This window comes from Barbatula barbatula (genome assembly GCF_947034865.1).
Source record: "Barbatula barbatula genome assembly, chromosome: 16".
Classification (NCBI taxonomy): domain Eukaryota; kingdom Metazoa; phylum Chordata; class Actinopteri; order Cypriniformes; family Nemacheilidae; genus Barbatula; species Barbatula barbatula.
The window spans coordinates 15,977,113-16,049,201 of NC_136779.1; the positions used below are offsets into that span (position 1 = coordinate 15,977,113).

At 43.2% G+C, this 72,089-nt stretch overlaps 2 protein-coding genes and 1 long non-coding RNA gene across 4 annotated transcripts; all 3 read left to right on the plus strand.

Moving 5' to 3' along the window:
* Positions 1-15,576: 15,576 nt before the first annotated feature.
* Positions 15,577-21,019, plus strand: LOC306905315. The gene is made up of 5 exons (XR_013787721.1): positions 15,577-15,730; positions 16,583-16,636; positions 16,736-16,852; positions 16,995-17,022; positions 20,145-21,019. It is a non-coding gene; the product is annotated as an uncharacterized lncRNA (long non-coding RNA).
* A 10,942-nt stretch (positions 21,020-31,961) lies between these two features.
* On the plus strand, positions 31,962-50,981 carry vstm4b (V-set and transmembrane domain containing 4b). 2 transcript variants are annotated; one of them, XM_079475783.1, is made up of 9 exons: positions 32,193-32,379; positions 34,852-35,247; positions 41,499-41,552; positions 41,956-41,994; positions 42,074-42,181; positions 42,740-42,773; positions 42,898-43,019; positions 48,788-48,852; positions 49,008-49,267. In XM_079475783.1, exons 1-9 carry the CDS (start codon positions 32,328-32,330, stop codon positions 49,131-49,133), a joined length of 996 nt encoding a protein of 331 aa, XP_079331909.1. In that variant the 5' UTR covers positions 32,193-32,327; the 3' UTR covers positions 49,134-49,267. The 2 variants fall into 2 exon arrangements, with proteins under 2 accessions (XP_079331910.1, XP_079331909.1); XM_079475784.1 differs by lacking the exon at positions 41,956-41,994 and having other exon boundaries at positions 31,962-32,379; positions 49,008-50,981.
* Positions 50,982-58,929: 7,948 nt separating this feature from the next.
* Positions 58,930-60,430, plus strand: lrrc18b (leucine rich repeat containing 18b; the record flags this gene model as incomplete). Its single annotated transcript, XM_079476743.1, has 2 exons — positions 58,930-59,049; positions 59,661-60,430. The coding sequence occupies exon 2, from the start codon at positions 59,666-59,668 to the stop codon at positions 60,428-60,430; it is 765 nt and encodes a 254-aa protein (XP_079332869.1). The 5' UTR covers positions 58,930-59,049; positions 59,661-59,665.
* Positions 60,431-72,089: the final 11,659 nt, after the last annotated feature.

Genomic DNA, 72,089 nt, shown 5'->3' on the forward strand with positions numbered 1-72,089 from the left:
GCATTAAATCATTAACAATCAATAATGAAGAAACAAGAGGGCGGGAACAAAGACGAGAACACATGGCATGCCAAAACAAACAAAGCCTTGTCTCTCTTTACACTAAACGTCCTGCCACAAGAATAAGAAAATCATGACCAAAAGAGGCAGAATCAGGACAGTTTAAATTTGAATCAGATTTTAAAATCTTGTTGGAAATGAATGATAAACCATTGCTGCTTTTTAATATTGTTTTGAATATATTGTAACGTTTGTGGTATTAACCTTAGTAGGCTTGTCAATTTCCTTCTTCATTATGTACTGTAATTTGGGTTTTCCTGTCGCTTTAATCATAATGTGTGCTGATTGTCACGCCTAGGTTCAATACAAACTGATGAAATGCGTACCTTGAGTGCAGGTTCTGGTAAATATGTAAATTACATTTGTATTCAATGGCCATGTTCTTCGAACACCTAAACTGAACCTTGAGTTATTTGAAGCAGCTATATTACATACAGTAATACCCTAATACAGTAATCGTCCTGTGACACCTTTCATATCTCAGCTTGTCTGTCACATGTCATAACAACACCTGTTTCTACACTGTACCAGGCCAGACTTTGGATACGACTTTAAAAAAGACAAAACGTGTATGTTTAATGGTAACACTTTATCAACAAATACTTCAAATATTTATGATAATATGCAATATGCTTAGTAATCATAAGTGCATACATTTAAAACAGAATATTGTCATTTTTGTGCGTTTGTTCAAACTAATACAGACATCTTATTTATGTATTTCTAAACTAAAGCTGTGAGGAGTGCTAAAAAATCTAGTATCCTCTTGTGTCTTGTGGTAAGCCATTGTTGTTTTGATTATCTATAGCATAAACCTGCATGCCAATGAGCATTATATCACCATTTTCACAAATTAACAATTTTGTACACAACAGCATTGAGAGTATCATTTTCAAAACTTGCACTTTGAAACCCAGTTTCAAAGATTTGCGTTTTCAGGCTCATATAGGTAATTGTTGTAATTGTAAACAAACAGCCAAATACAGATTGTTACTGTACTGTATGTAAAGTATATACATCGCATACAGATGCATTACCTCAGGCACATGTATACAGTAGATTACGCTCTGTCCACAAAACACCATGTGTTTTTCCTGTATGTTATTTCTGTACCTCAAGCCATGTGATAATATGGGGAAGTCCCTCCTTGAAAATATATTTAGGTATGAGACTCTCTCTGCCTGTGTCAGCAGTCAGAACACTGGGTTGAACTGAACTGCATTTTCCTTTCAAGTCAAGTCAACTTTTTTTATATAGCACTTTTTACAATTTTCATTGTTACAAAGCAGCTGTACAAGAAAACATTTTGACTATAAGCAAAACATATAAGGTTATGCAAGTCAACACACTGGTAAAATATAAGACAGACCATAAATTCCTACATGCAGTGTTAATTAAATAAAACTATAAACCGTCCACTACATGGCCACCTCAAAATTAGCAAGGTAACAAGGAGAGATCAAACAGGTTCCTATCCTTAGCAACGCAGTCTCACTGTTCCCAAAAGGCACTCATGTCCACTCAACCTCTTATTCCAACTGAGTAGGCAAGGCTATAATAGGACAACTGGAGCGTCAGAGTCTTTACCTCTCAGGGGGAGGTCAGGATGGTGGCAGAGAGGAGCGTGTCTATTTGAGGTGATGGACGTCCACACATGGACGTAAAGCAGACATCCTCACATAGAAGTAAAGCAGACACGCTAGCTATCATTTATTGCTTGGGAATGGAGAATGCTTAACCCTCATGGCATTCACTAAATAGTAGCATGTCTGATTCACATTGCCTACAGCATGCCCTGGCTGCCATGCTGGACACAAGGGGGTGGATGGAAACTATAGGCTATAATTTTGTTTACCTAACATTTAACTGTACCTTTACAATAATGTACCCAAAATGGTAGTACATTTTAGTAAAGGAACAAAGAGCAACCTTTAAAGGAATAGTTCACCCAACTTTTTAACCCTAAAGTTGTTCCAAACCTGTTTACATTTCTTGTTCTGTCGTCTTCCAAATATTTTATTTTGTGTGTTCAACCAAACAAAGGAATTTATAAATTTAAATCGAGTGAGTAATTCATGACAGAATTAAAAGTTTTGGGTGAACTATCCCTGTAACGGCAACAACATCAGTACACTAAATAGTACAGTTTTTTGACAGTGTAGAGTACTCAAAGCCCATAATGCTGCCCTCTTGACAACACAGACAAAAATATATGCCACGAAAGTATTTGCAAATGGAATCAAGATAAACAAATCTGCATCGTCATTTCTAAATATAAGTATAATGGTTCTGTGATGGCAGTGTTACCTTAAGCCTAAAAACCTCTGGTTACAATCTAATTTGCCCTCTAATAAAGATTTCATCAAGCACAAGCCTTGTTATTGCCATACCATCACATAAAAAAAATTAAAGATGGGATCTCGTAAATATATAAACATTGTCCTGGTATTAGTTATGTTTCTTTTGCATGCTATACTGTATATATACTGTAATCAAATTTAATTAAATAATCAAGCTAAGGAAAGGACAAATAAAAAATAAATACATACATTTTAGTTTTTAGCTAGATATATAAGACTCACAAGTACTGTGGTATTGTAACACTCTCTTGAAATTATGTTAAGTATGTTAAGAAATAATTTCTTATGTTAAAAAATTATGCATTTGACTTTCGGTCACTTCCGGTAGACGGAGTTTCACCTCACTGCAGCGGAATCGGTTTGTTGTATCACTGCACTTGTACTTTCTTTCATATTAGTGTATTTTATTCATAGCATACATTGTTACTTATCACTGATGTTGCTAAACGTATCCTGATATCTCAATAACCATCTCCTGGTTATTTACTTGAAGATCTTAAACCAAAACACTCAGCGCCGTTAGTGGTGGGCTTTCTGTTTACACTGCTAAATATCATCTCGCCTTCTAGTTTTCTTGTGTGCTAAAGGTTTCTCTCTTAAGCGTATATACTAAGAATCACCGAGCAGTCTTGGTAAGTTGGAATTACTCTTCAAACCCGGTGACTTATGGCTTCTTCTCTTATTATTGTCACTTTCACCTCATGTCAAATGTTTAGCTTAGCCTTCTCTGTCAGCGTCGAGGGCTTTACATGCGATAAATGCAGGGAAATAGCTAGGCTGACCGAGAAGATCTCAGAATTAGAGTCTCGCATCCAATCTTTATCTGAGGATAGTAAGAATGTAAGGAGCTCAGAAAACACTTTGGATGCGAGCAATATTAGCGCTCGGTTCCGGTTGAATAACCCCCGCAGCTGGGAAGCTTTGTGACTGTGAGACGGTGTAGTCGCAGGTCAAAACATCACTCAACCGTTCTGACTACAGTCTCGAACAGGTTTGCCCCGCTCAGTGACGCACTGACTGAGAAACCTTCTGAAAGTGCCCTAGTTATCGATGATTCTATTATTCGGAGCGTTAACATAGAGGCAACAGCCACCATAGTAAAATGTTTATCGGGAGCCCGAGCGCCTGACATCAAGTCAAATTTAAATATGCTGGCTAAGGCTGATCGTAAATTTAGTAAGATTGTTATTCACGTCGGCACAAATGATGTTCGACTCCGTCAATCGGAGATCACAAAAGATAATATTAAAGAGGTGTGTGAGCTCGCAAGCACGATGTCAGACACTGTAATATTCTCTGGCCCCCTCCCTGCTTATCGTGGTGATGAGATACATAGCAGATTATGGAAATAAATAATAATAACTGAACTTGTAACAGTTTTGTTGCAAAGCACAATATTATGGTGAAATTAGATCTCGTGTTTGTTGACTTAAAACCAAATTTGTTGTGTAAGTGGTGTTGTTTCTACCTGCCCTGCGCGGGCCTCGAACCGGTGTCTGTCCGAATGAGAGTCAGGCGCTCTAACGACTAGGCTAAACACCGCAGCATCTTTTCACACTGAACAACAGATGACAACATGGATACAGTAATCATAACACAGAGAGAACATTATAGTTGCATACCTTTATCTTTTCAGCATGCAGGGGCGCCAATTTGCCAATTCCCCACACAATGAATAAATAGATAATAGATAACCGATTTGCGGCGGCCCAGAGTTTTTTTTACTGCTCGTGCCGGTGCCGCCCCCCACGTGACATGAAAAAATGCCGCCCCAGGCATTCATAATATATATATTTCAAAGATCTAGGCTGCACTAGTTAGATCAACCGGAACCAGGGACACTTCCAATAACAACTGATGCATTTGTTGCATCAAAGAGTGCAGAACCATACTCTACTCTCAGCCAGTCTTGTCTCATTGTTCCAAAGTTACTAGAGTGGGCAGGATGCAGTGCAAGGTTACCGGAGCGGGCAGGGCGCAATCCATTCCCAGACCTGACAAATGCCGGACGAAAGACTCTACAAAACTTCCGTCGCTATTAGATTATTAATGATAATTTTAAATCTAACTTTTTTTATTTTGCCTTGTTGTGAGAGCACTGTCGAGCTTGTACAGAGGCAGCAGTTTTTGCCAGAGGGGAACTGGAATCCCCTGGTTAGGCCTGGTTTCCCTCTGAGTTTTTTTTTCGCCTCCAATGGAGTTTTGGGTTCCTCGCCACCGTTTGCATACTGTTTTGCACTGTTTGCCTGGCCGGGGGGGGGGGCTGCTAGAATTTGATAGTCTTATTTAATTAACACTGCATATATGAATTTATTGTGTGTCTGATATTTGACCTGTGTTTTGACTTCCAAAACCTTTTATGTTTTACTCATAGTCAATGTTTTCTTGTACAGCTGCTTTGTAACAACGAAAATTGTAAAAAGCGCTATATAAATAAAGCTGACTTGACTTGACTTAAGCATCCAGGTCAAACAAAGCCTTGGAGAGGAAATTGCATTACACAGTTCAACATGTATCACTGGACCATCACCAGTGTTCATGGAGTCATCAATGGACCCACTCATCGATTTAGTCATTGACTAGACTTGATTATATCTCACAGAGCCGATCTAACCAATATAGATATGATACCTCAAAGCCATGTCACAGATCTTATAACATGTATACTGCGCACTGCAGCAATCAACTGTTTAACTCGTTATCGACAGGTTAGAACAATTACCTTGACTACTAAAGATCGTTTCGCAAAGAGCTTGGCAGATTCGACTCCTTTAATAACCATACCAATAAATACAGAACCGCTCAATGACATGACCAGCAAATTGGGCACTATTTTCTCTAATACATTAGAAGCTGTCGCACCTATGAATTCAAAAAGGATAAATGAGAAAAACACAGCACCATGGTACAATAGCACTTCTGACACCCTTAAATGAGAAACACGTAAACTGGTGCGCACATGGAAACAAACCCAATTAGAGGTCTTTAAAATTGCGTGGAAAGAGGGTGAAAATATTTACAAAAAGGCACTAAAAGCAGCAAAGGCTGAGCACCTAACCTCATAGAAACTAACAAAAACAATCCAAGGATTTTATTTAGTACAGCTGCAAAATAAACAAATAAACAGACATCACCTGACAAAAATATTACTTATTGGACCAAAGACACGTAAACCAAATATTTCAGATTATAACCTTCATATTGAAGGCTATACTGTTACTCCAATCAATCAAATAATATATCTAGCTGTTATATTAGACAGCAACCTGCTATTTCGAAATCACATCTCAAATGTCACCAAAACAGCCTTCTTCCACCTTAGAAATGTTGCCAAATTACTAAATATTCTATGTGTTGCTGACGCAGAGAAGCTTATTCATGCTTTTGTGACCTCAATACTTGACTTCTGTAATGCACTACTTAGTTGTTGTCTTGCAAAATACCACAGCGCTGCACCGTGTCACGATTTCCAGCGGAATGACAAGGCCCGGCCTAGGCGAATCAAGAATGAGCGCCCTTGCGAATCGTAACCATTCAGTGGTGTAGTAAGACATAAATTCGCGATTCACGATGAGTGGTTCTTACTACCGGCCGTACAGGCGGTGGCCTTGCTACTCTAGTGGTGAGTAGGCCGACCAACACCATAAGGAGCACTGGGAATCGCTACCCCCCTGTGGGGGGGGGCGCTATGGAGACCACATCTGTCGAAAGGGAGATCAATGTGGAATACCTGCACGGTCTCACCAGTGCGGAGAACTCATGGGAGTAGTGCGGGACCCAACCAGGGGAGCATAGAGGCAGTGGAGACCACCTAGGGGTGGTCACTGGTTCGCCGACAGGGGAACAAAGAGTGAGAAAGCGTCAGACGGGACTACCCAAAGAGGGGAGTCACTAGGTCTGGAGCACTAGCCCAGGTACAAGGGTTCATCTCGTGAGGGAAACTCACATATACTGGGCATGAATACGAGCTGCTCCACCAGGCTCAAACCCCCAAGTGCTTAGTGATGGATGGAATGCCTATATTTCATCCAGTGGAGGAAATAGGGAGGCTGGGAAAGGGCGCTTTGCAGGCGTACACCGGCCACTGCCGGTCTTTCTTCAACACCCGGTCCGCCACAGGTTTGACGCCCATGCGAAAAAGGCTGGACGCAGCCCAACCCGCAGCTTTGCAGATGTCTGCCAAAGAGGCGCTCTGAGCCCGTGCCCATGAGGAGGCTGCACCCTGATGGAGTGACCATCACTACAGTGGGCAGGGGCCTGAGATCGGTCAGCCAATGGATGGTGTCCACGATCCAGTGTGCCAGTCTCTGTTTTTGAGACAGCCTCCCTGCTGTCCCCTGACACAGACAAAGATCTGCTCATAGCGAGAGCTCTATGTTCGGTCCGAGTAGAGGCGCAGGGCTGTACTGAACACGACAGGGAAAGGGTTGGGACTTTCTCCCAGAGGGACCGCCTGCAGGTTCCCCACCACCTAGTCCGCGGCGGGGTTAGTGGGGACTCTGGGCATGTGGCCAGGTTGGGGTTTAGCCGGCTTGGGGTCTAGCCCACGTAGGGTCCCCCAACTCTAGGCACCCGCTGGACACGGAGAGTGCATGCTGATCCCCTACACTCCTGATGGAGCTCCGACAGGATAAGCGTCTTCATTATAAGAGAAAGTTTGAGTTCCCTTTCTGTCGGTCTCTCGACGTTGTGTCGAAGCCGACAGATGGGGTTCGCCCTTGAGAACCAATCATCTCTGACTATTTTGAAAAGGCCAATGAAATTGGCGAATGAAATTTGCATGCCGGGCTCCGCCCCCGGATATCCGGGTATAAAAGGGGAGCCGGCGTGCTCATTCATTCACCTTTTGTTCTTCGGAGCCTTCGCATCTGATGACATTCTTCGAATTGCCGATTTCTACGACGCGGTGCAGCGGAGACTCCCCTGGGCGTCCTGGCAGTTCCTAAGGTATTTTTCTAAATGAGCAATTTCCTCAGCGTGGCATTGCCTGCTGATCTCTTGGGTGCAGTACACTCATCGAGGACGGGGACGGACACGGTGGTTGCCGCAAGTGTTTGGGGGTCCGACCACTGTGGCAGCCTCGTGGATTCGTCCTGCCCGCACTGCGCGCGGATGGCTATTCAGACGTTGCGTCACTGCGCGCGGATGGCTAGTCAGACGTTGCATCTGATGACATCTGCGCGCGGATGGCTATTCAGACGTTGCGTCACTGCGCGCGGATGGCTATTCAGACGTTGCGTCACGGTGGCTATGTTCTGTCAAGAGCAAGCCACCACCTCGTTTGCTTCCCGTTCTGTGACCGCAGCGGCCCTGCCCTGCCGTCAGCGGCGGCGAGCAGCGAGGGTGATGTGGGGATTATCGTGAGCGTTAATCCGTCAGCCGGCCGGCTCGCGGACCGCTCGCGCCCCGTCTCGCTTGTTTAGCAGTTCCCCAAGGATGGTCCTAAGCCATCTTATTCCTTAGCCATGCGCTCGGACACGAGCCGTGGAGATGAGGTGTCTCTTGCAACATCGGAGCGCGACCTGCTGGCATCAGACTCTGGCGATTCCCTGAAGCTCCCTCCCTCGGGAGGTCGAGCACAGGTGAGAGCAGACGTCAAGATGTCAGCCATGCTCGCTCGGACCGCCGTGAGCGTCGGTTTGCGGTGCGCCGCAGCCCTGGTGCTCGCGGCTGGGTACTTCGCACATTGGGCCCGGGCGCGTCTCCAAGCCGTGCCCGGCTCAAGTGCCAAGTTTTCCCGAGCTGCATAAGGAGTTCAGTAAGACCTGGAGCGTCCCCTTCGGCGCGCTTCCGTCTAGCTGACTCTATCGCCCTCTCTTCCCTCGGGGCAGGGAGGCAGCTGGGGACTATGTCAATGCACCCTGGGTGGAGCATGCAGTCGCGGGTATCCGCAGACGGCGGCCACCTGGGGAGCTTGACCTAGACTCACCATCCAGGGCATGTAAGGTCTCGACATCTCTGGTGTTGAGGCTGGCAGTGCCGTGGACCAAGCTGCCTCCACTCTTACGCCATGGCCATCCTGCAGGCCAGGGCGCTAAAGAGAGCCCCACGGGGTAAGACCGACCCAAGTAGTGCCGCCGCCGACTGGCCCTCCGGGGACCGCTGTGGCAGCGCAGGCTGGGTCGGACGATGTCCACATCAGTGGCCCGGAAAGATGCCTCGGACCCAATCTTGCGCAGGGGGGCGAAGTCGAGAAAGGCCACTTTCCCGACTCCCCTCTCGCAAGGTCGGCTGATTGGTGGCGCTGTCAAGGACTGCTCCAGCAGCCTTTTGACAGTGTAGAAACAGACCGGCCTGCTGTGACCCGGCCGCCTTTCGGCCGTCGAGGTCTTGCACATGGTCTGCCCCAAGCAGCCCTGGCCTTCTCCAGCGTCGACTCCGGTTCTGGTGCCCCCGAAGGTGGCCCCCCGGAGGAAGACTTCGAGAGAAGGACCACCTAGAGAGATTGAACCATCGGGTCCGACCCAGCCTTGGTTGCTGGATGGTCGGACTGGGGCGGTCCCTGCCGCGTCCCAACACCTTCTGGGCCCCTTCGGGGGCCTAGTGCCCACCTTCTCACAAGGAGAGGTCTCTCTCTGGGTCCCACTTGCAGCCGCTCTCACCCTCTGAAAGATGGTGTTCGGCAACTCGACGTTGCATCGTGGCGGCACGCAATGACGAGTATAAAGCAGCCCTCAGCACTCTCGCTTCGACGTTGCGTCGAGCTGCGCCATCGCCTGGCAGGTGATTTAGTGGAGCCGTTCCCCCCGGGGGAACCAGCACTGCTAGTCATTGAACCAACCCCCGCGGGTTGATGAAGCAGATCGCAGCCCCCCTGTGAGGTCCCTGGGTGCTTGGTTAGCATTTCAAACCATCACGGTGGCTGGGAGTGTGGTCCGTCTCGGGCATTCGATCCAGTTCGCCAGACCTCCGCCGGACTTCGGGCATCCTCTTACCTCAGCAGAGGCAGGGATGTTCCCGTGCTCCAGGCCGGGGCTGCCACCCCTCTGGCGAAGGCGATCGAACCGTCCCCTCGGCCGAGATGTCCAGTGGCTTCTACAGCCGCACTTCATCATCCCCAAAACCAGGGGTCGCTGCATACCTTACCTTGAGCAGCACCTTGCAAGGGTGCCGTTCAGGAGGCGCAGAAGCGCGTCCTGGTGTCTGTCAGACGCCAGGAGTGGTTCATGACAACTGACCGCATACTCTCATGTACAGTTTCCCTCGGCACTGTCGAGGGGCTGGCATGTCAGTAACGGGTCAGCCGGGAAAAAGAGGGCAGATCTCCCTGGCGCGGAGCTCCCCTTTTTCCTGGTAGAGAACTCAACACTGTCTCCATGACGGCGTGCTCGCTCACGAGCACGCACAGTAAGTGCCGAGCTGCTTGAACTTTCAGGCAGCAGCCAGCGGTCCCCTGAAATCAGTTTCAGAGGCTCCTGGGCATGGTGTCCTCGGGGGTGGCCTGTCCCCCTCGGGTTGACGCACATGGGACCGCGACAGCACTGACTACAGAGATGAGTTCCCTGGAGAGCGTGGCGCACTGGCAGTAGGCGTATCGTCTATCACGCCTGCTGCCGTCGCATCCTAACCCCGAGCAGGTCGTGAGGCCGGTCGTGGTAACGACAGACGCCTCCCTACGGGGTGAGGGTGCGTCGTGCAACGGGCGCGCAGTGTCGGGTCGCTGGACGGGCCCCCGCCTGCGTTGGCAGATCACTGCCTTCAAGTTGCTAGCTGTCCTGCTTGCACTTATGAGGCTCCGGCCTCTCGTGCAGAGCCAGCATACTGGCCCGGACAGCACGACCGGCGTAGCGTACTAAACCTCAGGGTGGCATTCGCTCGCTGCAGTCATCGCAACTCGCCCAAACGCCTCCTCCCGTGGAGACAGCAGGTGGCAAAGCCCCTGCAGGTCACATGCCCACCGGGTGTCCTGAACCAGACAGCCAAGCGCTCTCTCGTCAGTTGACGCCTCGTGGGAAGTGACGACTCCACCCCTGGTGGAGACAGCAGGTGGCAAAGCCCCTGCATGTCACACGCCCACCGGGTGTCCTGAACCAGACAGCCAAGCGCTCTCTCGTCAGTTGACACCTCGTGGGAAGTGAAGACTCCACCACTGCGGCCGGCTTGGGTGTGGTTTGGGCGGGCACAGGTGGACCTGTTGCCTCCCTGAACACCACCCAGTGCCGCTGGGCACTCCCTGGTCGAGGCTCCCCCCTCGACACGGAGGCCCTAGCGCGCAGCTGGCCGCGGGACAAGCGGAACTACGCTTCCCCCCAGTGAGCTTCATTGCGCAGGTCCTGTGCAAGGTCTGGGAAGCGAGTATCAAGTGCTGCTAGTTGCGCCTTACGGGCCCAACTACACTTGGTCCTCGGAGCTAATACTCCTGACGACAAGTCCCCCTGGCCAAATCCCCTGGCGAAGGGCCTACTCGCAGGGGATGGACACGTTGTGGCATTCGAGCCGGACCTCTGGGTCTGGCTCCTGGATGGGACGAGGAGTTCCTGGATGATCTACCCCCCACAGTGGTGGAGACTGTCACTCAGGCAAGGGCCATGCCCACAAGGCTGGATGCCTTTAAGTGGCGCCCCTTCTCGTCCTGGTGCTCTTCTCGAGGAGAAGACCCGCGGAATTGCTCGCTCAGGAACGTGCTGTCCTATTGCAGGAGAGGCTGGGGAGTAATCTCCCCTTCCACATTGGAGCGTGGGTACCCGCTGTCGCGGTTATCACGTACCAGTTGCTGGTGAGCCTCTGGGGCGGCATGACCTGATTATTAGGTTCCTCTAGGGCGCGAGGGGCTAAGGCCTCGTCCGCGGCCCGTACCCTCTTGGGACCTTAAGGTGGACCTTTGGGTCCCCTTTTTTCGGGCTCTGCGGAGAGCCCCCTTCCTCGTTCTGCGAGGGGGGTTGGCTCTCCTGCTGGGGCTCGAGTCCATCCAGAGGGTGAGGCACCTGCAAGCATTCCGTGTCCACCGATTGCCAAAATTCAGGCCCGGTGACTCTCACGTGATCCTGAGACCCCGGCCAACTTACGTGCCCAAAGTTCCACCGCCCGCCTTTGGGAACTAGGTGGTGAACTTGCAGGCGCTCCCACACCGGGAGAAAGACCCAACCTGTACGTGGGGTGTCCAGTAAGCTCATTGCGCCTCTACTCGAACCACACGGAGGGCTTCAAGGCCCTGAGCAGCTCTTGTCTGTTATGGAGGTCAGCAACGGGAGTGCTGTCTCCGAGGAGAGTTGTCGCGCTGGGTCGCACACGCCGTCACTACGGCGTGCCGATCCTAGCCCGTGCCCATTTGAGTGACGGTACACTCCGCTCGGGGTGTGGCCTCCTCGTGGGCATCGGCTCAGTGCGCCTCTCTGGCAGACATCTGTAGAGTTGCGGGTTGGGCTACGCTATACCTCGCAGAGGCTTGCAAACCTCCGTGGGGAGTCGGCAGCTCGAGTCTTGCCAACAGGTGAGACCAGCAGTCGTGGGGCGTACGCCTGCGCATAAGCGCCATTCCCCTTCTTAGGTGGATCAGTGTGCTATGGGCTGCCTCCCTTCTTTCCCAATGGGTGAAGAATAGGCAGTCCGTCCATCCATCAATAAGCACTCAGGGCAGCGGGCTCGGCGGAGCAGCCCTGCCACCTATGGCCGGGTATCAAGCTGAGTTATTACATATAGCTCTAACCGGACCTAGTGCCCCACACGTAGTAACCCCCCACTAGGGTGGTTCCGTCTGAGATGTCGTCATGAGATGGTTCCCCGCGTGGCAACCCATGACCTCCCCCAGGTGGACATCCACCTTGCGGCATTCAGCACATACCTCCCATGAGTTCTCCCCTATTTGGTGAGACCATGTTGGTGTCTCCACTGTATTCCCCCCTATGGTGGGAAGTCACTGTCTCCGAACAGAGGTTGGCGCACTGGATCGTGGACGCCATCACTATGGCTTACCGATCACAGGAGGGCACACTCCACCAGGGGTGTGGCCTCCTCGTGGGCACTGGCGCAGGGCGCCCCTCTGGCAGACGTATGTAGAGCTGCGGGTTGGGCTACGCCCAGCACCTTCGCGAGGTTCTACAGCCTCCGCGTGGAACCGGTATCAGCCAGAGTCTTACAAGACACCGCCAGGTAAGTGGCACGCCGGCTCCCTTTTATACCCGGATATCCGGGGGCGGAGTCCGGCATGCAAATTTCATTCGCCAATTTTCATTGGCCTGTTCAAGTCAGTCAGAGAAGGTAGGTTCTCAAGTCAAACCCCATTCTGTCGACACAACGTCTCGTTCCCTCCATCAGGGAACGGAGGTTACATACGTAACCGAGACGTTACATACGTAACCAAGACGTTCTCCAGGGGCTTCAACAGGCCCTTACGCATCCCCATCAGGACCATGTTAAGGTCCCAGGAGGGTATGAATATCGACAGAGGGGAAATAAGCCCCCCCTGCGCGCCCCTTAGGAATCTGCTGCTCGACACAGATCAGGGCTATTTGTGCTACAGGAAAGCGCAGCAGCGCGAGAAGAGACGCAACTACAGCGACAGTTGCCTAGTGGTGGTGCTCTTGCCTGAGTGACCATGCTCACCTGTGGGGGAGTGGCCATCAGAGCGTGTGCTCCGAGAGTCTGGTTGGGCCAACTAGCAGACTTAGATTCTCCTCAACCCTAGCTCCGCACAGTACCTGTGCGTGGTGGCTTACTTGGGGGGAACATGTACTCCCGCTTGTCCCGCAGTCAGCTGTGCACAAAGGCATCCGTACCGAGGAGGTCTCGGATAGTTAGTACCCAAGCGGGTAATGGGAGGTGTGCAGGGGGGCGAACATGACCTCCGTCTGCTCTTTCGTTGAAAGCCCACACTGTGCGAAGGGTGCATCAAGAAAGAGGACTCTCTCGACGCATCCTATCTGTGCAGAATTGAACCAGAGGTGTATCCCTTGGACCACAAGAGTGGACATCGTCGGACCCAGTGTGCGTGCCTGTGGTGGTCCAACACAGTTCCCCTGTGTTCCGTGTCCAGGTACAAAGAATTCTGCACTGCCACCCGATGCTCATGGCGGTCAAGGCACGCACGCCTGACATCTCCACGTCGGGATCATCCTGGGCTCGACCGGCTGTAGCCGGGAGCTGCAGGGAGTCCTCAGCGTCTGATGTCAGTAAATCGCCACCCGATGTTGCAGCCGAAATCTCATTCTCTTGACGCCGTGGCGCGGATCCGCTATGGGACTGTCTGGCGACGCCCATAGGAGACAGGTTCAGTGAGTGTGACGGGGCCTGGGCGGTCAGTGGCAATTCTGCGATAGAGTTACGCCCACAGGGACTCCCATATCACCACCGCAGGTGGCTTTTTAGCCGCTGTCGGGCAGGAAGCAAACGATGTCATGGCCACAGCCGTGAACGCAATACCGTTACCACGAACGCTACTTCATCATGTAGAATCGGAGATGATAGGGTCTCAAGTCAAACCTCATTCTGTCAGTCTCGACACAATGTCGAGAGACCGACAGAAAGGGAGCTAAATTCACCAAAGGGAGTCAAGCTTTCTCACACCTAAACTCTGAATAGCCTTCCTGACACTATTCGAGGGTCACCCAATTTAAATCTAGATTAAAGATCTTTTCAGCCAAGCATTCACTTAATGCAAAATATGCTAAGTAATCCACCGGGAGACAGCATTTATTAGATATTATTTAATAGAATTATTTAGCTTGTTTTATAAACACCATGTACTGTGCTGTGTTTAACCTTTTTTGTGTTTTTCAGTTTTTCTTATTTTCTCCTGTAAAGTTGCTTTGGAAAAATGCACTTTGTGAAAAGCGCAATATAAATAAAATCAAATGCATATGAAATGAAATATGAAATTCAATTAATTTCATTTCATTTTGACAATACATACTGCTAATTTAAACCTTAAGCGGTATTATACATAGCAGTGCACATTCTATGACACTGAATGTCTGGTTATAAAAACTGATCAAGCTGTGAGGCATGCTGGGTCAGAGTTGATATGAATAGCAGTTATGTTATAATCTTCTGCTAAACAAATTTCTCTAACACCAGTGCTAAATCCTGTTAAATTGAACATATTAAAGCTTTGATTCGTACAAAAGCACATGTGGTTCCACCACAGTTTTACCATGTGATAAGTAATACTGTATTTTCTCATAAAAATTTAAATCTGCTTAAAGGAATATAGTTAACCTTAAAATGGTCTCTATTGACTTGACTATAGTAATTTTTATTCCTACTATGTCAAATCTTAGGGGTGAACCATTCCTTTAAATGAAGACCAAAGTTTAGAGACCTTTGACATGTCTGTGTAAAGATCCCAAAAGCAGGAAGAAGGGAAGGGAATGACTCTGAAAACAAGTATTTATGTTAAACATTGATATATGTTTGCAAATTATCGAACCTTAATATAAATCGAAATTACATAAAAAATGCTGGCACTGGCCATCTAGTTAGGCCCCATAAAGAGTGAGTGTGCATTCTTTCCATCAAAACACTTTGTTATTTGTCTGTGCAAAAATAACCTGTTAATGGTCATCACTTTGATATGGTCTTTTGAGCATATACAAAAACTATTCTCCTTCATTTAAAAAAATACAGTATATAAAAGCCATTTAAAATGGGTAACAATCATTTGACCTAAATGATGACATTTCGCAGAGCTGCTGTTTAAAGACTCTGTGTGCATTTGATTCTGTGGTCTAGAAGTGCATGCAATAGCAGAAATTATATCGCATCAGGTATCCTAGTTAGTGAGCTTTGTTTTCAAAACAAAACCGTGCAAGCGATTTCATATGCTTTGCAGTATGACTTGATTTGGTGGCTTGTCTTTAGCACAAAGGTGAAAGTAACAGTTGTATGACATATCGCTTATTGCTCCATGAATTTGGATAAAAGCGTCTGCTAAATGACTTAATGTAAATGTAACAGACAACATCATATGCTGTAAAATGTGGGTAGTAATACTATCTGATTGATTGACACTAATAAACGGAAATACTATCTGAAAATCTGAAATTATTGCGCATAAAGAGTGGTGCTCTGCAACTTTAACACAGAATAAAATCTGAATTATGGGTTTCCTTGTGTGTTTATAGTGGTATTAAATGCACAGACTAATGCATTTTATTGAATCTTTGTATTTTCACATAATGGAAAGAGCATTAAAGAGCTGCAGGCGTATCTACTTGATCTTATCTAGAAACCATTTTGGTGAGTGTACAGGAAATGAAATCTCTGAACATCAGCACATTAATACGAAAGAACAAATGTAACAGACAGACATGCATGAAAAGACTTTAAAATGTTTGACCATGCAAGGTACTCTGCCTTCTTAATCTTCACCATTGGTAAGCATTTACTTTTCCATTTTAAAGCTAAGAATCTTTTTGAATGCTTTCATTTCTAAATTGTATTTATTGCTGTTTTTATTTATTGCAAATCCATGACATAAATAGCACACATTATACAGTTTTATATTATACTATGAAAAGGAATATCAAATTATTTATAAAATGTTTTCTAACCTAAACCCTTTTTAAAGTATTTTTATATCAGAAGAAGAACATTTTACCTAGTATATGGGATTAACCTTATTGGTAAATGGTAAACAAATTGATAAATTCTAGAACTACGATTGTTATGATTTTCATTCACTAGAAGGTGTATCTTTTACATGATGTCTTAATGTAGTGAAGTGTTAACAGGAAAAATATATGTAGAGATATAATCTCACTTCCTATGTGCTGGTCTTGACTGTAACTATTTCCTGGACACTCACACATGCTTTGTTACCTAATAGTCATTGTGAAGCTGATAATTAGACATGCTTTAAAACGGTACACTCATGTAAAGAAAACTGCACATATTTCAAGTTAACATATTAAAAGTTAAAATTAATGATTTATTATTGCTATGATAGCACAATGCTACCAATGTGTTCTCCAATGAACAAATCTCCTTTACTCCTTATACTAATATTCTAGGTCAAATTGTACTTTTAATGTCAACACACTCAAAGGCTAGCAAGTTAGCATCTTATCAAAAACATAGACATTATGTTCCATCTTTATAACGTAATATAATAAAATATAATGTAAAAAACCAAAAACATAATGCATCAATACAAATGTTAACATTGTATAATAAACTGAAAATAAAGTGAATTGACCCTATTGAAAAAGGACACTTAAATCTTACAGATATCTTGCTGTTCACACATGTAAAGGGCCAAGACTCCACCAGCGATGAACCAGGTAGGATTCAACACAAACATGGGACCGGTGACATACAATTGATAATCTATGCAGAACTGATACTGTAGCTCTCCTAATGTTTGTTTTCTTCCCTCTGAGCCTCAGAAATCAAATATGCTGTGATAGGAGTAGGGATTGGAATTTTCTTCTCCATTTGTTTTCTATCAATAAAATTATACATCATCAGAAGGCACATGCATGAGAATGATGAACTAGGTAAGAACTGTATTGGCATAGATATGATTAAAACATTAAGCAAAATAATGAAAAAAGATGCTAGCTCATACAAGTGTTTTTTTATAAAATAATCATATCCTATAATGTAAAATTAAAATATATTAATATTTGCATTTTTAAGCACTATCATCAAGAAGAGCATCTGTACGGTAAGATTCCCTTAATGAAGGTTATAACACTTCTCAAATAGAGCCAAAAATTTAGAGGCCACTCTAGTTTTGTCTTTTGTCAGTGTTTTTGCATATATTGTGACAATTTTTGTCTAATGTGCAAACCTGAAGAATGACATCAAGTAAGAGCAATGTGAAAGACTGAGAGAATGCAAAGACACATTCAGGCTTATTCCATCATAATTTCACTTGTGAACTGATCCAATGTTCAAAATGGATATTGTTTTGTTAAAACATGAATATTAATTAGTTTTCTTTGCAGTATTCAAGTTCTGCAAATATTGCATAATTTGTCATCTAGATCAGTTTGTCTCATTTAAATTGTTGCAAAAAAGCAAATAAAAATATTTTTTTTCATTTGGAATTTGGGAAAAATGTTGTCACTATTTACAGAATAAAACACAAATGATAATTTTAAATAAACACATTGGTAGAAATCGTCTCGGTTACGTATGTAACCTCTGTTCCCTGATGGAGGGAACGAGACGTTGTGTCAAACCGACAGATGGTGTTCACCCTTGAGAACCTATCATCTTCTGACTATTTTGAAAAGGCCAATGAAATTGGCGAATGAAATTTGCATGCCGGGCTCCGCCCCCGGATAGTGCTGTGGAGCCTGAGAGCATTTCGTGACTGCTGCAGCGGACGGCTATTGTTGTGGCATGAAGGACACAACGTCTCATTCCCTCCATCAGGGAACAGAGGTTACATACGTAACCGAGACGTTCCCTTTCTGTCAGTCTCTCGACGTTGTGTCGAACCGACATATGGGGTTCCTATTGAAAACGCCACAGCACAATTTAGCGCGAAGCCACGTTGACCGGCCTAGTTGAATCAGACGTAAGCGCTGTCGCAAGATTGTAACCTTCCAGTAGGTAGGCAGGGGTCCCAGAGCTTTAGAAAAGATGGGTAGCCCCTGCCCTCGGCCATCTCAGATGGCTCCATTGGCGAGAGCCGTCCGGTACCGTAGGACCCCTGGGTAAACGCTATTCCCTCAATGGGGAGGTGCGCTACGGAGACCACTTCCTACCCTCGGGGGGAAAACAGTGGAAACATCAACATGGTCTTACCGGCAGGGAAGAACTCATGGGAGGTATGTGCGGGATGCCACAAGGTGGATGTCCACCTGGGGAAGATCATGGGTTCCAGGAGGGGAACTAACTCATGACGGAATCTCAGACAGAACCACCCTGCTGGGGGGGTTACTACGTCTGGAGCACTGAGGTCGGTTAGAGCTACATGAGGGTAACTCAGCTTGGGCCCGCCTTGAGTGCTTAGTGATGGATGGACTGCCTATTCTTCGCCTGAGGGGAAGAAGGGAGGCAGATGATAGCACACTGACCCACCTAAAGAGGGGGATGGCGCTCTTCGCAGGCGTAGACCCTACCGGCCGCCGGTCTCACCTGGTGTTACCCTGTAAGACTCGAACTGACTCCGATTCCACGCGGAGGTTATAGAACCTCGCGAAGGTGTTGGGCGTAGCCCAACCCGCAGCTCTGCATATGTCTGCCAGAGAGGCGCCCTGAGCCAGTGCCCAAGATGAGGCAACTCCCCTAGTGGAGTGTGCCCTCACTGCCAGCGGGCACGGGCAGTCCTGAGATCGGTATCCCGTCGTGACGGCGTCCACGATCCAGTGCGCCAGTCTCTGTTTGGAGACAGCCCTCCCCTTCTGCTGACCTCCGAAACAAACAAAGAGCTGCTCACAGCTTCTGAAGCTCTGCGTGCGGTCCACGTAGAGGCACGAGGCGCGTACTGGACACAACACGGATTGGGTTGGGTCTTCCTCCCCGGTGGGGAGCGCCTGCTAGTTCACCACCTGGTCTCGGAAGGGAGTGGTGGAGCATCAAGAGATGGGAGCATCAAGAAACCGAACCTTCTCGGCTTCCCGCATCTGCGCAAGGTTTAGCCAGAGGTGCCTCTCGTGGACCACTATTGTGGACATCGTCCGACCCAAAGCCCGCTCCGTCACCTTAGTCACCCGGAGGGCGAGGTCGGTGGCAGTGCGGAGCTCCTGCATGATCTTTGGGTCGGTCTTACCCTCGTGGAGCTCTTTCAGTGCCTTGGCCTGATGGACCTTAAGGATGGCCATGGCATGAAGAGCTGAGCCAGCTTGTCCAGCGGCGATTAGGATTTTGACACCAACGATGCCGAAACCCTACACGGCTTAGACGGGAGTGTAGGTCGAGACCTCCACGTGGCCGCCGTCTGTGGGCACAGGTGCACCGTGACTGCACGTTCCACCTGGGGGACATCGACATCATCGAGGGAAGAGAGGGCAACAGAGTCAGCTTGACGGGAGTGAGCCGAAAAGGGGGCGCTCCAGGTCTTGCTGATCTCCTCATGGACCTCGGGAAAAAATGGCACAGGGGCCGTGCGCGGCTTAGAGCCGCGCTCAGACCCGATGTACCAATTATCCAGCCGCGAGCGCTGGGGCGTGCACTGCAGCACGATGCTCGCGGCTGCCCGAGAGAGCATGGCTGACATCTCAACGTCTGCCTTTTCCTGAGCTCTCTCTCCCGGAGGAGACAGCTCGAAGGAATTGTCAGGGTCGGATGCCAGTAGGTCGCCCTCCGATGCTGCGAGGGACATCTCATCGTCGTCATGCAATCGGACACGATGCGTGACGACGATGAGATGTCCCTCGCAGGTGGAGTAAGACGGTGTGGTACCGCCTTCCCGGGAACGGCCAGATGAGCGAGACGGGGCATGAACGGTCCGCGAGCCATCGGCTGAGTCCGGGCAGGATGACTCCACGAAAGCTGCCTCAGCGTGTTGGATGCCCAACACCTGACGCAGACATCGCGTCATTCCCCCTCCTCAATGAGGGAGTCGCAACCACAAGAGCAGAAAGAGAAAAGAGAAATTTGCTCTTTTCAAAATAGTCAGAAGATGATAGGTTTTCAAGGGCGAACCCCATCTGTCGGTTCGACACAACGTCGAGAGACCGACAGAAAGGGAAAGTAAAATCCAAAAACTGAAAATAATTTTGGATTGTTCTCTTATTTATTACCACGGCTGTATCTTCCATTTTCACATCTATATATTTATACACATTTTAGCCTAAAAGAGAAGAGCATAAAATTCTAACTTCTGTTTTATAGGAATGTTGATGTGGACAAGTGAAAGGACTGTAATATCACAGGAACTGAAAAATTAACGAACAATTAAGACCTAACAAACGAACTTAACAAACAACTGTTTGTGGTCAAATGAAGTCTAAAAATATCAAAGCATTTTCTGTGAGAGGTTTTTGTGGTTTAATGATTTTCACACATTATGACTGCCATGGAAATCGAGTATCGTGTAAAACTGATAAAATGTGTAGAAATAAACATTATTGTGTATCACAATATTAAAAGATTTAAGCCAGCTTTTCATTAAAGCAGTACTTTAGGCTTGAATACAAATTTACTCATGTTTTACTCACCCTCAAGGTATCCTAAGTAAATGTGACTTTCTTCTTGAGAAATAATGCTGTTGGAGTTATAATACCACGTATCATTTTTACTTCCAAGTGGTAGAATGGGAGTAAATGGGGGACAATTATTTGAAACTCCAAAAAAGGGCATCCATCGATCAAAGAACTGGCTCCGTGGCTTAACAAAGTCCTTTTAAAGTGAAACTGTGCGTTTGTTTAAGATAAATATCCATATTGACAACGCTATTAATTTTAATGTCTAACATTCGCTGCAGGTGAAGGAGAGGCTTGTTTTGGCAAATTGCCCCATCCACTCCCATTCTACTGCTTGGAAGTAAAAGGATACGTGGTATTGTAATCCGACTGCATTATTCTATCACCTTAACTCATTGACTGAGGGCAAACTAAAATAGGAATGGTACCTGTGATCACCTGTTCTTTCTCTATTTCAACTTTTGCTGTAATAATGTAATCTACATTCCAATGTATGATCAAACAGTTTTATTGTGTAATTGCTGGGGCAATAAATAATAAACTCCTTCCAGACATTGTCAAATGAAGCAGTGTCAAATGCTTATTTCTTCTTTAGAATGGTGGAAAGTTATTTAATATAGGACTAGATAGAATAACTACTGTGTATAAGTAACTGCACTGTATATGTAACACTCAAATAGACATATCTTACCACATTTTACTTTCTGGAAAATATTTTCTTAGAGTAAAGCTTATGATCTATGCCTTTTAATTTGCACATCACCAGATCCAAATATATTTTTTAGGGGCCAAGCCCCGAAGAGGCTATGGCCACTATTGTTCTTGTCAGTATTATTATTCTTCCCCCAGAGTAGTCTACGGTAGCCCTTTGAACCGTACGTAGGAAAATGTTGAAAATTTGCATGCTCATGGAGGTATTACTCGTTAGTCACGTAACCAAGAATGGGGTCTCTAGCTCTCACTCTATAGCGCCACCAACAGTTAAAAAATGCCATTTTCAAACAGCTATAACTTTTGAACCCATTGATATAAAGAAAATGTGCTTATTACACGCTCATCGCATTCCATGTCTCGCATTAAGACTCCTCCCATTACAGTAGCCACCATTTTGAAAAGTACAGTATTGCGTTCATTCGCTACTCCTCCTAAAAATGTGGGTCAATTGTCACGAAAATTGGCTCCCCTCTTCTTTGGACTGTGCCCCATAGAAGTGATGCCATTGCTCGAAAGTTACAATGCCGTAAACATTTGAAAATTGAGCCCAAATATATTGGAGGCTCTAACTTGCCGAATCGAGCCAATGTTCGATTCATTGATACGACACTTGGTTCATGTCAACTAAATCTCGGAATGGGGTTCTTGCCAAAATGGGTAACAGCGCCACCTATGGTTCGCGAGATTTGAAAAACTTGTATTTTTGCCTATAACCTTTAAAATACCATTATGCCGATGCCGTCCATGTCTCATTTGTAATTTTCTATTTTTCAGTTCAGAAGTTATCGCAGTTCATGTGAAAATGTGTCGCGATTGAATGATCGGCTTGTCCGCCATTTGAAATATGTTATAAATCGCCATATCTTTTTCATAAAGTTGATTCTGAGTTAAGAATTGTTGAGAAGCGCAGTGGAGCTACATCCGATCTGGTCTCCCAGCCACGCCGACTCCGCCTCCTTTCCGCCATACTTCTACGAACTGTATTACAATGCTCTACGGAGGGACATGAAAGTACGCGTCCTTCAGGTCGATGGCCATGAACCAGTCATGACATCTGACAGACGTCCGGATCCTAAACGACATCCTGAACTGCAGCTTGTGTAGGTGCTTATTCAGGTTACATTCTGAGGTTTTTTTTTCTCCAATGGAGTTTGGGTTCCTCGCCACCGTTTGCATAGAGTTTTGCACTGTTTGCCTGGCTGGGGGTGGCTGCTAGAATTTTAGTTTTATTTAATAAACACTGCTTTTAAGAATTTATAGTCTGTCTGATATTTGACCTGTGTTTTGACTTGAATAACCTTATATGTTTTGCTTACAGTCAATGTTTTCTTGTCCCGCTGCTTTGTAACAATGAAAATTGTAAAAAGCGCTATATAAACGAAGCTTACTTGACTTGTATGGTCCAGTAGGTATGTACAGAACGATAAATTGCTTAGCATAAAGATGATGCTTCGCAGGTTCTGAAGAACAAAAGGTGAATGAATGGGCACATCATCTTGCTTTTATACCTGTATGTAAGGGGCGGAGACTGGCGCGCCGTTCTGGACGTTCTCCAATTTTATTTTCCTTTTAAAAAAAACAATCAGAGTTGCTTAAACCCCATCTGTTGGTTCGACACAATGTCGAGAGACTGACAGAAAGGTAACCAATGTGTCACTTCCCATGGACTTGGAATGCAACATGTTATCTCAAGCCAATCGCTAACAAAATTCCACCTTATGATGCCAATGCTCCTAATCTTCTCATTTTAGGAAGGGACATTATGAGTGTGCATAAGGTACTAGAGCTTTGTAACGGACCAAGTAACACACCGTATGCTCATTGTTTGGATCTAGGCTGTGGGAGCTATCGTGGGAGAAGTGTGATTACAAGGAACACACAAGTCAGATACTGCTTATGTTTTTAAAACAAACATATTGCAGAATGGACGCACCACTTTTTCCCACCATGCCCAAAAGGAATTCAGATCAAAGAGCACTTTGGCACTTTCCTTCATCTGTACCAGTCAGTTCTGCCTAGCTATTCAGTCGCAAGCTCTGATACAGATCATCTGGTGACAAAGTCTTACAAAGAACCTTGCATGATGATAAACTTTCTCTGTCCGTTGAAGATGAAATCTTTCTTGATGTTATGAACAGAGAAATGTACGAGACATGGATGAGGCAAACCACTGGGCAAACCACTTGCACTTTTACCTGCGATGGGTAACCACTTTGCAGAGTTTGGTTGATTGGGACATGCCACTTCCAGCTCATATAGAGGTATAGTGGAAAGCATGGACAGATTCTTTACAAGAAAGAAAGACAGGAAAGAACTTAGAGACATCCAAATTGGCATAATCTATGTACCAGTCTCTTTGTCATGTACAATCAGCATGACTTTGGATTGTGGAACAAAACTAATCAACCGTGTGATACATCAGTGTGTCATAGCATGAAGTTAAGAGGAAAGCTTGAAAGTCAAAGAATGTCACACCTACCTCTGGATAGAGTTAAAGTTGATCCAACATTCACACATGTGGGCCTAGATGTTCTGGGGCCATGGAGCATAATATCCTGCCGCGCCAGAGATTGCAGTGCTGAAATTAAGAGATTGTTGAGGCTGTTGTCTTGACTGGTTTAAGTACAAGGGCCGTTTACTTAAAGGTCATTGAGTCCATATCAACCTCAACTTTCATTAATGGCCACTCCCGTCTGACCCATGAGGTTTTGACTATCCTGATGTCAGAAGTTATGGCAATTATGAATGCCCGACCATTGCTCCCAGTTTCTTCTGATTCTGACACATTGGAAGTTTTGTCTCCGGTAGTGCTCTACCATCTACCCTTGGGGACTTTGATATAAAGGATATGTATAAGAAAGTATGGAGGCAGGTTCGGTGTCTTGCGGATTTTTGAAGCCATGGATGATAGACTATCGTGACCTGTCGAGAGTGACCTGTCAGATATGGGTGACCTGTCGAGAGAGCACGTTGGTTGTCTGACTGAGGTCCTCCGGGATATAAATGGCCCGCAGGGACACCACCCACTGCTGACTCCAGAGGAGGAGGCGTCGGGCAAGTTGCGACATCTGCGGCTACGGCAGCCATGCTGTCTGATCGTAGTAGCATGTGATTGCCCCGCATGAGAGGCTCGGGCCTCTTCATCGCAGGGCAAGCAGTAAGCAACTCAAGGCTTTTGGTATGCCACTGCAGGCGGGGACCCGTCCGGCGACCCTTGGAGCCAAGCAGGGAGCAGTCTGTCGTACCACTACACTCCTCCACCACTACTGCTCTAATGGGACTCCAGCCAGGAGAAGGACATGTCTGTCCGGGGGTCTAGGGTGCGCCGGCAGAAAGATGTGAAGGGAACACGTCTTGTGCCGGTGTGCCACGATGTCCAGGGAACCCGACTCTTAAGCTGAATGCTGAAGCGTTCTCATATTCGTCCACCTGAACGGCATGACAGCGTACAAGGATGCCATATGCCCCTGGAGCCTGAGTGTTTTCAGGGGGATCGCTGGCTGTAGCATGACAAGGTCCAGGCAGCGCAGCATCAACTGGGTGCGCTCGTGAGGCATGCTGCATGGTAACAGAGTCTAGTTCCGTACCGGGATAAGAGGTGCTCTGTCCGGGGAGATCATGCTCTTGTCCTGGTCGACCCATAGGCCCAATCGGTTGAGGTGCCGGCGCACAAGGTCCCTGTGCGTACACAAGGGGGGGTGCCCTGGGGAGGCGAGGAGGTCTGCTGACTTACCTGCCTTAAGTCTTTGCTGCCGGACACAACGTCACGTAAAGAGTGTGGAGGGCTGCGAAAGTGGTATGTGGAAGTGGCTGTAGCCAGCAGCTGCAGGAAGTGAAATCTCATCCTCTGCAAGCCGTTGTGTGGTTCCGCTACGCGACAGTCTGGCGACGACCTTAGGAGACAGGTTCCTGGACAGCGTGACGGGGCCTGGACAGTCCAATGCAATGCTGAGACGGATTTATGTCCACATGATCCCACATATCACCACCGCCGCTCGCTGCCGCAGATGGCTTAGCAGCCCCTGTCGAGCAGGAAGCAGACGATGTTGTGGCTGTGACCAAGTGAACACATCCAGCCGTGACCCAATCCAGTTATCGACATGTCACTCTATTGATTTTCAGGGCGATAAATTAAAAATAAGATTAGATAGGTATTAGATAAGTCAATTGAGATTATTTTCGCCTTCCCCTGTGATTCTCAGGCTCCCCTCTCCACTGGTTCCGATCCTAACTCTGGGGTCCCTCAGGGATCGGTGCTTGGACTGCTGCTTTTTTCCATTTACATGACATGCTTAGGACCCATCATACGGGCACACGGCTTCTCATATCACTGTTATGCTGATGACACCCAGTTCTACATCTCGTTTCACCCAGACCATACCACTGTAGCAGCTCGCATAACAGCAGAACTAGTCGTGTTTCCGGCACACCTCACACGTTCTCACCATCCAACTTGGCAATTCCACAATAACTCCCTCCGAATCAGACAGGAACCTCTGAGTCATATTTGATGAACAACTGTCATTCAATTATCACATTACAAAGACAAAGCGATCCTGTTGAAATGCCTTATTCACAATTCGAAAGGTTAGAACCTACCTCACTGAGCATGCGGCACAACTCCTTGTCCAGGCCCTTGTAATCTCAAGATTGGACTACTGCAATGCTCTCCTCGCTGGTCTTCCTGCAAAGGCCATCATACCACTTCAGCCCCAACCCCTTTTCATTTCTCTCCACTGGCTACCAGTTGAACCCTGTATCAGATTCAAGTCCATGATGTTTGCCTACAGGACTATCACTGGATCTGCACCGGCATACTTTCACACCCTACTACGCTTCTACACCCCATCAAGAACCCTGCATTCATCAAACGAGCGGCACCTTCTAAAGCCTTCTCATAATGGCATTAAATCGCTTTCCCGCTCATTCTCCTTAACAACTCCTTCCTGGTGGAACATTCTTTCTATCTCGGTCCGGTAAGCCACATCTCTCACAACCTTCAAGAAACTACTTAAAACCAACCTCTTCTGTGAATACTTGACAGACAAATGATTTTTTTTTTTTAAAAGTACACTAACCCTCTCTCTTCTCTCGACAGGTAGTGGTCTAGCTTTTGTTTAAACTAGTAACTTTGTATTAGCACCTATTGTACTATTGCTCTTTTATGACATATCGCTTATGGCTCCCCGAACTCTTTGTAAGTCACTTTGGATAAAAGCGTCTGCTAAACGACTAAATGTAAATGTATTTGTGGAGTATTGCTAGCCCCTCACCCCTTCCCATAGAACAGGATTTACAAACCTGGGGGAACAGACTGGTGTGGCGAGGGGGGCGTGGTTTAGCGAGGTCTGCGGCAGGAGAGAGAGCCGGGAGACGAGCGGTGAGTAAATGGAGCATGTGCAAACTATCAACACCTGTATCCAATTCTAGTAAGGGCGGTGGGGATGATGGTCCCACTGCATCATGGAACCCCCGGGCCTGGGCTCGTGGACCCGTGCCATAATCCGGGGATTCCCAAATCTTGTTCTGGGCATTGGACGAGGCGGTCCAGGAGGATGGGACCTGGAGAAAGGGCGAGAAGAAGAGGACGAGGGATGTGAGTCCGACAACGGAGTTTTATTAAATGAAACAAAAAGAAACACACTCTGGGTGGTCAACAGAAAATAACTGGGTGGCGAATTCTCCAGCACACCACGAACAGTCTCCGCACATGTAGCACGCCAGCTCGGTTCCCGTGCTCAGTCCGCAGCTCTCTCAACAGCCGTCTGTCGGCCTGCTCCTTTTATTGGTCTCCGCGCCTTTACTGGAATTGGATACAGGTGTTGATAGTTTGCACATGCTTCCATTTACAAAGAAATAATTTGAAACTGACAAAAGTCATTGGCATCCACAATTGTTTATTCCATATTTAATGGAAATTAAACTTTGCTTTAGATTTTTTTATTTAACATAATATTGTAAATAAAACAAATGAAAATGTCATGGACAAAAATGATGAGACCCCTAACCTTATATTTTGTTTCACAACCTTTAGAGGCAATCACTGCAAGGAAAAGTTTTCTGTAGCTCTCAATGAGACTTCTGCACCTGTTAACAGGTAGTTTGGCCCACTTTTCCTGAGCAAACTGATCCAGCGTTGTCATGTTTGATGGGGGCCTTCTCCAGACTGTAAGTTTGAGATATTTCCATAGATGTTCGATATAATTCAGATCAGGATTCGTAAAAGGCCACTTCAGAATAGTTCAATGTTTTGTTCTTATCCATTCTTGTGTGATTTTAGCTGTGTGTATTGGGTCATTATACTGTTGGAGGACCCCTGACCTGCGACTGACTTCACAATGCCTTGATAGTCTTGATATGTCATTGTGCCCTGCACAGATTCAAGGGCCCCGGTGTCAGATGCAGCAAAGCAGCCCCCAAACATAACCGAGCCTCCTCCATGTTTCACTGTAGGTATGGTGTTTACTTCTTTGAAAGCTTGATTTTTTTTCTGTGAACATAGAGCTGATGTGATGGGGATGTGAGCCTGGATCCGTACCCTCCGCCACACGTGCTTGTCTATTATTTTCGTTCTGCGCTCCACAGACGACTCTATCCTTTGCTTTCTCTGGTCCATGTTCAGTGTGGGGCACACAATGATACCAAACAGCACAGTGACTACTTTTCTCTGTTTAAATAGGCTGAATGACTGATAACAAGATTGGATACATGTGTGATACTAATTTAATAAACTAATTAGTTTGATCACTATAATCCAATTGTGTATTATCTTTTCTAAGGGGTACCAACAAATGTGTCCAGGTAATTCCAGAATATCTTTGTAGTAAAAGCAATAATTCATATCTTTCCACCGCTTCTTTGCTTTATTCTATGACATACCAAAGGCAAGTATACATGATACAATAGCTTTTAATTTCATCACTCTCCAAGAGGAATGAAGCATTACCTAAATGAGCTGTAAGGGTACCAAGAAATTTGAGTATGTAAAAGACCATCAACAGCCAAAACAGGTAATATACTACAACAAGGGTATTCAAGTAAATTTCCAAGCGGTCTGGTCATTATATTTTTGACAGTATGTTTTTTAAGAAGAAATATTTTTAAATTAATTTTTTTAATTTTGCCCGGTGAAATACAGTCTATATATTTATATATAAATATACTGTATATCTTTCTTCTTCTTCATCCACTTATCTGGTGTCAGGTCACGGGGGGAGCAGCTCCCCAGACTTCCCTTTCCCGGGCCACCTTAACCAGCTACGACTGGGGGATCTCGAGGCGTTCCCAGGCCAGGTTGGAGATATAATCCCTCCACATAGTCCTGGGTCTTCCCCGAGGCCTCCTCCAGTTTTCCAGAAGCACATTGGTGCTGACCGAAAGTCCTTCTCCATGTCTTCTCCAAAGTTCTCCCACACCCGCTGCTTTGCCTCTTTCACAGCAGATGCTGCAGCCCCTCGGGCCCTTCGATACCCTGCAACTGGAGTCCTCTGGGATAACATATACTGGAAAAACTCCTTTTTCAATCGGACAGCTTCCCTGACCACCGGTGTCCACCACAGTGTTCGTGGGTTACCACCCCTTGAGGCACTTAAGACCCTAAGACCACAGCTCCTGGCCGCAGCTTCAGCAATGGAAATCATTTATCAGGCCATTTAATTTATATTTTGATATCCACAGTGTGTACAGTATGTATGTATGTATGTACAGTGCACTCCACTATTAATGGGACCCTTGTATTTAATACAAAACGCATCCTCAATTGATGAGAAAAACAGCTCTGAGTGTTTTTTTTTCAATCTGATGAGGTTTGAGAATATACTGAGAGTCATCCGAGTCCTTTAAAACTACTCTTTCAACCATATTTTTAGATCCACTTTCTATTTAGTCAAATGTTTTAAATGGTTTATTAGGCTATTTATCGCGGTCCGGATGGAACAGAGTAAAAATACCGATCCGGCCCGCAATCCGCCAATTGAGGATGACTGTACTACAACAACTGTGTTCATTAAAGTTTATTTTTAAACAGTCCTATGGACCATAGGTGATGCTATAAGGCCATCGAGTGGTGCAGCCACACCCCTTTTTTGTGGGTCCTCAGAGTGTGACCGTTGATGAACACGTCAGATATGGTGAAGATATCTAATTTCTTTCAGAAGTTATTATTACTTATTATTATTATTATAAGCATAGAAAAGCCACAAAATTACCCACGTCGAACTTAAATTGCATTTTCTGCCATTTCCTGTGAGATTTTTGACATTTGGGCTTATAAAATTAGTAAACCTTGTTGCTAACGGTAGTTTCCTCTCGATCAAATTTGATCGGATTTACAAAAAATGTAAACACAGTACTGGGCAAACTATGTTTGGTATCGCAACGATTCAGGAACATGAGAAAACAATTCCCATGAAAGTCCCAAACGGCAGTTTTTTTAAGTGACCTCAGTCCGATGTTGTGCACATAAATTCCGAGCCCCATGAAGATATCTCAAACGGTTCTCGAGTTATGGCAATTTAGTGCAATAGGCTCTGCCCATTTCAAACTTTTGGAGCCCCTTGCGACCCTGAATCGAAATTTCAACTTTTGTTATAATTATTGATATTCACATTTTACATAAATCATTAACGCTGGTTCCGATTGGGTGAAAAACATAGGACTAGTTCGCAAAAGTAGGTTTTGCATAAAATGCTAATTAGTGGATGAAAAGCTGTTCAGAATTAGGAGATCTATCATTTAATATAAATATTTTATGTGTGTGTCAAACGTCATGTGATACCCACTATTTACCCACCCTAAAAAGTGTATTTAGCCCCCAGGGGCTGATTGAGTTCAAATTTCTTATAGCCCTTCAGGACCATGAGACGAATAAGGCCAGCGAGTTCCGATCGGCCTCCATTAACTTTGTCTAATGAGTGCTCAAATTTCATGCTGTTTTTAGATACACCAATGGAACATGAAACAAAACACACCATACCAAATTTCAAGTTGATCGGTTACACGGATGTCTAGTTATAGCCATTTTCGAGTTTATTCCTGTTTTAGCGCCACCTAGTAGCCAAACTAAGCAGTTTTTTTTAACGTGACCTCGGAGTGAGCTTGAAGATGAAGATAACTCAAATTGTTCATGGGGTTATAAGCATTTTAGTGAAATAGGCTCCACCCACTTCAGGCTATTTGGCATCGCCCAGCCACCGTGGATCAACATTAAAATTATATACATTCACACTCCACAGAATTAATCTATGTTTGGTTCTGCTCAGGCAAAAAACCCAGGACTAGTTTGCAAAGGTTGGTTTAGCATAAAATGCTGATTAGTGGAATTTCTTTCCAGGCGCAAATGTTAATGGAGATGTATTAATTCATATACATTTGTTTGTCTTGAGCCAAGGATTACAATGATACCAAAGACTTGTGTATGCGTCAAAAGATTTAGGAGTTACGAGAGCAGGGGTGCCCGCCAGGGGTGGCCACGGCCACCACTGTATAAATGCTGGCCACCCCATGGCCACCCCATGGTGATTTTGCAGTGGGTACTATTAATTTGAATACATAATGTAAATTCACAATAGTTTGTGAAGTGAAATAAAATGCAACACCCGCTGCAGCCACAAAAAAACATTTTTTAGATTGATTGTCACCACCAGAGTAGCTGTTTCACTGCCCCTCCCCCTTCCTATTGTGTCGCTCTTTGACTGCTCAGTCAGTGCAAGTGCATCAAGCAGGACTGACTGATTCGATCTCAAGACTCATTCTTCACTTTTTGGAGAGACGACAAACGTTAACGGATATTTATGTCATACAGCTGCTGTAAGAAGAGGCTACAAACGATCTGCCACCGGCTGCATCTTCACACGCGACAAATTGATTTTGGAAAATGTTTTACCAAAAAAGGTTACGGATTGTAGCTTTAAATTCATATTGTTACATTAACCAGAAACAAACGTAAAATCTTTTGTTTGTTTTTGGTGCCACCCCATGATTTAGCTGTAGCCTCCTAGTGGCCACCCCATTCAAATTTTCTGGGGGCCCCACTGTATGAGAGCAAACACGATTTGCATCGCTTTATGGACCGATCCCCATGGACCGATTTGGCTGGGTCCTGAGTATCTGCCTGCTGGAGTACAACCATCTGACCAAGTCACAGTTTAGGGCGGATTAATAATTATACAAATCTGAGCAATTACAATGGTTAATTAAACTTAGAAATATATGATTTACAAATACTCATGTTAATTTTAAAGGAACCCTCTGGCCTCCACCCCACTGAGCACAGTATTGCCGTTTACTGATTGCACAGCACCTCAGCCAACACAAATAGATCCACTAAGGCCAATGAATAAGCTTTTAAATGTAGTCAAGAAAAATGAACGCTTATCTGAAACTAAATTGAACAGTTTTTAATTACATACATTTAGTAAGTTTAAATTAATTACATGTCCCGGAATTCCCAGTTCCCTCTCGCCGGTTCCTGCTCTAACTTGATATGCCGGCTAAACAGTCAAAATTATGAAAGATTCCTTACCCCAGGCAAATTCACATTTTAACACTGTTCCGCTGTTTTTCACACACACCTCTGTTATGAGCACAGCTAACAGGGTGGCCGAGTGATATCAACAATCTGGGAACCTTATGAACTTGTTTAACATGACCTGCATGCTCTGTTTAATGTCCGCATGCACAACCCAGTGCTGTTGGGTTACAGTTGCCAAACCAAATGGGGTCAAATCGACGAGTTGGCGTACCCAGTGGTCTCAACCCAGCATGTGGGTTAAAAAATAACCCAGCAGTTTTTAGAGTGTATACTGTATGTTGTCTGAAACCATTAGACAAGCTCCAGTTTTTGTATACTGCAAGAATACTGAATATAATTAGAATATATGCGATTAATCATTTCATTGAGATAACAGTATATATAATTTGTAGGTTAACAGATCTAACTAGACTAGAGGATTACATTTTGCCCATTTTTAAAAGGAAATGACATTTACTTCATTGAGATAGTGTGTTTTTCTGTACAGAGGGGGAGGAGAGAAAAGTGTGCACCAAGTAAAAACACAGTGTGCCCTGTCTCGGGTTACACAGAGGAAAAGGTTGGAAAAAAATAGAAAAGTTATCCACAAGCGAAATTTTACTGGAGTTGCATGGAGCCCACTGGAAAATGAAGATCTCTGCTGTGGTAAACGTTTTGCTTACAAGCGTCTTTTTTGAAAGTAAGTGCAATCTGTTTGAAATTAAATTCTACAAATGTGATGTTATTCAGAATAGTTACAAATAATATGTGCATGTGATTGAGCAAGACTATTTTTAATGTATGCTTTTCTTTTACATTGTCGCCTATTTTTGTGGTTTTAGGCTACAGTATGGACATTTTAGTAGTTTGAATGTAGTGTAAAGCTCAAGTTTAATATGAACTCTTATAAGAGAAGTTTAAATGTGACCATCTATTATCGAAATCCGTCAAGTCAACTTATATACATTGTAGAGAATAAACATTAAAGCAATTTTCATTACAAGACAAAAGCATTTAACTTCCATAATTTTGGTTTGTATCACTTTTTCACTTAGAATAGTTATTGCTTTATGCTTCCTGTTTTGCAACTCAGGTCATATGTTTGCATTTATACACATAGTGACTTAATGTTTATAAATAGCATCCTAAACAGGAAGAACTGGCCCATTAGATGTAGTCCCTTAAAGAAATGCTTACTTTGCGGAAAGTTATGATTACTTTATGACATAGTAGACATAAACATAATATATTCTGAGTAATTCATGACAAAAATTAAGAATGAATCGGATAATTTAAAAAAATGTTTCATTAACTGTCTCTCTTTATTTTTCAAGACTCATGTCAGGATGTTTCATGTTTTTATGTCCCAGCACACATTACTTTACACTTTTCTTAAATGTTCTTGTTACAATATTTTAGCTCATCACGACTTTATATGCTCCGATATCTATAGACAGTTTCAGCGGCAACAACATAAAAATAAATTATCTTGACCAAAATTTACTTCCTGTTAATGTCAGGGTTCTGCCACTGGGTGTCAGATTTTTCTAGTCTTAGGGCAGGATCTTGACAGTACCACGTCTTTTGTGTGGAGAGAAACACATTATTGTCGGTCGCGACCCATTGTGGGAAGTCTTTTGTTCTTGTTCATATTTAGTTTTGTTACTGCTTTACCCCATAGTGGGCTTTATTTTATTATTAAAGATTCTGTTTATGCACTGCTGCCTGCGCTTGGGTTCTTCCCTTACAAATCCCTGACAGTTAACCTCCGCATAGAACTGTTGAACTGAGTAGTTTTAAGTTAATACAATAATATACAATAAAATATATTAATATGAATTAATAATATTATGAATTCAATCTAAAATAAATTGTTACAACTAAACACAGACCGGAAGTCAACTTAGCCAGCACAAGCTTCTGATGAAACCATCTAAAAGTATTCATCCCCCTTAATTGTATTCACATTACTTTAAATAAAAAATACATTAATCTACACTTCATGCACAATAGTAACAAAACAAAAACAGATTTGTAACAACTTCGCAAATATATAACATTTTTAAAACTGAAATAAGCTCATTACAGAAATATTTAAACCCTTTTCTGGGACACCTGAAATTTAGCTCAGAAGCATTAGTTTTGCTTGCTGGTCTATCTAGACTTCGATTGGAGTTAACCTGTGGCTGATTCAATTGAATAAGTATGATTTGGAGCCAGCACACACCTTTTAATAAAAGGTGCAACAGCTCAAAATGCATATCAAAGTAAAAACAAAGACATGAGGTGAAAAGAACTGCCAGTAGAGCTCTGAGACAGGATTGCATCAAGACACAGATCTGGGGAAGACTTCAAAAAAACAATCTGCATGTAGCTTCCATTTATCCTTAACAAAATAGGTTTGGAACCACCAGATCTCTTACTTGAGCTGACCTCCTGTGTGAACAAGAAGCTGATGATCGCTCTGGTTGAGCTCCATGATCCTATATGGAGATAGGAGAAACTTACAAAGAGAAAAATATCACTGCAACACTCCACAAATCTGGGGTTTAAGGCCGAGTGGCCAGACTCGGGCATTTGCTCAGTGAAGACACATGAAAACTTGAAATATGCAAAAACATACTTCTACAAATCTTTCAAACTGTCAGAAACAAGATTTTCTGGTCTGATGGATCTCAGTTTCATGCATCATTTCTGGAGAAAAACAGGCACTGCTCGACACCAGTACGATACCGTCTCAACAGTAAAGTGACACCATCATGATGTGGGGGTGTTTTTCAGCTAAACTGAACATCTCTGTAGAAACCTGAAAAGGACTGTGTGCTGATAATCTCCATCCAACCTGATAGATACTGTACATAGACAGATTTCCCTGAAAAGTATAAACCATGTGGCACTATCAAAGCAATAACCAATAAGACCAACCCTGCACCATAAATTCAGTGTGAGCTTGGGACAGGTCTTTGTTTTGAGTGTGTTTTGTGTAAAGTGTTTGTTTTGACAATTTTTATAATTGTATTTTTTCAGACAGTGAGTCTTTAATATCTTATTGTAGTACATTCAGCCAACTTTTATAGACTTTTAATAATACATTTTTGATAAAAGAGTGTGTTGAATATCTCTGTTAAAAAATTATTTATCCTAATTATCTTAACACATACTTTCTATCCAGATATTTGTTCAGCTATCAATGTCACAGTCATTCCATCTCCGTTCACTCTGGTGGCCGATGGGGACAACATCACCTTGTCCTGTCAGGTGAGTCAGCGGCGCAGGTCGGCAAGCCTGCCCGTGGTGCGCTGGATGTTCCAGCCCGAGTGGGGAGGGGAGCTGCTGGTGGCGAGGGTGAACATGAGGAAAGAAAAGTTCTATGGAAATTACACCAAGAGCTTCCAAAAGCCTAAAATGAAACTGACAGTGGTGAAGCAGGGGAAGTTATATAACCTCTTCATCATGAACATCAAAGAACAAGACAGGGGTCTTTACAGCTGCAGAGTCCAGGAGTTCAAGAAGCATCAGGAGCGTTGGAAAGCATCAAACAACAGCTCAGCCTCCACACAGCTCAGAGGTGAGACACTGATCTAGCTTACTATTCCATATGCTTTTTTGTGTGACGTTTCTTGATAATTTCTTTCATCTTAAAGTGTCTCCGATTTGAGATATCTGCCAAAATATTTACCGGAAACGTCTTCAAAATTGAATGTATTCGATTTTCCATTAAAAACTCGGAAATATGAGTTAATATTTATTCGCTATATATGTCTTTTGGCAGTCAAAGCTGAGTTTGAGTATGCCGCAGGGACAAAACAAAGTGAACACTGGCTTAGTGACAACTAAAAGCTATTGACACTGGCCCAGAATGGAGTTTTCCTTCACTTAGTTACCATACAGACAGACCGCCACGCGAACAGCACAGATTCCTGTGACTCTCTCAATCCTAGACAAAATAAGCCACAGAGATTTGAAAGTGTGTGTGAAGGGATTGTTGGTGCCACAGCAAGAGTGTGAGGCACATTGAGTCAAAGAACACAAAGACTCAATGAACAGGATCAGTGTTTTACAACCTGGGGGGGAGGGAGGGGGGGTGTAAGGGCTTGTTGCCAAAATGGATCCAGGTATTGCTGTGGCCTGGCACACTTTATGCCACATGAAATCAACATTAGACTTCAGTAGCATTGATTCCATGTGTTTTATTTGTAATGGCATTTCTTGTTTAAGCAAGTGCACTTTTAAATTGACAAAATTAGCTCTTAGCAAATAACAGCAAACCGAGAGAGCATTTAATTTACTTTTCTGTCCTTTCTTTCAGGAAATCAAACCATCAGTGTTGTTAACTGACCTTACATCCAGTGACTTACAGTATAGTTACAATTACAATAACAGCAATGTTTGTTGTCCATTTACGTCGACCATATCTGCAACGCTTCCGGGCAGATATTTCAGTCATAGCAAGACCACAGTCCAAAAACGAAAAACAAATTTGGCAAAAATCACAGTTTAATACAATTTGGTCTCATAGGAAATACGTACCTCTCTACTCTTTTTAACATCAGGTACATATAGCTACAGTTTTGAGACAATAACGTCCACTGGCTAAAGAGAAGAACTGTAATGGTCCTTTAAAAAGTTTCAACAGTTTAAATTAATCCATTCAGTCACTGGCGAATATAAAATCAGTGGGTCATTCAAAGCTTAGTAAACCACAAGATAATGCAGAATGTGAATAAGCTTTGCAAATTTAGAAAATTTAGATAAAAAGCTTTATTTAATTAAAATCCATTTATGTCTGGTTGAATAAAACTTAATAATGGTAATTTTCATCAAATTTGAATGTTTTAATATGTAATGCATTTGGTTTGTAATACACTCGAGTAATCATAAAGACCCCGAATATGGTGAAATTAAAGTTCTGCTGATGATGAGGATTTGGGGGTAAGGTGTCTTGTCTATTTGTAGGAGCTTTCTTCTGAGCTTAAAGGATGATTGGTGGGACCGGTGGTCTCGATGGTGCCCTCCTCTTTGACGTCTTCCTCCAGGGGGCTGCCTGGGTAGGGGGCACTGGAGCCGGAGTCTGTGTCGAAGAGGGGCGGGGCAGGATGTGTTTGATCGCCTTCGTATGCTTCTTTACCGTCGAGAACTGCTGGGAGAAGTCCTCATCTGTATCACCAAACAGCCCGCCTTGGGAGATGGGAGCGTCGAGAAAGCGAACCTTCTCAGCATCCCGCATCTGTGCAAGGTTAAGCCAAAGGTGTCTCTCCTGGACCACTAGTGTGGACATCGTCTGACCCAGGGCACGTGCCGTCACCTTAGTCACCCGAAGAGCAAGGTCAGTGGTGGTGCGGAGTTCCTGCATAAGCCCTGGGTCGGTCTTTCCCTCGTGCAACTCTTTCAACGCTTTGGCCTGGTGGACCTGCAGGATGGCCATAGCGTGAAGAGCCGAGGCAGCCTGACCTGCATTGTATGTCTTCGACACCAGCGATGCCGAAAACTTACAAGCCTTGGAAGGGAGCCTTGGTCGATCTCTCCAGGTGGCAGCCGTCTAAGGGCACAAGTGTACCGCCACCGCATATTCCACCTGGGGCACAGCAACATAGCCCTTAGCTGCCCCGTCTTCGAGGGAAGTGAGGGCGACCGAGCTAGTCTGACGTGCACGCGCCGAGAAAGGGACGTTCCAGGTCTGACTAAGCTCCTCATGCACCTCCTGGAAAAATGGTACCAGGGCCGACATCTCGACGACGAGCTCTAAAGAATCATCAGGGTCCGATGCCAAGAGGTCGCCATCCGATGCTGCAAGCGACATCTCATCGTCGTCACCCCCGAGTCCGATTGAGTGAATGAGCAGCAAGGAGGTGTACCGCCTTTTTAGGGACGGTCAGACAAGCGAAGTGGGGCGTGAACGGTCCGCGAGCAGGTGGCTGATGGATTGAGGCACAAGGTAATCCCCATATCACCCTCGTTGCTCGCCAAGGCGGACGGCAGGGCTAACGCCTCTGCTGTCGCAGGACGGGAAGCAATCTAGGTGGTGGCTGCTTCTCGAAAGAACACAGCCACTCGTGACCGCAACGTCTGGATCATCATTCGCCCGCAGTGCAGGCATGATGTATCCACAAACGCTGCCTCGGCGTGCTGGAGACCCAGACACCTGAGGCAGACATTGTGTCCGTCCCCCTCCTCGATGAGTGCGTTGCACCAACGAGCACAGCGGGACATGCCGCGCTGAATAGAAATTGCTCTATTAGTGAGAACTCTGGCTTATTGCCGAGACGCCCAGGGGAAGACACTGGAGAAGGGACAGTCCGCTGCACCACGTCGTAAGACCAGCAATAGGAATGCGATTATGTCGAAGTCGTCAGCATCAGGATGCGAAGGCTCCGAAGAACAAAGGGTGAATGGCTGCAGCACGGATGTACGGATCGGATACAGGCATGCAAATTTCATTTGTCAATTTTTCATTGACCTTTTTAAGTCGGTATGATCGGTTCTCAAGTCAAACCCAATTCTGTCGACACAACGTCGAGAGACCGACAGAAAGGGAACAATTTTTCCATGCTGTACGAAAAACCTCTAATTTATTTTTCTTAAAGTTGCGCTCCATTTTCCATGCCGCTTTCTTTAAAGCCTGAGTGTGTTCATTATACCACGTGTCGGGCTTCCATCTTCTTTAAGTGTAGAGGAGCAACTGTGTCTAGTGTTTATATGCAGAGAATGACATTCACAATCATGCTGAGAGAGACATTTATTAGAATAAATGTAGATGTAAAATAGGTTTATTTATATTTAGTTAACATACAAATTAATGATGGGGTTTTCTCCTGGCTTGGGGAACTCCTCCTGTCAATGGAAGCCCATAGATGGAACACACGCATAAATCTTTCTCTGGAGGCCTATGACACACCCTCATCCTCTGGCACACATTGTACTCTGCTCTGAAAATTTTCAATGGTAAAGTCAAGATCTTTAACATTACTACTCTATTCTAGAGATTTGAGACAATTCAGGCAGATTTTCAAGAAACACACCTTTGGAAATTGAAGATATTGTTCTACCATATTTGTAACAAGGAATTGATTTGCAGCCATAGGCCAGTGAAGCAAGATTGATACCAGGGGCCTGTACCATAAAGCTGGTTTAGGTGGCTAGCCAGCTATGTTTCAGTTTAGTTTGTGGCAACCCTGGGTTTTAGGTACCATAAAAGTCGCTCGGCTTTATTCGGTGTTCGTCGCCATGGTGTCTTATGCTGCACGGCTAACCTGCTCCGGGGCAGGCTATGTTCTGGAGTCGAGATCTCAGACTGAAGTTTGACCAATCAGCTGTGAGCAAAGAAACATATAGGTGACGTAACTGACTCACAGTGCGTGTTAGAATGGCTAGTTATTTTTTATAGTGTTTAATAAAATAAAAATACTAATATAAAAATATATATTACAAATATAAAATAAAATATTGTTTACTATATAGGTAAAATCTGATTTTACAGATTTGCTGGCTTTCCCTTACACTCACATGAAATTCAATTTACTTACTTATATTCCACTTTTATTGTATCACGTGTATTTGCATTGCAGTTTTTACATTCTTGTCTGTGGTGCAGAACATCTAGAAACACTTTCAGTTTTACTGTATTAGGACATTTTTCTTTGTCCTGAACCGTAGTTTTTATTAAGGCTTCAATGAAATGACTGACCCTGGTTAATGGCGCAAAGACTAGTCTATTAAAGGTAAAGGCTTATGCATTCTGTTGTAAAAGCAGGCCGTTTTATTAAGTGTTATTCTTATATTTTCTTCCGCTTCTCTGTGTTGCAGAACACACCGCTATTTATAATTCTGAGCTCCGTTGTCTTTCTGCAAAAAAATAAACTAGTTTTTTTCCTGTAGAGCATCATATCAGACTAAAAGGAGACCAACATGCAACCAGTCCGCGTTATTTTTTGGGCAACTTGTTTGACACGCATTCATTGATTTTAAACACGTAAGATGTCAGAGTTTACAATGCAGAAGTGTTGTGGTGTCATTTGCCTGTCAAATTAGCCGTTTACAGCTTTAACAAATTTGTACAGAAGTTCAGAATATATGAGAATGAACTTTATTTGCACGCAACTCCTCTCATGTGTACTCGGAAGGGAAATGATGAAGCAGATGTAAGGTTAACTTTCTTGCTTCTGCTGCCTGAATGGATGTTTTTTGTCCGCGCGCAGGTTAAAATTGCAATATGCGGGAGCTTCAATTAACATTTGTTGTAATATTTCTGTACCCATGCCTTACATAAAAAAAGTTGCCTGCAAGGACACGGACCCCTTGTAGTTCCACCGAGGACCCCGCGAATCCTGTTTGCACTACAGTACATGTGTGTACTTTATAGTGTTTAACTTGCGCATTAACGCAATCAGCAGTATTTCTGAAACACTTCTCTCTTGCGTAGACAGCAGAAACATATCACTCCATGGCTGAAATTCATTTTTGTGTTCATATTGTGGAAATCGCTTTATCCATTTATAATGCGATTGGTTTAGCCATGCTGACGTCACTCGTTCATGTGCACGCGCGCGCAAACTAATCTTAGCTTCAGGATCAAAGCTTGAGTTGACAAAGAAACTCCACGAGCTGCTTCATGGTACCAACAAAGCTTGATCACGTTGGTTTGGTTTTGTCAACCCAAAACTAATCCAATTACCCTGAGTTTGTTCAGCTACATTCATGGTACAGGCCCCTGATAATGATCTGAAATGTCTTATGTTTATAATAATAATCTTGGGGGACAGACTCATTTAAAGTAATATAATCATCTGGTTTAAGCCATGTTTCTGTCAAACAGAGCATGTCTATTTTATGATATGTTATCATATCGTTAACAAAAAGTGCTTTATTAGAGAGATATCTAATATTTAGCAATCTGAGTCATAACAGTTGATTGTCTGTATTTTGTTCATATTTAATTTGTTTAACGTTATTTAAATTAAGCACACAAGACCGTTGGTTCTTCTTTAGACCATTTCTTCATTCATCATTATTTAATGTGGAAGTAAGTAATTCAAATATAAGTGATTATTCATGTACCCTTATTGTTAAGTGTTTCCAAAAAATGGTAAGAACATGCGTGCTTGATTTAAGCAGAATGAAATGCTAGATAAGTCTTAGATTTTAAACCTTTATCTTGTTTAGAAAAATGCATATGTCGCTCATTTCTTCGTTAGATTGATACATATGAACCATTGTACCTAGTAACATCACTTACATGCACATCATGTCACGAACAGGGTGGTGAAACACGGACAGAGGACCCAGGTGCAGACAGCTGGTAAGGGGTTCACAGATATTTAATTATAAATAACAAAACAAGGGTATAAACAATATAGAAACAGGAACATGGATTAACTAAACTAAACTAGACTAGACAAGACTAAGACAACACTTGCAATAAATACAAAAGACTGGACTGGACTGGACTAAATGCAAAAAAAAAGCCAATTACTGTTGACATGGTAAACAGGGTACTAAAAACAATTTTTGTGGTCTGTTGCACACTCTGTGGTCTGTTGCACACCCAAAAAGGCAGTTAGGCTTCCTCGGCACACAGTTGACTATGTGTATAGAACCAGCTAGCCTTGCTGTTGTAAGCTGCTGCCCATGGTTCTGGGTATTTCAGGGCATCACAGTGGGTGTTAGCCACCACGAGCCATGGGCAGAAAAGGAACATATGCAGAAATGCTTTCATCCCACAAACAATCTCCCCTTCAATTAACTTGATTTAACGACATGTGCTGTGTGATTATAAGGGTGTGGAGCCATAGTGATGAGTGTGCAATTCTCTCGTCCTCACAGTCCATGTTCTCCCAGCTGACAGACCAAAGGAGGAATTGTGGAGTCTGTTTGAAGGTAAACCCCAAACTTATGTTGACCCATATTGTAATATACACCGTGAACATGATATTCCCAATGCAATGAATACTCTGATGAAAAGCCAGGGGAAAGATTTTCTTAGGGGAATAGTCCATCCAAGAATGAAAGATGTCATTAACTTGTACTTTATGCAGTCTTAAATGTAACACAAAAAGTACATTTACTATACTACTACTTTCTTTATTATTAAAGTCAATGAGAAACTGCGGTTGACCAAAATGACAAAAAAGAGAAATAAATGTTCTCTAATTGAATTGTCAATTCACTTTAATTCGATGGAAAAGAAGAAAGTGAATCATACAAACTGGGAAAAAATATAAGTGTGTATATTTCATTTTGGGTTTAGTATTCCCTTAACTCTTTCTGTTATTCTTTACAGTAGGCCTAAATAATTTTGCCCCTTATTGCCTGGATATTGGTAAATCTACAATACACCAAAAAATAAATAAATAGAAAATATCAAGCTTTGTGTTGTTTTCCTTGTGTGTGTATTTCAGATGTGTATTTGTGTGCCGTGCTTGTCTGTTGTTTTGGACTGTTGTGCTTGTGCATGTTCACTGTAGCTGTGATTTGTCAGTTTCGGCAGAGGAAGAGACGTTTAAAAGGTATTAACCTTTAAGTTCCTGATTTTCATTAAGTTATTTTCCCATAAGTTATGGAGTGCATGCTGGTGTGTGTGTATATATAAGGGAACACTTAAATAACACTATATTATATCTCAATGAGTGAAATTCTTCACTTATATACTTTGCATAAAGCTGTGAGAACAAATAATGTGACAATGGTCAAAGAATCTATGCCTTCATCGTCCAGAAACTGCCTACAGACTCGAGTCATGAGGCCGGGCATTATTATGCACCAGGACAACTCTGCATTGCACCAGCATAAGATCTGACAATAGATCTTAGGTTTTTACCCCGATACTTCGTAGCACGTGGAGGCTTGTGAGACCCTCCGAGGATGGTCCTCCCCAGACCACTCTCGCTGTTGCCTCTTCAGTGTACATGTCTGTCGCTTTTATTTGCACAAAAACAAGTACACATTTTTAAAATTCCTTAAGGTTAACTGACTTGGTGTTATGCTGTGTTGATTAAGTGTTCCCTTATTTGTCTGAGAAGAGTATATTTGACATGATTACATTTTTCATATGCTCTTTTTATTAGAAAATTATCGTTTGGTCAAGAGTTCACAAAACAGGTGAGAACACATTCTAGACATGGTTATCATGTTCATGGTAGCACATGAAAGGTCCTTTGTTTTGACAATATATAGAGAGAATAGCTATTCTCACAAATAAAAAGAGTTTTGTGTGTGTGTGCAGCTCAGGTGAGACAGTCACAGGTGTTGTCAGTCTGTCTCCGGCTCTTCCCAAAAAAGAGAGAAAGTACAAGAAAAAGAAAAGTGTGGAGCAGCCAGATGTGCCTCCAGAGATACCGGCTAAAGGTAACAATCCCAAAAAGAATCTCTATCTTAGCTTTCTTCCAAACTTTGAGCCAGTTCATTAAAATGGTTTACACCAAAGTGTCATGATGGATGAACAGACAGAGACCCAAGTGCGGTGGTAAAGATGTTTATTTAGACTCCACACAAATAACCCCGAAGGGAGAGTCCACAAAATAACCCCGAAGGGAGAAACTGCCGATGACCCCGAAGGGAGAAACTGCCGATGACCCCGAAGGGAGAAACTGTTGATGACCTCGAGCGCAAGCGTCTGCAGCCTGAGAGAATGTCACACCCGGAGAACCCGGGATCTAGACGGCGGCTGTGGACGCAGCTCTAGAGGCAGAGAGAATGTCACACCCGGAGAACCCAGGATCTAGACAGCGGCTGTGGAAGCAGCTCTAGAGGCAGAGGCAGGAACAGATGCGGGGAAAACTGGAGCGCCGGCGGGAAACTAGTGGGCAGAGGACAATAAAAATAACAGGAAACCAAAAAACACTGAACTAGGGGATTACTAAACTAGCAGGGGAAAAAACAAGAAAATAAATCTAGAACAGGAAAAATGCTAGATGCTAGTTGCTAAACAAGACACGACAAAGAGTCAGCTACAGAAGTACTCTGTGAACATACAACGGACTGACAAAGAACAGAAGGCCACGAGGGAAAAAATAAGGAAACCTAGCTATCACAGTCGCAATAAGTAACAGCTGCGCAGCGCGCCCCGTGAGTGGAACGCGCTGGCGAAACTCGCTACAGGTGTCAGGGTGATCAAAAACGTGAGGGAATACCAGTGAGGGAGACACGAGGGCGGGGCAAGTGACGCAGACACCGAACACGCGGAAAACTGTCAAACAATTCCCCACCTGTTCGACATGAAACAAAACAAAGTCTCACAGGCAGAAAACGGACACAGCAGACCCAGAGTCATGACAGTACCCCCCCCACCCCAGCGGCGCCACCGGGAGCATAGGGAGGGGCTCACCTCGTCGCCGGTGGAAGTCCACGATCAGCGCACGATCCAGGATGTCACGAGACGGCACCCAACACCTCTCTTCTGTGCCATAGTTTCCTGACCGTGTAGGCCGGGGACCCGTCCACCAGGCGAGGGGGAGGGGGTGGGGAACGGGAGCCAGAAGGATTCAGGCGGGATGTGAAGACAGGTTTCACCCTGGAGACATGAAAAACAGGGTGAACTCGACTAAGATTAGGTGGAAGCTTGAGCCGGACGGCCACCGGATTGACCACCTTGGTGATGCGATATGGGCCCATGAACTTGGGAGCCAGCTTGCGAGAGGGCACCCGGAGAGGCAAGTCCATGGTGGAGAGCCACACTCGCTGACCACACAGATAGGTAGGATGGGAAGTCCGGTGCCGATCAGCAACGGTCTTGTTTCGGCTAGCGGATTGGGCCAGAATCCTCCTAGCCTTCCTCCACGTGCGTCGGCAACGTTGGACGAAAGCCAGGGCCGAAGGGACCGAGGAGTCAAGTTCCTGGGAAGAAAACAGAGGGGGTTGGTAACCCAGAGAGCACTCAAAGGGCGACATACCTGATGAGGACACGGGCTGCGAGTTGTGGGCATACTCAATCCAGGCCAGCTGTTGGCTCCAGGAACCGGGGCAGTGGGAGGTCAGGCAGCGGAGTCTCCGACCGAGATCCTGGTTGGCGCGCTCGCATTGCCCGTTGGTCTGCGGGTGAAATCCAGAGGAGAGGCTAGCAGTGGCAGTCTGCTTGCAGAATTCCTTCCAAAACCGGGAAGTAAACTGAGGACCCCTGTCGGACACAACGTCAACCGGTAACTCATGGAGACGGAAGACGTGATCCACCATCAGTTGAGCGGTCTCCCGGGCAGAGGGAATCTTGGGTAGGGGAATGAAATGGACAGCTTTGGAGAAGCGGTCCACCACAGTCAACACAACAGTGTTACTCCCGGAGAGAGGAAGGCCGGTCACAAAGTCCAAGGCGATCTGAGACCAGGGGCGGGAAGGGATGGGTAGAGGGCGGAGCAGACCAGCGGGAGGACGATGGGAAGGCTTGTTCTGAGCACAGACTGAGCACGCCAACACGAACTGCCTGACGTCCTTGGCCAGTGATGGCCACCAGTACCTCTGGCGCACCGTAGCCAGGGTTCCCCGATTGCCTGGATGGTTGACAAACCTAGAGGAATGACTCCACTGAAGAACCTCAGAGGGCAGCGCAGCCGGCACGAACAACCGACCCGGCGGGCATCCCCGTGGTACCTGCATCCCCCGTCCGGTCTCCTCTACTCGCGTTGTTTCGGTCACAGGCTCCCCCCCGAGCACCCTAAACAGACAAGAGAGGGCATCCGGCTTGACGTTCTTAGAGCCGGGCCGGTTCGAGAGGGTAAAGGCAAACCGACCGAAGAACAGGGCCCACCGGGCCTGTCGCAAGTTCAACCTCTTGGCCGAACGGATGTACTCAAGGTTCTTGTGATCCGTCCAGACCAAGAAGGGCTGCGCTGACCCCTCCAACCAGTGACGCCACTCCCCCAGCGCCAGTCGAACCGCCAACAGCTCCCTGTTACCGATATCATAATTCCGTTCTGCAGGGCTGAGGCGACGGGAGAAATAGGCGCACGGATGTACCTTCCCGTCGTTAGCCGCATGCTGAGACAGAACAGCGCCTACCCCAACGTCGGACGCATCAACCTCCACAATGAATTGCCGTTCTGGATCTGGAAGACAGAGCACAGGTGCAGAAACAAATCGGGACTTGAGATTGTCAAAGGCTACCTGTGCTTGAGGATTCCACTTGAACATGACCTTTGGGGAGGTGAGTGCGGTGAGCGGTACAGCCACCTGGCTGAAACCCCGAATGAATCGCCGGTAGAAGTTGGCGAAGCCCAGGAACCGCTGCAGGGCCTTACGGGAGTCGGTGACAGGCCATTCAGTGACGGCCCTGATCTTGACTAGATCAGGTTCAATGCCTCTAAGAGAGATTATATGACCAAGGAACGAAACTGAGTCGGCGTGGAATTCGCACTTCTCCGCCTTGACAAAAAGTTGGTTCTCGAGAAGACGCTGGAGGACCTGACGAACATGTTGGGTGTGTACCTGGAGAGAGGGGGAAAAGATCAGAATGTCATCCAAGTACACAAAGACAAAACGATTGATCATGTCACCCAACACGTCATTGACAAGGCCCTGGAAGACAGCCGGAGCATTGGTCAAGCCGAGAGGAAGAACCAAATACTCGTAATGTCCCGATGGTGTATTGAAGGCCTTCTTCCACTCGCCCCCCTCGCGGATACGGACCAGGTGATAGGCATTGCGGAGGTCTAGCTTAGTAAAGACCTTGGCTCCCTGCAACAATTCAAAAGCAGTTGACATGAGTGGTAAGGGGTACTTATTCTTAACCGTGATCTCATTCAACCCTCTGTAGTCGATACAAGGACGCAGAGAGCCATCCTTCTTCTGGACAAAGAAGAAGCCCGCCCCAGCCGGCGAGGAGGAATGACTGGAGTGATTCACGAACATATTTGTCCATGGCCTCGCTTTCAGGACCGGAAAGGGAATAAAGTCTACCCTTGGGCGGAGAAGTGCCTGTAAGGAGGTCAATGGCCCAGTCGTAGGGGCGATGCGGAGGCAGAGAGGTGGTGCGTGCCCTGCTGAAGACCGAGCGCAGACCGTGGTACTCCTCCGGGACACCGGATATGTTGGACGCCTCTACCTGCAAGACAGGGGAAACAGAGACAGGAGACAGGGCAGGACCAAGACAAGATGCATGACAAAAAGGGCTCCAGGCCAGAATGGAACTATTAGCCAAATCCACGTGAGGATTATGCTGTGACAGCCATGGGTGCCCTAAAATTATAGGTGTTTTGGGGGACTCCAGGATGTACAGCTCAATCATTTCACAGTGGTTACCAGAAAGAAAAAGTCTTACGTGAGGGGTGACGTGAGTTATGGTGGCAGAGGATGGACCCGCCAGCGCCCAGACCGGGATGGGTTGAGGCAACGACAGAAGAGGGATCCCCCACTGGCGAGCCGTGGAGGCATCGAGGAAGTTGCCCTCCGCTCCAGAGTCCAGGAGGGCCTGCCCGTTGTGGTCTTGAGCCCCGAAAGAGAGACGGAAGTCCAAAACTGTGCATGAGATCGGGGAGGGAGAAGGGATGGCGCCCACACGGATTCCCCGAACTACGGGTGGGCGCGTGCTTTTACCGGGCACTGGATGGCTTGATGTCCCGGACCTCCGCAGTATAAGCACAGTCCACGCATGATTCGGTGCTCCTTCTGCTGAGGAGTGAGGCGGGTGCGCCCAAGCTGCATGGGTTCGGGTTCCATGGAAGTAGTGGATGTGGTCGGTGGCAATGGAGATTCACAGACTCGCCAAGCAGGTGGCGATTGTTGTCGGAGACGACGGCGCTTGAGTCGAGTCTCTACTCAGAGGCACAGGTTGGTAAGATCCTCCAGCTCCACAGGAAGGTCGAGGGTGGCGACCTCGTCCGCGATCGAATGATGGAGCCCCTCCAGAAATCGAGCCCGTAGGGCAGCTGCGTTCCAGCCACAGGCCGCCGCCAAGGTCTGAAAGCGGATTGAGTACTCGGTGATGGATGATCTCCCCTGGGTAAGGCGGGAGAGTTGGGACGCGGCCTCATCACCTTGGGCTGATCTGTCGAAGAGACGGGTCATTTCGGCCTTAAAAGCTTCAAAAGAGGAGAAGCTGTCCCAATAGAACCCCCTGCTGCCGGATGGCCATCCGAACCTGGTCTACCTCCGCTGGGTCTCGGGTTTGGTCAGTCCGTTCTGTCATGATGGATGAACAGACAGAGACCCAAGTGCGGTGGTAAAGATGTTTATTTAGACTCCACACAAATAACCCCGAAGGGAGAGTCCACAAAATAACCCCGAAGGGAGAAACTGCCGATGACCCCGAAGGGAGAAACTGCCGATGACCCCGAAGGGAGAAACTGCCGAAGACCCCCGAGGGGAGAAACTGTTGATGACCTCGAGCGCAAGTGTCTGCAGCCTGAGAGAATGTCACACCCGGAGAACCCGGGATCTAGACGGCGGCTGTGGACGCAGCTCTAGAGGCAGAGAGAATGTCACACCCGGAGAACCCGGGATCTAGACAGCGGCTGTGGAAGCAGCTCTAGAGGCAGATCTGGCGTTAGGCAGAGGCAGGAACAGATGCGGGGAAAACTGGAGCGCCGGCGGGAAACTAGTGGGCAGAGGACAATAAAAATAACAGGAAACCAAAAAACACTGAACTAGGGGATTACTAAACTAGCAGGGGAAAAAACAAGAAAATAAATCTAGAACAGGAAAAATGCTAGATGCAAGAAGCTAGTTGCTAAACAAGACAAGACAAGGAGTCAGCTACGCTACAGAAGTACTCTGTGAACATACAACGGACTGACAAAGAACAGAAGGACACGAGGGAATAAATAAGGAAACCTATCACAGTCGCAATAAGTAACAGCTGCGCAGCGCGCCCCGTGAGCGGAACGCGCTGGCGAAACTCGCTACAGGTGTCAGGGTGATCAAAAACGTGAGGGAATACCAGTGAGGGAGACACGAGGGCGGGGCGAGTGACGCAGACACCGAACACGCGGAAAACTGTCAAACAATTCCCCACGTGTTCGACATGAAACAAAACAAAGTCTCACAGGCAGAAAACGGACACAGCAGACCCAGAGTCATGACACCAAAGTATGACCTCAAGTATGTTAAATAAATACATAAAGTCAGAAAGCATGGCAATTATTTTATTGTTGCTTTAAAATCATAATAAGTCTCATTTTCAATTACAGCCCCTATTGCAGATGCAATGCGGAAGTCAAAGCTTTTAAAACCTCAACGCAGAAAAGTGGTTTTGGTAAGAAATAATAAATGCTTTTTTTTTAATACAAAACGTTCAATAGACTACATGTATTTTATAATTTATTCATAATTATGTAATAGAGATTGCTATATAAAAAATATATGCATGTGAAATGTATTCATCCACTGTTTCACTTTCTGACTCAATAGCCCAAAATTGCAGAGGAGAGTCTGACATATGCTGAACTTGAACTAATGAAGCCACTACCTGATGCTAAAACTGCAAAGACAGGAACTGTGTACGCTCAGATACTCTTTGAGGATAAGCCAGTGTAGCATTAAACAATTTACTTGTTGGAAAACTATTATTTATAATAAAATACTGCCTTCATGTTGTCCTTTTTTTTAAAACATTTATATTTTCAGAAATTGTATATGAGTTTCTTTCTATCTATGTTGATCTTTACATAAGCCATGTGAAACAACAGCTGAAAAGAACTACAATTGGAAACAACTACAATTGGAAACTCATCTGTCAAACAAATATGAGCATCCTACTCAAAATGTGTTCAACTTTGGTTGCAAAGAGATGGGAAAACATCAACAAATATTTATAATTCATATTTACAAAAAAATAACATTCCTGTCTCTTAGTAAACTAATATTTGATACCTTGGACCACAGTCAGTAGCGCGGTTATATTTATAGCGATTGGGTCAAAATTATAAATATTTATTTTATGCCAAAAATCATTTAAATATTAAGTGAAGATCATGTTTCATTAATATATTTTGTTAATTTCCTACCGTAAATATATAAAAACATAATTTTTAGTAGATTCAGCAAAATCGGCCAGAAACATCTACAAACATCACTCACTGCAGCCTGCTCTTAGACTTAGTATCTATAAGATGTGTGACGAGATCCGATGTGTCACAATTGTGACCATTTTAGTCGCATTTGCTCCCAATATTCAAAATGTGCGACCTCAAAATATATTTGGGCGAATTTTTGAGACTGCACATTTTGTTGTGACCTGTTTTCATTACTATACAATACACGCTAATAACTGTACAAAGTATGTGCGTATTGTGAGCTACAGTGACCAGCCCAGCAATTCCATCCAGCTCTACTTTCCCACTGTTTTTTTATGTAAATACACGCTATGTTTTGTCACATCCCCTAGAATCTATGTAAAGCTTTGAATCTCTCCCTCCCTAATCTATACCAAACCAAAAATCAATGAAAAGCTTTTGGATGATGTATAATTCTCAATTTTGAAAAAAATATCATTATGACTGGTTTTGTGGTCCAGGGTCACATTTAGAATCATCTTGCTGATATACGTAACGAGCTTGTATTAGCGCCTTCAAGAAATACAGACATACTTTTGTATTTCTTATTTAGAACAAGATCAGCAGTTTCTGTCATCAATAGCATCTGTGTTATGGCATCGGTTAGCACAGTTAGTTTTACTTGTGCAGCAGTATTTACCAATATACAGAAAAGTTTAAAATTAGATGTTACTGTTTTATTACAGCTGAATAAAGTGTAAAACAATTTTTAACCGAGAAATTTCCTATAAATTTATCAATATTTGTTTTTCAGTTATTTTATTTGAATTTGGATGGAAATACTAATGGAAACAACTGATATATCCATATCTACAATAGGCGTATAGGCACATCAGCATAATATACACAATATTTTAAAAAGACATTAGTCCGTCATAATCAGACAGACTGTGACATTAATACAAACTTCCAATGTGTAAGAAAGTGTGAAATTAAAAGGGCCCTTTAAACCGCAGTAAGCGCCAGGAGAGTGTGCTGCTTTCGCCACTAACCAGAACCATCTGTGAGTTTGGTACAGAAACCCTACGCTCAATACAAGCAAACACTCACTATATACTATTAGGTGTTTTTGTAAATTTGTAAATGTACTCTAAATTAAAAATGTCTATGAAAAATGCATTACTGAATCTTTGACTGTATTTGCCAGAACCATCGGTGAATTTAGTATAGAAACTAAGCTCAACATAAGCAAAAACTCACCATCTACTATAAGGTGTATCAGTTCTCTGTCACATTTGTAAATGTAAAATGTTTATGAAAAGTACATTACTGAATATTTGACTGCATATGTATCCAAATTCTTTGTCTGAAATAATAACTTTAGATTCAGATTCTTGGTCTGCGTTTTGGTGGTTATTTGAGCTTTAATTTGTGGGACTGTGAATGGAAAAGTTTCACATGTGTTTTTATTTAAATGGGACGTCCTTCTCTAAAGTCAGTGCTTGGGAAATGAAAGAGGACCCATGTCTAAAGGTGGGATGATATCTTCCTTGTGCGTAGTAAAACCTAGAGGGAGGTCTAACTAAACATTAATAAAGCCATGAAATTGTAGGAATTACATTATGTACACTACTAGTCAAAGTTTTGGTCAGACCTACTTTATTATTAAACATTTTCTCTATTCACAATACAACTATAAAAACAATAACATTACACAAACAGTTTTATGTATGTGACTAGACATTTCAAACAAGGCTAAATTATTTCATATTTTACTTTCAGTATACTGTAATATCAGCATACTATGGATTTTATTCTAATATACTAAAATGCATAGCCAAACAAATAGGAAATAAAGCAAATATTTACTAACAGTTACTGATATTTTGGCCCAGATTTACCAACAGCTTGCGGCAGTGCAAACACCTTTTTTTGGTGTAAAAATTGGTGTAAAAAAAGGCTGAGGGCGGGAACAAAGACAAGACTGGAGAGAGCGCATGGCAAGCCATGAGGGCCATAAATGCCTTTTTCTCCATTAAACATGAGGTTCTGTCATGATCCTGCTACTAAACCAAGAGAAACATGACATGATGCGGCAGAATCATGACAATTGGTAACCACAGCTATTTTTACTTGTTCCACAGTATTTACCAATTAGCAAGAAATAAAGAAAGGTTTTAATCAGTATTGTTCTTCATGCAACTACTAAATGGATAATTCAGAAAATTTGATTTCCTGTTGTAATTGTGTGGTATTACAGCTGCAAAGCTGAATTAGCTATCTTGTTTTTAACCTAGCGATTGCCTATAACTTAATAAATAATGTTTATGCTTTTTTGTTTTATTTTACTTTGGATGCTTGCATCTGATGTAGATTGCAGTATATCACGAGTGACTCTGTAATATTGCTTTTACATCAGTCTCGCTATAATTTGATGTAATACTGCACAGCACTGCATGAAATCAAATGCACGTGATTGCTAAAAGCAGAAACTGAGTTTTATATCGGACATGACACCATTGACAAATAACCTGTGAACGAGGCATGATGCTTGTTAATTGTGATTTTCGGAGCTACCCTCCCAGCCCCGAAAATCAGCTGCTGCATGGCTGTTCCTTGTTTTTATGCCGTGGGAAGTTTTCTGGAGGTGTTTGGGGATGAATATGGGCTGAGAAAGACCTCTGTGTGATGGTGCATTCACTCAGTGACAAACATCCTGCTCCGCCATGCCACCAATTACATACATATGCCTTTCGCCAGGCACTACATGATGGGGGCACATCAAGACTTCCATGTCATTGGTGTGCCGCGAGTGATTGGCATTCTGGATGGGACACTTATCCCTATATACAAATGAGTGATTTACGCCAATAATATGAATCAACACAGATCTTGGAGAACATTAATACACAATGGCAAACTATGAGAATATAAATGACCCTTTCAAAAACAAGGGAAACCAAACCGCCAGTTAATGTAGCCGGTTAACGCACAAAACCGTGAGGGTGTGGGATCAGACACTTGCAAAACGATAAGTACATACATACACGCACAGAATTCTTTATTTAAACTATTTCTAAAGCATTGTTTTCTCAATACTTTACCCACTCTATAACGCAAGGTAGAGCGAACAATCGATATCAACCTAATTTTGCACTAAAGAAGGTTTAACTTAAGATAAGGTAGGCTATAGTTCGGGGAACACGCCTAGAAATGGTATAACTTGAGTTAAGGTGTACCTTAAGAGTCTTCGTAGCGCGCCAGTACATGCAGTAATATTACACAAAATGTATGCATTTGAAAGTCACTTTTATCCAAATATCTTGATTTACAGCTGTGGCGGGCAAAGTAACGACACGTACACAGAAATGGCGAAAAATAACCCTGGAGGGTATTTTTATTGACAATGTCCGTGAGAGCAGGAAGAAGACAAGTGGGGAAACAGCTTGTTCCTGGCCACGGCGTGTAGATCCTGATGCGTCAGAGGATTATCAGGTTTGTTCTCAGCGGGGTCGGGAGACGATGTCTCGTTGTCGCGTCACTCATCCGATCCTTGAGAACATAAAAATAGAAAAGAGATAGCAGACTTCAGTGGTTAGCGTCTGAATGCCGTGGCTTCTTTTCTCTGTTTTATAGCGGCTCTGATAAGCCTCAGCTGGTAATGAGCGGCAGGTGTGCCGCTCTAATCTCCTCCGTCCCCATGGCAATGCTGATTGTGCTAGCGTTGTCACACGGTGCATTTAAATGTGTGGGTATTATAGTGTGGGTATATGATGCAACCTGTGACAAGCAAGATGATGTTTTAATGCAAAGCTATACCCAACTGAGCTACAGGAACACTTTACTTAAAAAAAGGTAAAATTATACACTCATTATTGTGATAAAAAAACATAACTTTGAACACTGTTCATTAAGTACATGCAAGCTGGATGCTTTTTAAACAGTGTTGTAGGAGTTCCCACATATTTTGAGACTGACAGCTGGCTGAATATCTGTCTGGGTAGCAAATGAGTAGTTAAAAGTACATTGGTTTGATAGTGACCTTTGCTATGTTTCCGAGTGTATCCCCTCCCATCACGTTGGGCATCAGGGTTAAAGGGGTTTGAGGCAAAATTTTCATCAAAATTATATAAAAAAAGACCCTTAAAGTCATAATTATTTATACAACAAGTTAAGTCTGTGCTTTACGGTGTCGTTTTTTCCCAATGAAAATCTCCACACAAAGCCAACAGCTGTCATGACAGAACCTCATGTTTAATGTGGAGAGAGGCATTAATGGCCCTTATGACTTGCCATACACTCTCTCTGGTCTCGTCTCTGTTCCCGCTCTCTCCTCTCCTCATTAGTTAAGTCATGCCACGCAGCTGTCTGTCTTGATTTGTTCTCTTATTTAATGCCCCTGTATCTTCTGTCTTGTGCTGGTTCATTTCGTTTCATGTGGTGAGTTCCTTAGTCAGTGAAGTCTAGCCCAGATATTTGAATTTAATGTCAATGTTTCTCTTTAGTCTGGTCCAGTGTAGTTAGTCCGTGTTCCTGTCTACCCGCTAGGTTTTACCCTGTCCTCTTTATTTTACCCCCTTGTGGGTTTTTGTTTTGTCTTTTGGTAATAAATGTCTTGTAAACCCCTTACCCGTTTACGGTTAAGGTTAGTTAGGGCTGTCCACGTCTCAAACCAATATCGTGACAGCAGCTGAATGGTTATGTAAGAGACATGCAGACAGCGGTGTTATTTCACGGATTGAACTAAGTCAATGATTCTATGATTCAGATGCAGTTTCGAATTTGTTTGAACAAATCGGTTAAATGAATTGTTCTTCGGAACCTGCGATGCTTATGCTGAGCGATCTTTGATTCTTCCGACTGGATCCACGACGCAGAACAGAGGAACTTGTCCTGGCATTTGCGACTTCCACTGGGCATCTCCGTAGCTGGTCAGAGGTGTCTTCAAATAGCATATTTTTAAAAAGCAAATTATCCTACAGCGTGCACAGCATTTATCACCACTGTAGTCTTTGGTGCGAACGCCCCATCCTCAAGCCAGACAGGCACGAAACCTGCATGACATGTCTGGGTCTTGTGACGAGTCACCCCTGGCGCAATCAGCGTCGCCATGGAGACAGAGGAAATTAAAGCGGCACACCTGCCGATTGTCACCACCTGCAACCACTTCTCAGCGGCTACGAAAGCTGCTGAGATGAGAAGGAAGTTAAGCTATGCTTCTCTTGGTTATGATAGAACTAAGAAACTCTTTATTGTAAGCACAGGAACGAACGAGTGACTACCGGCAGGACCGCTCCCGCACCAACTCGGAAGTGGAGGTACAAGATGCCAAAAGCTGACAAACCAACGGATACAGCGAGTGAAGATCTTCCTCCCTCCCTGGTATCACTGGACGTCGGCGCCCACCTCGTTATCCTCTCGTCTCCTTCTAAAACACCTAACAAAAGTTTCCCTTCGGGGTGGTTTATTGCATACTCGTGTACGTGTTGTACTTCGCCGGTCACAGTCTCCAGCATGCTGGAGTAATGTTTGTGGTAACGGTATTGCCGTCACGGCCATAACAACGTTTGCATTCCTGCTCGAACAGCGGCTAATAAGCCGGCTGGGCAGAGAGTGGCAGGTCACGCTCATCGAACATATCTCCTATGGGCGTCACCAGACAGCCCCATTGCGGATCCATGCCACAGAGTGCAGAGGATGAGATTTTGGATGCAACTGCACTGCCTTCCCCGCAGCTCACGGCCGGACACTTGGTACCTGGACACGGGGGAACCGGTCAAGAAAACGGAGAACGCCCCTTCAGCATTTTTGTGGCAGATGAGCTTGGTCGCCCTGACTTTCCTCGACTCTGGAGCAGCTAAGGGCTTTGTCCGTTCCCCAAAGTAGAGCATGTTCTTGTGGCACCGACCAAGGCTCCCTTTCAAAGCTTGTTAGTCCTCGCCATCACTGATGTCGAGGGCTTACACTGCAACGTGTCAGCTGCCTCCTTCCATCCATCACTAAGCACTTCTGGGTTACGAGCATGACGGAGCAGCTTGTATTCAAGCCCAGTATATGTGAGCTTCCCTCACGAGGTGAACCCTTGAATCTAGGCTAGTGGCCTCCTTGGGTGGTCCCATCTGACGCTTTCTCACTCTTGGTTCTCCTGTCTGCGAACCTGTGACCTCCCCTCAGTGGACTCCACCGCTTCTGTGCACCCCTGGTTGGGGCCCCGCACTACTACTCCCATGAGTTCTCCCCACTGGTTAGACCTTGTGAGTAAAGAATGAGTTCTCATGTTGAGCTTCTCAGAACTAGAAATTAGATCCTTGCATGTTTGTCTAAGTTAGTGATGCATAGTTAAAAAGATCTGAAATCCAAAAGTCCTTTTTTTATATAAATTTGCCAAGTAGAACGTGTTTCTGGATCATCACCTCTTGTCCTGGAACAAAATTTTTATTAAACAAACAAACTGTATCCTTATCCCTCCTTAACATAATCTACCCCTAAAATTTCTTGATTGGAAATCGGGGTCAAAGTTTGGGGGAGATGTGATATGATACATAATCACGCATTACTTACAGTAGACCACCCTTCATAATATCCAGTTGACCTAGATTTGATTGGTAATTTGATCTACGGTCATTTGAGAGAAAGTGTTTCACAAAGACTTTGATGCTAGTACTTTGATGAGTGGAGGAATTGTTATGTCTGGTTCGAACACTGACTCATAATTCACCTACACTAGAAATCAAAGTACAGCAAACCTCTGTTATTACAAAATGGGTCAGGAAAACCAATGGTATGTTGTCTCTCAAGAATGTTTCAAATAAACATTCCTTGTAAATGTAAATTCACATGTAAATATTACTTTACTTTACATTACTTTAATGAAGCAACACAAGCCTGGTATATTTATTTATTATGTAAATCTGAGTACAATACTCAAACTGGCAACATAAATAATCTGGATTTTCATAATAAAGTATCTTTGACAACCAAAGAATTGCTTACTTCTGTAGAATATAGAATAACTTCAATTACAGCAGAAATTATATTTTCATTATAATGTAAAAATGGAAGTAGAAAAATTATAATGAAAACGTGCCCTCTCAAATCCACTAGAGGGCACTCCCCTCATCACTTGGACTACAATATTGTGCTACAATATCCATAATCAATGACCAGACTCACAATCTGTAATTGCCTTCACCACTGTCTTGTTAAATGTTGTTTGTCTCAATCACTCATTGTGAAATCATGTCTAGTGTCACATTGCAATTCTAAGTGTTCTCATCTGGATGCCTGGCCTTGTGTTTGGACTGAACACCTGTGCTTGGATATAGGCTACTGTATGCCTGTTTTTTGGATTGCCCTATTAATAAACTACATTTGGATCATCATCCGTGTGTTTTCGTGCAGTTCATTACACTAATTCAAGCTGACCCGACAAATGCCAAAAAAGCAGAATCAATGTGAAACCCCTTTTGGTGTTTATTGTATTATTGTCAATGAGAATGTGTGAGTTTGTTGTCATGAACGTGTGGTGAGATGAGGACAGAGGACCCAGGCGCAGACAGCGGGTAAGGGGTTAACATATAATTTAATAAATAATAAAACAAAGACAGGTGTTGGGCATTAATCAATAACGAGGTAACGAGAGGATGGGAACAGAGACGAGACCTGCTAAAAACAACCCGAAAAGGCAGAACAGCACGGCTAAACTTTTCGAGACGTAATGTTACCATGCACAGAGAGCAAAGAGTTAACTTCTACTGTCGAGTGCCAGGCTGGTAGTAGCAACTTGTTATGTTTTGTCAGACAAGTTTTTTGCGACTCTAACGCTGAAATACTACAGTTAACATATGAAAACATTTTAAGTTAAAATGTCACAGAGTTTCATTGTTAATATTATTTATGACAGGCTAATGTAACTAGTAAGTTAACACATTACTTTTGAAATAAAGTAATCAGACCAGTAAGTTCATTCATTTTAATTGATTGAGTAATTAGTAATCAGTAATTTATTTAAATTTCTAGAGTAACTTGCACAACACTGATGAGGTCACAATACAAGATTGTATTTAATGTTGCGTTGCTTGGTTGCTTGGTTTCAAACTTTGTATAATTTAGTAGCTAGCTTCAGTAAAACATAAAACAACTATGTACTGCCCTCTTTTGGAGCTAAAATGCAATGACAAATGCAATTATATTGTATGTGACTGTTATAACTCACAGGGTAAAAATAAGTCTGTTTGGGATGCACAGCTAAAAGTCTTATGGTATGTAGGATAATTTATCATATGCCTGATAAGTATCTAGAGAAACCGTTTTTTTCACTTACTGTATGATAGCTCATGCTAGAGTAAGCAGTGGTTTGTAAGATCACCTGAATTAGCCACCTCATAAAATAGTTACAAATTGCCATTGGAATGGGTTGGTCTGACTGGAGGACATAGCACAACTATACACAAGTTCCCCTGCAAGTTCACCACAAGCCACAATTGTTTAACCACAACAGCTCTGCACAACATTCCCAGTTTAAATCTAAGTAAGTATTAGCTACTCTACTACTAACTAAGTTACTTAATTCTTAAGCAATTAAGCATTTTCTAAAGTAACTAAATACAGACACAGTACTCAAAGTACTGTATACAGTATAAGGCTAGTTGTGAGGAAACAATCAATATTTTTAGCACATTTAGTTAAACTGAAGCTAAAAAACAAATCAAATATGGCAGCATGGTAATAACCTCAACTCCCACTGGTTATTGTGTCTTGAATTGGCGTGACATTTAAAGGTATTGATGTGCAGCCATAATTTATTTTAGCTTCAATATGTCGTGTTTTTTCCAATTTTTCTAATGTTCAAAATTATAATCGCTATATATATTTTGAATGATGTTGGTAACTGAACAATGGCAGTACCCATTCATTTCTATTGTGTGGATGAAAAAGCAAAGCAAGTCAATGAGTACCACTGTTGTTCGGTTCCAATATTCTTTAAATATTTAGTTTTGTGTAGAAGAAAACTATTCTTTAAATATTTAGTTTTGTGTAGAAGAAAAAAGATATGAAAAATCTTTTTAATATATCTCTATAGTCAAACATAATAAAAATAAAAAAGCAAACAACTGTAAACTGAGCTTGTAGCTCAACAAAGCAATAAAACAACCAGGCAGAACCCTTTCTGTTGCCTGGAGACAGGAAAACAAAGCTGTTCACGTCTGTTATAACAATCTCATTAAAGCAGCAACAAACAGTGCTCTCTACTCAGAGGAAATTAAGTAAGTCAGGTTTACTCTGCTGGTTTTTACTTACAGGGTTTCTGATAGAAGCCTGTGCATTATTTAGCTACATGGAAGGACTCCTAACAACATACATCCTGTAATGATGAGAACACCGTAGTCTCTGACACTATTACTCTAAACTGGACCGAAAGATTAAACTGGACCGAAAGATAGACCCAATCACTACAGGTAAGAAAACACATTTCCAAAAGTCAAACATTACCGATTCAATGTTGCTATATTGTATTGGGAAACCCTGCATTATTAGATACATTTAAAAGGTTTGCTGTATCCTATAGATAGCCAAAAGTTTTTACCAGGTGGTATTGCTGAGTTTTGAAGCATATTTAGTCAAACAGCAAAATAAAATTATTAAATATGCTAGTCATTTCAAATGACAAGTATAAGCCTTGCATGTTTTTTTTTAAATGTACAGATTTTTTTTAAGGAGACAACAATCATTGAATGTTGGTAACCCAACTGAAATAAGCTACACTGCCAAAAATCTAGAGACAATCAGTTTGTTGTCTGTACATTTTTATTATTTCTTAAATATTGCACACTGTTTTTATTTGCATTGCTTGCTATAGATTGCACAGGGGGTTGTAACTGGGGATGATTTTTGTAAATATGTTGTTTTGAATGCTGCTATAATAACCAGTTTTTCTGGTCAACATCATGACTAGACCAGCAGAAAACTAGCTCAAATCATCATAAACCAGCTTGAACCAGCATAGACGTTCATGCTTGCACTTTTATGTATGTACAGTATTGTTTTATGATGTCAATCTTGTCCATAGACGCAATGGTTAAGGGGAAGAAGAAATCAAATGAACAGTCAGGTAAAAAAATCACGCTCAAAATGGCCAAAAATGCACTGAAAGTAACCGTGGATGGAAAACGTCGCCTCGACCTAAGCAACATGGAGATTGCCACCTTTCCAAAGTGCATCCTGAAACTTTGTGACGTGCATGAACTGGATCTTAGTCGCAATCAGCTCAAGCAGATCCCAGACACCATTGACCAGTTTGTGAACCTTCGCTGGCTGGACTTGCACAGCAATCACCTTGAGCAGATACCTGCATCTTTGGGTCGTTTGCATAATCTATACAGTCTCAATTTGTGCAACAACCATCTGACCACCTCTGGCCTACCCCAGGAGCTGGGACTTCTGAGGAATTTACGCATCCTCAACCTAGGAATGAACTGCATAGAGACCCTACCTCCCTCCATGGCTGCTATCAAAGAACTTCGAGAACTGGGGCTTTTTAACAACTTCCTGACACATTTGCCAAAGTTTCTCCAGAACCTCCCAAAGTTGCAAAAGGTAAACATCAAGTCCAACCCCATTCCCACAGATGACCTAGAAGTGGACCACATCCAGAGAGTCGAGTGTCTTTATCTAGTGAGAGAAGAGTGTCTGTGTGCTGACTGCTTAAAAATGTATAAGGAGGGAAGAGAGAGATTAGAGAGTCGAATAAGTGCAGCTTTGACGCAAAAGAAGTCCATCTTCGCAGGGCTCCTTATGCCAAATTCTGTAGCACAAGACCAACAGGCAGTGTGGAGGTGAAAGACTGACACAAAGTGCTTTTGCATTGAAGACAGCAATACCCTTAGCACCAGAATTGATTGTCATATTGAAATCACAATAAACAGACAAAATTTCTTAATAAAGGTTTTATTCATTTGAGTGCGAATATGTGTTCAGCCAATGTAAGAGAGAGAAAAGGGAGAGATCAGATATCTTTACTGTACATTTACATAACAATGAAGTAGAAAATATAAAAGTTTGTGTTTTAAATTTTCAGGTAGACATGACAGTGTGACAACAATCTGCGTTTACACACCCTAGTGAAAAATATGTAGCTTTATACTTTATTATATTTTTCATATATTTTATTTTTCAAAAGTACATTGCAAATCTGCTAACAAAAATTGTACTAGCTTTATATATATATATATAAAAAATGTATTACCATCATGCTTTTTCCTATTTTCACAATACAACATTTAACACACTTTCAAATAATTGTAATTTAGTATTTTTTAAAAATATATATTTTACAAAATATACTTGAATTTAAAGAATTGTTTATTTTTCAAGTGTATTTATTTGCACTTTATGTAAATATATTTAAGTTATTTTTAACTGCGTGGAGAAAATAACCATTGTAACAATGCACTTAAAGTATACTTTCAAAGTAAATTATTAAATAACCTGAAGTTGTAGTTAAATTTTGGAATAATTTTTAAGTGTACTTCTTCATGCTTGCAATTCACTGAATAACTGCTTCAAGAAAGTAATAAAACATTTGATAAATGCTTTGAAAGCCCATTTAAAATATTTTTTAAATAAAGTGTATGCTCTGCACAAAAGGCAACTCTTGTAATTGTGATTTAATTATTTCAATAAATGTACACTCTAAAACCCTTAAAAAGGGACCAACTAATTTCTGGGTTATTTCAACCCAGAAAAAATGGGTTATTCTTTTTGACCCAACTTCTGGGTAAAATACCTGACCCAAATGTTGGGATATAATAACCCAACATTGTAGATCAAATAACCCAACTTCTGGGTCAAAAGAACAACCCCAATATCTGGGTTGAAATAACCCATAAATTAGTCCCTTTTTAACCAAAGGTCAAATATAACCCAACTTGGGTTACTATGCCAGTATCCCTTATTTCAGAAAAGAAAACTTCAGACAATTACACACTTCAAGCACTTTTACATTTTTATTGCATTAAATTAAATTCATTATAAAAAAACACACACTTGGACCTAATCATTTTTAGGTCACACTGAAACAACACTAGAAAAAATAGAAAAATCAACAACTCTCAAACATCCTTAACTTATTCAAACACAGCTTAACACAATCAAACAGGTTTGCAATTAAGCAAGGCAGTCTTAAGAAACTTTACAGGTTTAGATTCCGATCCCTTAATCTGATAAACAACTTGCTGGAGAAACTCCCATGCGGGAGCACACTGCTTGGGGTAGTTGATATCAAGAACACAAAATGCCTTGAAGCACACGTCAACTGCCCCAAGCAGTGTGCTCTGAGGGAGTGCCTGACCAGCTAATATGACGAATGCCTGAGAAGCACATTGATGGGGATCTCCCAGCACCAGGACTAATGGGAATGGCTTTGCCTGCATGAGGCATTCCACCATATTTGTTCCAACCTAAAACAGACAGAGACAGAAAGAGAGACAAAAGAAAGTGAATATTGTGTAGAAGGTGAATTGTAAGCAAGATAATAGACTACCAGTTTGTGTTATAATGCTGATACTAACTGTACAAGGAATTCAAATGAACTATGGTTCTTTGGTGTGTTCAATGTGTACAAGAACATGTGGATTGAGAACCACTCAGAGTAATAAAACTTAACATCTTTAACTTCACTTTCTAGTCAGATTGCTAACTTAGATCAGAAAAAAAATATATTGCATATTTGACTATTGAAGATTAATCCTATTAAACTAACAAAAGCTATTCAATCAAGAGCAGTGAGTGATGTCCAGGCAGTAAGAGTAAATGGCTCACCTCTAAAATTCTCAATCAGCTCAGACAGCCGCCACTCAGTAAGCTTATCAGCGACAAATAAGTCCATTTAAAATGACCTCGAGAAAATTTAGCAAAATAGAGGTTAGCAACAATTTGAAGACATGACAGGCTTCTTAAATCTCACTAGTTAAGCCAGTAGAGCACTGTATAATATGATAAGCACAGCGCAGCTGGTTAACATTGTGTTCCCTCGTCGCTCTAGCCGCGGCTAAAGGGTGTCGCACACCGGACGAGAAGCGTAGCCTATTTACATTTTAAACACATTATTTTCTATGAGTGTAAGTTACACACACCGGCGGCGCCATTCAGCGTCTGTCCGCGGCGCCCAGCAACGGCTAAGGACCTCGTTCAAAATCCTGCAGCGCCACAGAGCGCCATGTACATAGTTTTATATTAAATGTACACTTATTTGTCTCAAATCGTCGTAAATGTATATACTGACTTCACAATGAGCTGCAATATATATTTAGTGATACATTAATTTACAGATATCAGTTGTACGAATGAAAATTGCTGATGTTATTGTATTTTCTGGTGATATTCTCAATTCATTCAGTTAACGGACGCTCTGAGGTAAAGTGTTCAGACTGCAGACTCATCAACGGTTGTATTTGATTATACAGTACAATCATAACATAGTAGCCTACTGACATTATCTTAATTCCGCAATGTCCTTAAACATAACAATATAGCTGGCCATAAACGGAGATACCTCGAGTAGGCGGCGCAGCGCGGCGCTTCTCGTCCGGTGTTCGACCCCCTTAGCGCGGCATGAAGTCGCCACTAGCTGCACTGTACTTATCGTATTACTACAAGTATTATAACAATGAGATATATACAATCAGATAACAATCTGATATATCATTGGTTAAAAACGTAAACAAGCCTCCACGACGTGGAAGTGGAGTCCACGTGCTGGCTTCGTCACATCATAACGGTAATGTACTGAAACGTCAGACCTCATTTATTCCGGAATGGACAGAAGAGCACAACTTTATATAAAAAGGCAGTACAGACACTTTTCATGGATTTCGCTGTTAAATTGACGTTAGTAGTCAATGGACATGCGACATGCCAGCACAGAAAAACAAAAGTAACCGACGATCTGCAGGTACATCTTCCCTTAAGCTTAGGTCAAATATTCATTGCCAGACAATTTTTGAAAAAACAGAGTAGACTGTTTCAGAAAAACTGTATCATGAGACCATCGATATGATGCACAAAATTCTATTGTAGTTGCGAGTACACCAGAGTCCTATTTAACTATTCTTGCCTCACTTAATGCTGCAAAGTGTCCTCCTTTTTGGTGTTATGGAAATGGCCACTATTACGTTGTCAGAAAAGGTGATTTTGTGATGTATATCAAACGAACGATCATCATCATCAAGTTTCATGAAATTAATTCAAAACTTCATAAATCCAGGCTGAGTTTGCCACGTTAAGCCTAAATAATAAGACAGATAGCTTGCAGACAAGCAGCCTGCTACTATTTTTTTGGTAGGTAGGCAAACTAAGCTGCATGTCTGCTAAAAGTTAGTTTCTCACATTTCGTTTTAGCAAGAAGAATGAATGATGGAAGCAATGCATCACATTAATTATTTTATTCTAAATGGTTAAATGCCTAAATCCTTTCACTATTTTGGATAATGTTTGAAGCCAAGATGCCCACTGAAAAGAGGCGGATTCAAGAGAGATATTTCAGGGAGTTATGTTTTTCTGTGTTATTATTAGTACTAGTTAAGGTGATTGAGTGCTGTATTTCAGTGTTTTACTTCTTTATATATATATTTTAATAAAGACCCTGTTATTCTCAGTCCTTCATATAGCCTGTGAGGTTTTTTTGGGGGGTGGGTGGGTTGCTCTGACCCTTTTTTCAGGTCAGAGCAACTGCCCCTCAAAATTCCTGTGCACGTCCCTGATTTTAACAGCTAATTTTGTGAACTTATCTTTATTTTAATCATTCAAATTTATCTGGGTGGTTAACAACAGTTTATTCTTTAGTGTAACAAACTCGAAACACATATTTATTTTGACTTTACACAGACTTTAAACCAGTTAGATGTCGCGATATCCGCGGGCGGCTTAAATGCCGACCACTTTAAGTCATGGTCATTTTTTTCAGCAAATGATGCCTAAACTAGCAACGGGGACATGTACACAGAAAAGTTAGGGTTACATCTACACTGAAAATACTTGCTTACCTTGAATACACGATGAAGTTGTCCTGAAGATTCCCAGGCCAAAACTATTCGAGCGGGTAGTGACGGTTATTTCAACCGTGAGAAAATTCCAGAACAATGGGGGGGTATTTGAAGCCGTGAACCCAGAATATGGGTTAATCCATGAAAAATAACCTAGAAACCTAAACAACCCAGGAATTGGGTCAAAATATTAGCCCTATAACCCAGAAAATGGTTACTATCTGAAAAAATAATCCATAATTTTAACCCAACACAAATAACCCAGAAAATGGGTTAAAGAAATAACCCAGGAGATTTTAGAGTGTATACAATGTCACAGAGAGGTCCAATGTATGAACATCAATCCATGACTAATTTGATACCAACAGCACAACATACGAACACAAGAAAATGTGTTCCCTATCAAAAGCTACTCTCGATGCTGCGTTTCAAACGCTATGGGAGAACGTCTTTGTTCGACCGGTTGTGAAGCACGTGTGTCAAACACGCCAAAAATTATTTTGGCTTTAAATAACCTCGGCAGGTAATTTGGTTAATTACACCATCACCTGCAGGTTATAAATACGCGTGGCGCGAACGCGTCTTCAGGTTCTTTTGTCTTCAAGGACCGCATTGTATGCATGTGTGTGTGCGCGAAAGCGAAAGCGAAAGCGAAAGCGAAAGCGTAAGCGTAAGCGTAAGCGTAAGCAAAAGCTAAGCAAAAAGCTAAGCAAAAAGCTAAGCGATATTATTTTGTACTTATAAGCCCCGAGGGTTTCTTTAAGGTACGAATTAAAATAAAGGATCATGTCTACTCCAGAACGGAGATGTGTGCCTCCGTGTCAGAGACAGCTTGACGAACTGGATAGACATGAATTCTGTTTTGAGTGTTTGGGGGTTGATCATGCCACCATGGGACACCGCGGTCAAGCCAGCCGCAGTTCGAAAATACACGGTCAAGCCAGCCGCCGTTTAGATTCATTATGCGCCCATACGTGGTAAACTACGATACTTTCTAGAAACACCGCTTTAAAAGCTTTATTTAAATGCGGATTGTCTGTGTGTCTCCTCAATATTATATATTGCGTTTTACGTTTAGAATATGTCGTTTTTGTAGTAATTTATGTATTTTTTCGGAATGTTTGCATTATAATTTCTGTAGGCTAAAGTAGGCCTACTTTATTGTAAAAACAATGTGTTCAAAACAAGTTTAGTGGTTTTAATACACGATTTCTAATAAGTTTCACAAACGGATGGTCTCTTCCTGTTGGGGGCATCCCACACTATGTGCACACCATATATGGTCTCATTTTACTGAAGCATTTGGGAGAAATGGTCATTTTTTCACTTTAAATGCCTATAGAAACTTGATTTCTAATAAGTTTCACAAACGGATGGTCGGACTCTGTAGGGGGCATCCCACAGTATATGCACACCATATATGGACTCATTTTACTGTAGCATTTGAGAGAAATTGTATTTTTTTCACTTTAAATGCCTATAGAAACATGATTTCTAATAAGTTTCACAAACGGATGGTCGGATCCTGTAGGGGGCATCCCACACTATATGCACACCATATATGGACTCATTTTACTGTAGCATTTGAGAGAAATTGTCATTTTTCCACTTTAAATGCCTATAGAAAGATGATTTCTAATAAGTTTCGCAAGCGGATGGTCGGATCCTGTAGGGGGCATCCCACAGTATATGCACACAATATATGGTCTCATTTTACTGTAGCATTTGAGAGAAATTGTAATTTTTTCACTTTAAATGCCTATAGAAATATGATTTCTAATAAGTTTCGCAAGCGGATGGTCGGATCCTGTAGGGGGAATCCCACACTATATGCACACCATATATGGACTTATTATACTGTAGCATTTGGGAGAAATTGTCATTTTTCCAATTTAAATGCCTATAGAAACATGATTTCCAATAAGTTTCACAAACGGATGGTTGGATCCTGTAGGGGGCATCCCACAGTATATGCACACCATATATGGACTCATTTTACTGTAGCATTTGGGAGAAATGGCGATTTTCCCAATTTAAATGCCTATAGTATAGAAACGTGATTTCTAATAAGTTTCACAAACAGATGGTCTCTTCCTGTAGGGGGCATCCCACAGTATATGCACACCATATATGGACTCATTTTACTGTAGCATTTGGGAGAAATGGCGATTTTCTCAATTTAAATGCCTATAGAAACGTGATTTCTAATAAGTTTCACAAACAGATGGTCTCTTCCTGTAGGGGGCATCCCATACTATATGCACACAATATATGAACTTATTTTACTGTAGCATTCGGGGGAAATTGTAATTTATCCTATTTAAATGCCTATAGAAACTTGATTTCTAATAAGTTTCACAAACGGATGGTCGGTTCCTGTAGGGGGCAGTCCACACTATATGCACAAATAATTATTAATGTGACTTTTTTTCGGCCCGTAACTAGTCGTAACAAATCGTCTGGCTTATTGAGGAATGGTGAGCTATGACCTTTATAAGCGATCAGGCGTTGGGGGTATGATAGGGGGGCAAAAACTCGCCCCAAAAATCCCATTGACTTAACTTTACGACAAATTTCAGCGGGTCGTAGCTCCGAGCGAGAATTTCGTTGAGATACATGCTGGTAACGACATTTGAAGAGGCTGGCAGGCCCTGTAAGAACATACCTCACAATGGGGTGTAAGTTGCACCCCTGGGGCGTAGGAGCACCCCCAAAAAGCCCCACTGACTATAATGGATGCCCATATAAGGAGTTAAAATGTCCCGCATGATATAACTTAGCAGTACCAGGCAACGAATCAGCATCCCAGGAACTTCAAAAAGATATGAAGCCACGCCCATAGCAACCATTTACATGGACTTAGCAACCGATCCTATAGACTTCCATTATAAATGGCCCACATTGATATCTTTTCCACACAGTGTCGTAGAGACAAGGGGTGGTCTCATTTGACTCAGGCATTCAATTAATCTGTCACATGATCATTGTGAAGCTTTTAAGCCACGCCCATTGCAACCAAATAGGTTTACTTATTTTACAAGATGTATATCTCTGCATCAGAACATCGTAGAGACATGGGAGTTGGTTCATTTTCACTTATACCTCAGAGTTTAAAAAAAAATTGTTTAATGCCAAGCCACGCAACCGTTAGGGCCAATAGCAAAACCTTCATCTTTGCATCAGAACATCGTAGAGACATGGGGGTTGGCTGTTTCACTAGTGGTTTGAAGGGTCATCCCCCTAGCCCAACACCAGCATTTTGCCACATTAGCACCACTTTACAATTTCTTCAGAGAATGTACCTTTCAATTTATAATTAATGTGTCTATAACTTTTGAAGCAGAAAAATGACAATTTTGGCCATCCGTTTTTGAAACTTATTAGAAATCATGTTTCTATAGGCATTTAAATTGGGGAAATCGCCATTTCTCCCAAATGCTACAGTAAAATGAGTCCATATATGGTGTGCATATACTGTGGGATGCCCCCTACAGGATCTGACCATCCGTTTGTGAAACTTATTGGAAATCATGTTTCTATAGGCATTTAAAGTGGAAAAATGACAATTTCTCCCAAATGCTACAGTAAAATGAGTCCATATATGGTGTGTATATAGTGTGGGATGCCCCCTACAGGATCCTACCATCCGTTTGTGAAACTTATTAGGAATCATGTTTCTATAGGCATTTAAAATGGAAAAATTACAATTTCTCTCAAATGCTACAGTAAAATGAGTCCATATATGGTGTGCATATACTGTGGGATGCCCCCTACAGGATCCGACCATCCGTTTGTGAAACTTATTAGAAATCATGTTTCTATAGGCATTTAAAGTGGAAAAATTACAATTTCTCTCAAATGCTACAGTAAAATGAGTCCATATATGGTGTGCATATACTGTGGGATGCCCCCTACAGGAAGAGACCATCCGTTTGTGAAACTTATTAGAAATCATGTTTCTATAGGCATTTAAATTGGGGAAATGACAATTTCTCCCAAATGCTACAGTAAAATGAGTCCATATATGGTGTGCATATACTGTGGGATGCCCCCTACAGGATCCGACCATCCGTTTGTGAAACTTATTGGAAATCATGTTTCTATAGGCATTTAAAGTGGAAAAATGACCATTTCTCCCAAATGCTACAGTAAAATGAGTCCATATATGGTGTGTATATAGTGTGGGATGCCCCCTACAGGAAGAGACCATCCGTTTGTGAAACTTATTAGGAATCATGTTTCTATAGGCATTTAAAATGGAAAAATTACAATTTCTCTCAAATGCTAAAGTAAAATGAGTCCATATATGGTGTGCATATACTGTGGGATGCCCCCTACAGGATCCGACCATCCGTTTGTGAAACTTATTAGAAATCATGTTTCTATAGGTATTTAAAGTGGAAAAATTACAATTTCTCTCAAATGCTACAGTAAAATTAGTCCATATATGGTGTGCATATACTGTGGGATGCCCCCTACAGGATCCGACCATCCGTTTGTGAAACTTATTAGAAATCATGTTTCTATAGGTATTTAAAGTGGAAAAATAACAATTTCTCTCAAATGCTACAGTAAAATTAGTCCATATATGGTGTGCATATACTGTGGGATGCCCCCTACAGGAAGAGACCATCCGTTTGTGAAACTTATTAGAAATCATGTTTCTATAGGCATTTCAAGTGGAAAATTGCAATTTCTCTCAAATGCTACAGTAAAATGAGTCCATATATGGTGTGCATATACTGTGGGATGCCCCCTACAGAGTCTGACCATCCGTTTGTGAAACTTATTGGAAATCATGTTTCTATAGGCATTTAAAGTGGAAAAATTACAATTTCTCTCAAATGCTAAAGTAAAATGAGTCCATATATGGTGTGCATATACTGTGGGATGCCCCCTACAGGATCCTACCATCCGTTTGTGAAACTTATTAGGAATCATGTTTCTATAGGCATTTAAAATGGAAAAATTACAATTTCTCTCAAATGCTACAGTAAAATGAGTCCATATATGGTGTGCATATACTGTGGGATGCCCCCTACAGGATCCGACCATCCGTTTGTGAAACTTATTAGAAATCATGTTTCTATAGGCATTTAAAGTGGAAAAATTACAATTTCTCTCAAATGCTACAGTAAAATGAGTCCATATATGGTGTGCATATACTGTGGGATGCCCCCTACAGGAAGAGACCATCCGTTTGTGAAACTTATTAGAAATCATGTTTCTATAGGCATTTAAATTGGGGAAATGACAATTTCTCCCAAATGCTACAGTAAAATGAGTCCATATATGGTGTGCATATACTGTGGGATGCCCCCTACAGGATCCGACCATCCGTTTGTGAAACTTATTGGAAATCATGTTTCTATAGGCATTTAAAGTGGAAAAATGACCATTTCTCCCAAATGCTACAGTAAAATGAGTCCATATATGGTGTGTATATAGTGTGGGATGCCCCCTACAGGAAGAGACCATCCGTTTGTGAAACTTATTAGGAATCATGTTTCTATAGGCATTTAAAATGGAAAAATTACAATTTCTCTCAAATGCTAAAGTAAAATGAGTCCATATATGGTGTGCATATACTGTGGGATGCCCCCTACAGGATCCGACCATCCGTTTGTGAAACTTATTAGAAATCATGTTTCTATAGGTATTTAAAGTGGAAAAATTACAATTTCTCTTAAATGCTACAGTAAAATTAGTCCATATATGGTGTGCATATACTGTGGGATGCCCCCTACAGGATCCGACCATCCGTTTGTGAAACTTATTAGAAATCATGTTTCTATAGGTATTTAAAGTGGAAAAATAACAATTTCTCTCAAATGCTACAGTAAAATTAGTCCATATATGGTGTGCATATACTGTGGGATGCCCCCTACAGGAAGAGACCATCCGTTTGTGAAACTTATTAGAAATCATGTTTCTATAGGCATTTCAAGTGGAAAATTGCAATTTCTCTCAAATGCTACAGTAAAATGAGTCCATATATGGTGTGCATATACTGTGGGATGCCCCCTACAGAGTCTGACCATCCGTTTGTGAAACTTATTGGAAATCATGTTTCTATAGGCATTTAAAGTGGAAAAATGACAATTTCTCCCAAATGCTACAGTAAAATGAGGCCATATATGGTGTGCATATACTGTGGGATGCCCCCTACAGAGTCCGACCATCCGTTTGTGAAACTTATTAGAAATCATGTTTCTATAGGCATTTAAAGTGAAAAAATGACAATTTCTCCCAAATGCTACAGTAAAATAAGTCCATATATGGTGTGCATATAGTGTGGGATGCCCCCTACAGGATCCGACCATCCGTTTGTGAAACTTATTAGAAATCATGTTTCTATAGGCATTTAAAGTGGAAAAATCGCAATTTCTACCAAATGCTACAGTAAAATGAGTCCATATATGGTGTGCATATAGTGTGGGATGCCCCCTACAGAGTCCAACCAGCTGTTTGTGAAACTTATTAGAAATCATGTTTCTATAGGCATTTAAAGTGGAAAAATGACAATTTCCCCCAAATGCTACAGTAAACCATTACCATTAGTTATAAGTCATTATAGTAGGAAAGCATGTTTTTTCAAAACGCTATAATACGCTTTCAAAAGCCATTCCACAGTTAAACTTGTACAAATTTATGTTACTGCATTAAAATCATGTATTTGCATTTTGTAGCTAATCATTTAGACACTAACAACACATTTACTATAGGATACACATTAAAAAAATAATTTCACAGGAGTAGGCTACAGGTAAAACAATTTTAACACGTATTATTTGATGGAAATATCAGTAACAGTAACTGTTAAACAAAAGTTGCAGAAGGAGACATTGCTTTCACAACATGCATAATGCAAACATTCTGACAAAAATGTTCATCAATTACGGAAATTCTAAACGTAAAACAAAATATATAATATTGAGGAGACACACAGATTATCCGCATTTAAATAAAGCTTTAAAAGCGGTGTTTCTAGAAATTACCGTAGTCTACTAAGTATGCGCGCATAATGAATAAAACGGCGGCTGGCTTGACCGTGTTTTTTCGAACTGCGGCTGGCTTGACCGCGGTCCATGGGACTGGAGGGACTGTGCGAACTCTGTGATGTGTTCGACATCCAGGTTCTCCGTGCTCGGCGTTCTTTCTTTAAGAGCGGTCGAGCCGTCTCTCCCCCGAGCTGGGGTTCGCGGTTCAATCTAGCCGAGGCACGGGAGACGGAAGCCGTTTCTCCCATGCACTCGCCGAGCCGCGACGTCCTCGCGTCCGCTTCCGAAGCGTGCCCCGGCACTTCTTCGGATCGGGCGGAGGACGAGGCATCTCTTGTTTCTGCGGGCTTGGAGAGCACCGCCTCGGGGCGTTCCTCTCGCGACGCAAAAGCGTTAGATGAGCTGCTCAGGGCGGTGACGAATACAGTCGACCGTCTAAAACTCGACTTGCCGCAG

Excerpts from the sequence above, each read along its gene's own strand:
- vstm4b (XM_079475783.1), top strand. The coding sequence starts at position 32,328 with ATGAAGATCTCTGCTGTGGTAAACGTTTTGCTTACAAGCGTCTTTTTT. Across the intron at positions 32,380-34,851 it reads TACAAGCGTCTTTTTTGAAA|ATATTTGTTCAGCTATCAAT; the intron begins GTAAGTGCAATC and ends CTTTCTATCCAG. Across the intron at positions 48,853-49,007 it reads AACGCAGAAAAGTGGTTTTG|CCCAAAATTGCAGAGGAGAG; the intron begins GTAAGAAATAAT and ends CTGACTCAATAG.